Genomic DNA, 66,141 nt, shown 5'->3' on the forward strand with positions numbered 1-66,141 from the left:
GGTGGGTGGCCTCACCTCCCTCAATTTATAGGGCCTTCTCTGTGCTGTCTGGTGAAAGAGCTTGTGTAGTCTAACGGTTGGGGCAGGGGAGGCAAGGGAGGAGACCAGGAGGCTGGGCTCCTAACTCATCAGCTGAGGGTGATCTCCAACTTGTGCCTACTGCACCTGCCTCTGTTTGTTCTTCTTGATTGGCACAGTCATTGTACTGTTAAGCTGTATGTATGGTCACCAGCAACCAAACGAGCATGGGAAGATGTAGGAGATCTCTCTTGCAGCATCAAATTCCACCATCAGTGGAAGTTTTGATCCTGGGTGGCACAAGTGATTTGTGCTCTACTACTAACCTAAAGGTTGGCAGTTTGAACTTACCCAGTGACATCATAGAAGACAGGCATGGCAATCTGCTTCCATTAAGATAACAGCCAAGAAAACCCTTTGGAGCAGGTCTACTCTGTAACACGTGGGGTTGCCATGAGTCAGAATCAACATGATGTTTTTTTTTTTCTCTTTGAGGAAGGCAAGAGTGGGAGAGAAAATTACTTTAGTGAGAACCTGGGTAGCTTTTTGTGGCGGAGGCTTTGTTTCCCTCTGAGCGGGAATGCTATCCATGGCCCACAGGGAGCGGGGATGGGGTGGGGGACATGAGTGGCATGACCTGCTGGAGCTCTGCTTCCTCCACAGCTTTAGGACCTGGTAGAAGGGTCATGAGTTCAAGCATGAGCACATCCACTCTTTTTTTTTTGTTATTGTGGTAAAATACATATAATATAAAATTTGCCATTTTAATATTTTAAGTATACAGTCAGTAGCATTAACTACATCCACAGTGTTATGCACCAATCACCACTATTTATTTCTAAAAGTTTTTCATCACTACAAGTGGAAACTCAGTACCCATTAATCAATAACTCCCCATTGTCTCCTCCTCCCGTCCCTCGGTGGTGCAAATAGTTAACATGTTCAGCTGCTAACTGAAAGATAAGAGGCTCAAGTGCACCCAGAGGTGCCTTGGAAGAAAGCCCTGGCAATCTACATCCAAAAAATCAGCCATTAAAAACTCTATGGAGCACAGCTCTGCTCTGACACTCATGGTGTTATCATGAGTCAGCCCCTGGTAACTACCAATACCTTTGGTCTCTATGTATATACCTATTCTAGATATTTCACATAAATGTGTCTGGCTTAGTTCCCTTAGCACAATGTGTTCAGCATTTATCTAGGTCATGTATCTGGACTTCATCTCTCTTTATGGCTGAGTAATATTCTCCTGTATGTATGGACCACAGCACATGTGTACACTTATCATTATCTTCCAATGTTGCGCTCTGGGCCTTGGCTCTCGAGAGTTGACTTACCAAGTTGACCCAACGCAAAGGCAGAGGGAAGGAAAGGGCTTTCGCTTGGGTTCTTAGGACCACTGACCCCTCTCTTGGCCTTTCTATTTCCTGCAGGATGTCTGGAGAATGTCAGAGTGCAGTTAGCATTTGTGAGTATTCTGCTGCCTGGGCCTGCCCTGCCCCTGGCCTGGCTCTAGTCCTGTGCTCAGTTCATTCAACCTGTCCTTGGCCTCAAGCACACTTCCCTCCATGGGTGCTTCTGGGGCAGGTTCAGGGGGGTCCCAGAGAATGCAATTCCTGCCCCTGGATCCTCTGCTTCCCTTGGTTCCCTGCTTGCTTTCCTTTCCACTCTTCACTGACTCCTGGATGCCATCTGACCCTCTCCAGGCACAGCTGGCCTGCCTAACCTGGTCCCTTTGCCTTGCAGCTGTGACTGGCAACTCTACCACTGTGAGCGGAGGTGGCTCAGCTGGCATCGGGGGAGGTATCTCCCGGGGTGGGGGTGGGGGAGGCATCAAAGGTGGTTTCAGCACCAGTGTGGGCTACTGCTCTACCAAGGGGGGCACTGTCTCTGGGGGCACCTCTGTCCTGCGGAAGACCACCACACTCAAGATGTCGAACCAGAAGTATTAGCTGCTGAGCCTTGTAAGCCGGGAACCCTGCAAGCCTCTCTCTGCCCCACTCACCCACCTCTGCTACTCTGCCCCCATAATCCTCAGGAACAGGAATAGCACAGAGGACCAAAGATGTCATGTATTTGCATGCTAGACTATTTGTATGTAATTTACATTTGAGGAAGGGCTCAAATCTATCCAGGTTTTCTCCTTGGTTCTTCAATGGGACGGAAGGGGAGGTTAGTCACCAGCTTGAGTGAGGAGTTTGGTGACGGGGGGAAGCGGACACCTTTAGACTATTGAGCGGAGGCTGGCTTTCCCAGGCCATCTTGGCTTCTTCCTCTTGGCTTATCTACTCTGAGCTCAGGGTAGGCTGAGGGAGGAGAGACAAATTGAGAATGGTCCCCCAAAGGCCCTTCAACCTCCCCAGTCTCTCACCAGACCTCTACCCTGAATCTACCCACACCTCCCTCCTCTGTCTGTGCCTATGTCTCAATAAACAGCAACTACAGCTAGCTCTCTGTGGCTCCAGAGTCTGTCCTTCCTGGGGAACTGGAATTGTGTTAGGTGATTAACTCCTTGATTGTTGAGGCAGCAACAAATACCACCAGCACAACCACACACTCACTGTGTCCCAAGCACCATGCTAACTAAGCATGGTAACTCATTGCCTTCAACGACTCTAAACCGCAAACCCAGCTCATTGCTGTTGTGTTGATCCCAACTCACAGTGACCCTATAAGACAAGGTAGCACTGTCTCATACCCATTTCCAAGGCTGCAATCTTTATGGAAGCAGACTGTCACATCTTTCTTCCACAGAGTGGCTGGTGGGTTTGAATCATCAACTTTTGGTTAGCAGCTGAGCATTTAAACACTGCACCACCTTTTTCCTCTTCATCTCAACAGTCCCCATCTTGAGCCTGGATCCCATTCTATACCTTAAACTCAAGTAATTCCCCAATTGGCTGACTTCCTTTTCTTGTCTTTCCCATACTTCCATACTCCCAGACCTCGTGACCAAATTAATCTGCCTAAATCAAGGCTTTCCTCAAGTTCTTCCTTTCCTTAGCACAGGTTGTTGTTGTTGTTATGTGCCATCGAGTCAGACCCAACTCATAGCGACCCCCTCCTTGGGTTTCCGAGGCAATATCACTACGAAAGTAGATTGCCCCATCTTCCTTCCAAGGAGTGGCTGGTGGGTTTGAACCACCAACCTTCTGGTTAACAGTCAAATGCCATAGCCACTACGCTACCAGAGCTCCCTAGCACAGGTTACTCCTGGATAATGTTGGAATGGATCCTCTTTGATGTTCCCTCCATTCTTTCAGCCTGGCTACTCAGTTTTCCTCCAAAGAGCCCAGAAAAGGCCTGTGAGAGCTCCTGCCAGAGTTATGGGACTATCAAACCAGTTGCTATCGAGTCAATTCTGACTGATGGTGACCCCATGTGTGTCAGGAATAGGGTGCTCCATAGGGTTTTCAGTGACTGATTTTTCATAAATAGAGTGCCAGGCTTTTCTTCCAAGGTGCTCTGGGTGGACCCAATCCAATAACCTTTCATTTAGCAGTTGAGCACATTAACAATTTGCATTCCCAGGAACTGTGGGCATGTCAGCAGAGGGATTTTGACTCAAACCATAAACCACAGTTCAGGAACATTTAAAACTCACTGTCATCAAGTCAGGTCCGACTCATTGCAACCCCTGCTTGGTTTTCTGAGGTGGAATCACTACGGAAGTAGATTGCCCAAACTTCCTTCCAAGGAGTGGCTGGTGGATTTGAACCGCCAGCCTTCTGGTTAACAGTCAAATGTCTTAGGCACTACGCTATCAGAGTTCCTCAGGAACATTTAGTGCTTAGCAAAATCAGCTCCACCTCACCAATCTGAGTGATCCTCAGATTCAGGAAGCAATCCCACTTACAGAGTGGCTTCCCCTCTCAGGCATCTGGGCTGGGGGGCAGTGGATGAAGTGTAGACTACCCTCAATGTGCAATAGGAGTGATAGCTAATGCTTACTGAGTGTTTGCTGTGAGCCGGCGCTGCTATCAATACTTCAACTCATGTAATCATCACAATAGCCTGTGATATGTGGCATTTGCAGATGAGGAAACTGAGCCACAGAATGATTAAATAAGCAATGTAAGGTCACACAGCTAGTAAGTTGTAGAGCTTGGCTTGGAATTCAAGCCTGTCTGGTTTGGGAATTCACATTCATCATAATTAATGGGATATGCATCTTGTATAGAAAAACACCAAAAAAACAAACCAAACTGAAAGAACCCCAAACCCATTGCTGTTGAGTGGATTGCAACTCATAGTGCTCTATAGGACTTATTTCCAATGCTGTAATCTTTATGAAGGGAGCTCTGGTGGCATAGTGTCTAAGGCATTTGACTGCTAACCAGCAGGCTGGCGGTTCAGACATCTTTCTCCTCTGGAGGTGCTGATGGGTTCAAACTACTGACCTACCGATCTTTCAGCTTGTTGTTGTTGTTGTTATGTGCCGTCGAGTCGGCCCGATCTTTCAGCTGGCAGGGCTCAAATCTATCCAAGCACTTAACCACTGTGCCACCAGAGCTTTTTTGTACAGAAGAAGACAGAGATGTAGGAGGGGTGGAGCTGGAAGGGACGATGGAGGCAAACTTTTCATTTCATAGATGAGAAAACTGAGGTCCAGGGAGAGGAAGAACTTGCCCAAAAGCCACAAGAAGCTAATGGCAGAGTGAAAAATAAAAATTTGTTTCCACTGAAATTAGATTTAGGGCTTAAAAATTAAACAATGATAGTTTTAATAAAACTTAATGATTTCATAACGTGTCAGGAGGACCTACTGATAGTGAATGTGGTACTTAGAAATACATACTGAAAGTCGGGATTAGCCTGGCTATTCCCTGGGATTTCCACATTGAGTTCTTGGCGCCCGAAGACCCCAGAGGCTGCTTCTGTTAGTTAGAGGGGAGGTCAGCTGGTGGGAGTGTTCACAGCCCCTTCCTCAGAGCATCTCTCCTTTTATTTATTTTACAAATGGGGCTGTGCATGTGATCATTAGAACGGTTTTGCTACCAAAACATATTGGAAAACTCCTACTTGCACTTGTCCAGGTGGGAAACCAGGAGAGGTTATTTTCTACCCCTAGGAAAGGGGAGACCCTGTGCACAGACCCTCACCCTGCTTCTGAGTAATCCTCCTTCTCTCACTGCCCTCTCGTTCCTTCCTGAAATGCTGACTGGTCTTTTGCAGCAGAATCTCTGATCCCCAAATTGGCTCTGGCTCCCCAAAGAGTGACTCAGGCACAGCAGGGCAACCAAGGCTGAGGTGACTGAATGGGGCGAGGGCATGGGCCTGACCAGGGAGGGCGTTTTCCCACACCACACATGTGTTTAGGACCCAGGCTGAAAAAAGACCTTGGAATCTCTGTAATCCTAGGGCTGAATGTGAGAGCTTGCCTCCCCCACCCAGAAAGCCCTAAGCAAACACACTCTCCTCCCCCTGCTCCACACCCCTGTCAGCTGTTCATCCCTCTTTGACAAGATTGGAACAGCTGCCAAGTGAGGAAGGGTCATGGAGTACAATAGCAAAAGCTGCAGGGAGTGTAGAGATCAGCTTTGTGATGCTGTTGCTGTCAGACAGTCACCCTGTCCAATCCCTTGCCTCTGGAAGACCCAGATAGGTAGGAGGGAGCTTTCTCATTTGTAGGAAAAGAAACTCTTTCCTATGTTTTTCTCACTTTTTGGGGTAAAATCTCTCTTGCATAAGAAGTTCTTCCTTAAGTCTACTTACTCATGCTACAGTTTGGGGATTTTGTGAACTTCTGCCAATTCTGATTTAATAATAAGGTCACAGGATATGGCTGTGGACTAGAACTTTCTTATGTTGGTTGTGGGTTTGTTATAGGATTTATAATTAAATTAATTTGGATTTAGTTAATTGGAGAACACAGAATCGGCCCCACAGGACAGTGTCATACCTTACTGGGTCCTTGTAAAGGACTGAAAACCAAACCAGTTGCTATGGAGTTGATTCTGACCATGGCAATCCCATGTGTATAAAGGTCAAACCCAAACCAGATCTATCGCCCATTAAGTCAATTCCAACACATGGTGACCCCACGTGTTTCAGAGTAGAACCGTGTTCCTAAGGGTTTTCAGTGGCTGTAATGTTATGGAAATAAATCACCAGGCCTTTCTTCATTGAAGCTGCAGGTAGATTTGAGCCACTGACCTTTTGGTTACTAACAGAATACAAACCATATGTGCCACCCAGGAACCTGGATAAAGGACAGGGCTGCATAAATCAAAAAGCCAATCATATGATGAAAGCAAGGACAGAAAGTAGCTGAGCCACCTCTGCAGAATATGTAGTGTGCTGGCCAAGACCCTGTCGCTGTTCTGGTGACTATAAGCTGAGGGTCTGGATAAGTTGCCATGGATTTTTTTTTTCTTTTATTTTCTGCAGCTCTGTGTGGAGAAGAATCACTAAGATAAGGCATTGTGATGTAGAGGTTAAGATTACATATTTTGAAGTCAAACAGACAGGACTGGCGTCCTACCTCCACCACTTACCAGCTGTGTGAATTTAGGCAAGTTACATAACCTCTCTGAGCCTCAGTGTTTGCACCTCCATAACTTGTAAATGACAATAGCAATACTTCTCTTGCAGGGTGACAGTGAGGAATGGAGCTGTTATAAGAAAAGCACTCTGCTCTGTGTCTGACATATGTGCTCTCTCTAAATGAGAATCCCTTCTACCCGAGAAGCATTACAGCCTTTCCCTCATTTTACTTCATGTCTCAGAGACGACTTATGTCTCAATTAAGACTTATCTGCATAGAGAAGTACCTCAATTATGGCCTCCATAGTCTGCGTGCACCATAGGCACAAAATAAGATTGATTATATATTACACATTATCCTGCAGGAATGCACAACCCCCTAATCCCCTGTGCAAGCATCTTGTTTCATGCACTGGACATAATTCTAGGTTCAGCATACAACAAAGCTTTCTCCTAGTATTGCAGTATTGCAGCCAATGAAGACAAGAAGCAACGAAAATGTCCCAAGTGCCCTTGGACTTCAACTCTGCTGATGCAAATTCTCTTCTGAACTCAAAAGTTCCTAATACAATCTTCAGGGCAAATGGGGGAATGGTGCTGTGAGTGTGAGAAACAAAAACCAAGGTGAGGCAGCCAGGGGTCTGGGCTCCGGTGTCTCATGAGGCAGAGAACTTGGTGAGCCCCCTATCTCTGCTTGGGACAGGAAACTAGAAAATAGGACTTTAGCTCCATAGGTGGTGGATCACGGTCTCCTCTGCTCCAGCAGCTGCAGTTCCCAGTCTGTGAGTCCAGACTTGGAGTAACTTTATTTTCCTTCCTAGCCATGCCCCTTCCTGCCACCAGGATGGATATAAGAAGCTCCTGTGACATCAGTGCCTGAAAAACCCCCTTGACTTGAACAGTCCATTTGGTCAGGTTTGCTTAGGTGCTCAATTCTGGATTGGCCTGCTACACAAATTAAACTGCTGACCTGATACCAGACAGAATGGTAGGGGTGCAAAATTGTAGAGTGAAGAGCCTTTGGGACGATGCTGATGTGGGTTCAAGTCCCAGCTCCATCATATGCTACTTATGACCCTGAGAACTACCTTATCTCTGTGAGCTTCCAAGTGGTCATCTGTAAGCAAGGCTTATAATACTGCATAGAGCCTTATGAAGATTAAATGATAAAGTGTATGTAAAGCACCTAGCGCGGTGCCTAGCATAAAGCTCGTGCTCAATCAGTATGCACTGGATGGTCAACCCTTTCTACTTGAGGACATGGTGCTGGCTCTAGAATGCTCTCTTATTACAGGTGAGTCCTTGTGCTTTCTCCCGTGGGCCTTCGATGGGTCTGAGGTTCCTCCTATTCTCACCACCACAGCACTTCACCTGCCCTCCATTTGCTTAGAGGCCACCTGGACAGGGACAGAGAGAGCTCAGCAAAGGCTGAGGTAGATGGCTAAAAGGGTGGGGTACAGATGAGAGGTAGGAGTAAAGAGAGACTGGGCGGGGAGAGGAAGAGGATGGGGGAGGGGAGAGAGAAGGAGTTGGCAAAGGCTGAGAGCTCCAGCCAGCTTGGCCTTCCACACACCTTGTCCTTGAGGCCTCCCCCAGGCTCTTCTCACCCAGGGTCCCTGCCCTTTCCCTTTGTATTGAGCAAACCATTTAGTTTTGCTGTGGCCACTTTTCATTTGGGGTCAGCTTGGGCCTGTGGGAATAATCTGGGCCCTGGTCACTGCTATTGCTCAGATTTAGGATCTTTGCCAAAATTGAGAGTTCCTTACGAGAGACTGAGGGAGGCTAGGAGAACACCAATTCACCAACTTCTCCTTATAAATATCAATGACAAAACCTTGGCAGGAAGAAAATGAAGCCTACTGTGTGCCAGGAACTGTGTGTACAAACACTGTATGACCTACTATGTGCCAGATGCTAAAGGTACATTGTCTCACTACCTATGTGGCAGGAGGGCCCATTTTATAGATGAATGAAGGGGTTCAGGGAGGTTAGGTGACCTCTGCTCAAGAGTGCACAGCTAGAAAGTGGCAGAGGTGGGATTTGAACACAGATCTGTTGCACTCAGTGGGGAAGAAGTTAATTGAGGGTGTGTAATGAGGATTTTGCATTTAAAAGCATTACTCTAAGAAGGCGGCCAGATATTTCATCAGACCACCAGAGGAGTTCCTAGCACCAAAAAGTCATAAACTCCTGCCCTGAATGCTGAAAAAACAGAATGCAAACAGCTGGGCAGCCCACGGAGCAGGAGGAGCAGTAGTTAGGACATGCCCAGAGAACTGTGTGGACACATACCTGAGAGAAAGTGGGAGTCCTGAGGGTCTGGGACAGAGTCGGGGTTTTCATGATTAGTGGGTCTTTAGGCATTTTTCCCCTTTAGATTGCCTTTCACTTTTGTGTATTAAGCACTTAGCACCATGCCTAGCACATAGTAGAGTCTTAATAATTGTTTGTCACATTGAAGTGAGTCTTGATCTATGTTTAGAAGGTTATAGACTGGAATGTGGAAGATTTCCCTTTTGGTGTGTGTATGTGGGTCAATTGTGAGTCTGGAAGAATAATAATGATAATAATAACAACACATATATGCCCAGCTTCTAACAGCTTACAAACACATCATTAATCATTATCTCAAGGTATTCTGAAATGTGATGAAGGTAAATGTTTGCATTATTTCCAATTTATGGATGAAGCCACTAAGCTTCAGAGAGTGACTTGCTCAAGGCTTACAGAACTGCTAAGTGGCAAGCAGTGCACTTGAACTCAGGCTGTGCACTTGAACCCAGGCGTGAAAAAAACTGGTGATACGTTGTGTGGTCTGGAACAAGAAGGCAGTCATTGGGCTGGTGAGATGGAGGTACAGTGGGTGGGAGGCCTGGAGGACTGGGCCCAGGCAGGGCCTTCTGATCCAGGAGGCCCTGGGGCACCAATTCAGGTTCTCCCGGAGGGGAGTGTGATGGGATCCAGTAACCTGTGCCCTCCAAATGACTTCTGTAGGTGTGTTTAGTGACATGCTCAGCAGCTGCGAGAAGGATGGGCCAGTGCCAAAGGCCCAGCCCAGAGATGTTTCAGATGTTTCCCTTTATGCCCCTGTTACCAAGCCCTTCTGCTCCAGCACATATAAGAGACCCAGGCTGAGGGCTCTGGCATTCACTGGCCTGGTCCCTCTCGCTTCTCTTTGATACCTCTGAGCTTGCTCACTTCTCTCCAGCCATGATCTGCAGACAGCAGGGTGTCCGAGGCGGGTCTCGGGGCTTCAGCTGTGGCTCTGCCGTTGTGGGTGGGGGCAGAAGGGCTACCTTCAGCTCTGTCTCTGTGTCTGGAGGTGCGGGCCGCTGCTCTTCTGGGGGCTTCGGCAGCAAGAGTCTCTACAACCTCGGGGGGAACAAGAGCATCTCCATGAGTGTGGCTGGCTCCCAGCAAGGCGCTGGCTTTGGGTATGCAGGAGGTGTTGGAGTTGGTGGCTTTGGTGCTGGTTTTGGTGCTGGCAGCTTTGGCGGTGGATTTGGGGGCTCCTTCACTGGTCGGGGTGGTCCTGGCTTTCCTGCCTGCCCCGCTGGGGGGATTCAGGAGGTCACCATCAACCAGAGCCTGCTGACCCCACTCCATGTGGAGATAGACCCGGAGATCCAGAAGGTCCGGACTGAGGAGCGGGAACAAATTATGACCCTCAACAACAAGTTTGCCTCCTTCATTGACAAGGTGAGCTGTCTCCTCAGCCAGAAAATGTTGGTAGAAGCTAGGGTTCTAGAGCCCTGAGACCTCAGATCTGAGCCTGCCATGGGCACTGGGAAAACACTTAACTTCTCTGGACCTCTGTTTTCTAGCTGTAAAGGAGGCATCATTACTGAGTAATGTCCCATGGCTAATGGGAAGATAAGATGCTCAAAGCAGTTAAATATTTGGTATTTCTGAATATGCTGCATAACTCACTGCTGTCGTGTCAGTCTAGACTCATAGCGACCCTTCCTTGGGTTTCCAAGGCAATATCACTATGGAAGTAGATCACCGCATCTTCCTTCCCAGGAATGGCTTGTGGGTTTGAATCGCCAACCTTCTGGTTAATAGTCAAATGCCTTAGGCACTATGCTACCAGAGCTCCTGCATATGCTGCATACTACTAGGCAAATTATTCACCTTATCTTGCTCTGGTCACCCCAGCTATAAAGCAGGATCACTATATCCCTGCTTTTTCTCAGAATTTAGTTTTGAGAACAACCCAGTCAACTCCATTATATAATTATATAAATTAATTTCAGCAGCATATAATATAAAATCAGCTCTGTGGTGCTTGCAAAATAGTACCTCCTGAAGGGAGGGAGCAGTTGGCAAACAAACTTAGAAGGTGCATATTATTTGTGTAGAAACATGGTAATAACTAAACTGTGTACTGGGACAGAAGAACACCAAACTGGTTTTTCATAAGACAGGGACTCCAGGGGGCTGACGGCAAAGCCAGGACCACCCGACCATTGAAGGAGTTCATATGACTCCAGTGGTGGATCTACGTCTCATCAAGATACCGCAAGATCACCCTTTTCATGTCTCTGCTTCAGGGCAAAATTTACTTCTGAATCTGTTCAAAGACAGAAGGGGATAGTCCTCCTTTCTTTTTATATCTCAACTTCCTTCTTCATGATAATTCTAGAACTTTTTTGAGAACTTTGAGTTCAATTGCAGTCAAGTATGGTGGAAGACAGAGAGCTGAGTCACCCCAAAATCACTGACAGGCTAGATGAGTGGAGCACTTGTGATTAAGGCTGTCACTGTTCTCCATGCATCAATGTCTCGGGGCTCTTAAATGTATGGGGCAACAACAGTCTTGGATTGAGTGGGAATGTTTGTTCTTGCTGGGTGAGATGAGCCCATAGTCACATAAATAGGCTTTATTGTGACTCTAGTGATGACTGGTATGAAAACAAGACTAAGGTTTAAGTGCTTCCTTATCTCATTTCATCTCATCTCCTTTTTTTGGTTTAAAATGTGATTAGTCACCCTCACCTGCTTTCTTTTCAATTCTGAAGCATATAAAGTAGAAATGTCATGCTAAGCCAAAACCTTGGTTTATTTTTCCATACAGGAAGGGAAAATTCAGGGAAATCTCCTTGAATTGAACTGAGACTCAGTTAGGTCTAGGGCCTTGATTCAGTTATACACAGGTTCACAGGGACACACTAAATTCATTTATAAGTAAGCTATTTAAACAATATCCTTAATGAATTTATCTTTCCTTTGCCTTGGGTCAAGATCAGTTTGAATTCAGTAGTCTCTAGTTTATGGTTATTTTTCCTAATTTAATTTAATGATTTCATTACTTCATAGAAGTTCAATGTTTTTCTCTAATAGGTCCTCTCAAGGCCTTTGGCTCCCTGCTATTAGCAAGTTGTTCTTGCTGCATTGTCAGGCTTTGACACCCTGTGCTCTGTTTTCCCAAACCCATGGTCCATTTGGTGCTTCTGGGTCAAGAGTGGGGTCACCATGTTGACTCTAGAGAATGGTGGCCTGGAGTTGCAATATGATGGATGGTTCTACTGAGGTGGCTAGCAGGCTGCCTCATTGGCTTGGATTGACTGGGTGGGTGTTGGCCCTGACTGGCCCTCTTGCCAGGGCTTCAGCCCCTAGGCAGTTGACTGGTGTCTTTTTCAACATAGGTGCGGTTCTTAGAACAACAGAACAAGGTTCTGGAGACCAAATGGAACCTCCTCCAGCAGCAGACGACTACCACATCCAGCAAAAACCTTGAGCCCTTCTTTGAGAGCTACCTTACTGTCCTGAGGAAGCAGCAGGATGGCTTGATCAATGACAAAGGTCGCCTTCAGTCTGAGCTGAAGGTCATGCAGGACAGCGTGGAAGACTTTAAGACCAAGTATGTGGGGGAGGAGTGACGGGATGCCATTTAACACACAAATCTACCTGACAATGCCCCAGGCTCCCTGGGCTTCTCTCTAGTGACTTAGAATCCCAGGCTTTGAAGAGATCTCAAAGAGCTCAGGGAGACCATCTAGTCTAGTCTCCTGCATCCATATTGTTGTTGTTGTTGTTATGTGCCATTGAGTTGGACCCGACTCATAGAGACCCCTTCCTGGGTTTCCAAGGGTATCACTATGAAAGTAGATTGCCCAACCTTCCTTCCAAGGAGTGGCTCATGGGTTTGAACTGCCAGCCTTCTGGTTAGCAGTCAAGTGCCTTAGGCACTACGTTACCAGAGCTTCCTGTGTCCACATAGTCACACTTTAATAGAATGAGGTTTAGTATCCATGAGTTGCCCCAAACAAAAAATTAGTGATAGATTCAGGGAGCTGGGTTCGCCATATAAAAGCAAGTTCAGAAACCAAGTAGACCAAAAGAACTATAACATGGTCAGAAGAATACAGCTTGTAGAGATAGGTAGATCTGATTTAAATATCGATTCTTCCACTTACTAGCTATATGACCTTCTTAGTTGCTCTGGTAGCGTAGTGCCTAAGGCACTTGACTGCTAACCAGAAAGCTGGTGGTTCAACCTCACCAGCCACTCCTCGGAAGGAAGATGGGGTAATCTACTTCCGTAGTGATACTGCTTTGGAAACCCAAGGAGGGGTCGCTATGAGTCGGGTCCAACTCCACAGCACATAACAGCAACAACAACAAGTTGTTGCTTAACCTCTCTGAGCTTCAGTTTTCTTCATCTTTAAATGGGGATAATATTCCTACCTTATAAGGTTGTGAAATTAATGAGATAGAGAAAGCACATAGTATAGTCTGGATATATAGTGAACAGTCAATACATAGTAGCTGTGACTATGGTTACTATGGCATGAGGTTGAGAAAATACCAAGCTTCCCTCTCAATTTTCTCTCACATCAAATGAAGGAAACTGGAGTGTTGGCAACAATTCTGAGAATTTAATAATCTACCAAATGGCTGAAAGAATAACCCTTCTAAGGAAATAAATAAACAAGTTCTTCTTCTAACATCTTATCTCTTGAAAATAATCTCTTTAAGTTTGGTTTTCATGTCTCCAAACAAACCAGGGTCTAGACTGTCACCTTGTACATAATAATTGTTCAATAAATGAAGGTTGAACGAATCTCTAAATGAACATGAGAAAGTGTAGTCAATTACCTGGATGTTTCAGCAGAACTAGATGTTTGAAAATCAGCACCAAAGATCTGGGAAACAATAGCTCACTATGGGACGTTTCCTTTTCTTCTTGTCTCCACTCCAGGTATGAAGATGAGATCAATAAACGCACAGCTGCTGAGAATGACTTTGTGGTCCTCAAGAAGGTAAAAAAAAAAAAAGGAAAAAAAAAGCCAAACTCACTGCTGTCAAGTTGGATGTGACTCATAGCGACCTTTCCTTGAGTTTCTGAGGTGGTATCACTAGGGAAGTAGATTGCCCAATCTTCCTTCCAAGGAGTGACTGGTGAGTTTGAACTGCCAGCCTTCTGGTTAGCAGTCAAATGCCTTAGGCACTATGCTATCAGAGCTCCTTCCAGAAGGTAAGAGATGAAAAAAAAAAAAACCCAAAAAACAAAACCAAACTCATTGCCGTGGAGTCTGATTGTACTTGTAGCCACCCCATCTTCTGAGGTGGTATTACTATGGAAGTTGACTGCGCAATCTTCCTTCCAAGGAGTGGCTGGTGGGTGAGGCTAGGAAATCGCTTTCAGGATACCTCTCAGCTTTGTGAGTGGTCTTTGGCTTGAATTGTGGGTTTGGTCCATCTCTGCCTCATCTCCATTCCATTTAGTGCCATACAGATAAATGTACCCAAAGGAAGTGGGTTGTAGAACCAGGTTCTAAAGAATTAATGCCAGGAAGAAAATTCATCTGGATAATTAACTTTCATGTCTGTAGGTGGATTTAGGGATAGAATATATCAAATGTTTTTTTCCTCATCCTCTCACTTGGTGTTGCTAAGAACATCTTTAAGTGTCACTTACTACCCAGCCCCCATTGTGATTCCTGCTCCTTATCTGTGATCCCTCATCCTCCCCTGCAGGATGTGGATGCTGCATACATGAACAAGGTGGATCTGGAGGCCAAGACAGAAGCCCTTAATGATGAGATCAACTTCTTGAAGGCCTTGTATGATGCGGTGAGGACTCCATCCTGCCCCCACTCCATTCAGGGAAAGGGAATCCTCTACCTCAGAGGCTGCTGGGTGGAATTCACAATTATTTGAAAGGACTCCAGTTTCCTTACTTCAGGGCAGTGGGTTCTCAGCAAAGTCATGGATAGAAAGGGTTCAAGTGAGAGATTGCACTGGGGGTTCTCAGAGTCAGATGTTGTCTTAGAAGTGATTATATCTAAAGATTACAGGGGTTTGAATCTATTGCTCTCTTAATATTCTTCTGGTGAAATGAATCCATTCCATTCCCTTCTGTTCAACATACTGAAAACTCACTGTATGAGACATAGAGTATCCTGGTTTCCAGTAACCAGCAAAGACTAGAGGAATTGCTTTTCTGTCCTGAGATATCACCAACCACTTGGTTCCTGCAAAGACTTTTACCCCCCTCCCCTATGTGCACTGTAAATGCCAACTCTGCTCCCATCCTATCCTGTGGCATGGCCATTTCCATGATAACAGCAGATTTCTGGGGTCAGAGGTTAGAGAAAACGCTCCTGGGGTGCTGATGTGAGACATTTACATTGTAGGAGCTGTCCCAGATGCAGACCCGCACCAGTGACACGTCTGTGGTGCTGTCCATGGACAACAACCGCTGCCTGGACCTGGACAGCATCATTGCTGAGGTCCGTGCTCAGTATGAGGAGATTGCCCAGAAGAGCAAGGCTGAGGCTGAAGCCCTTTACCAGTCCAAGGTGAGTGTTGGAGGTGTCTCAGGAGATGAGAATGGTCTATAGGGCCTTACTTTTGATTCTGTGAGTAACCTGTGAGCAATCAAACCCAAGAGAAGAAAAGTCAGAGATGAACTGATTCTTCCAGGTGTCACTGATCTTAGCTTGACTTGGGACTACTTGATATTTTGTATTATCTTTGCCACATGTGGCCATTCTCTCTGAATTCAGTGACATCCTTGACTCTTGGTCTCCTGTGTCTCCCTGGGTTTTAGGTACAGCAGCTCCAGGTTTCAGTTGACCAACATGGTGACAGCCTGAAGAACACCAAGAGTGAGATCTCAGAACTCAACCGGATGATCCAGAGGTTGCGGGCAGAGATTGAGAATGTCAAGAAGCAGGTAAGTGTCATCCACTTCCAACCAAAGCACAGGGCCAGGAGTCTAAAGTAGATGTCTCCATAGCAGACAAACAGATAAAGTAGCAGGCCAGAAGACCCTGACCTTGTTGGCAGAGGATTTTTAGCTCTTTACATAAGCCATGTATAGATCTTTGCAGCAATATCTTAGAAAACAGGGTATGACACCCTAGTACATACATAAGGTTTCTTGGCTCTTCTTTGTTGTTTTTTGCACATCTTCATCTCTTTAGTTTGGTGGGGGGTATTGGTGGGCTCTGGCTAGAGTGAATTAAATGGATAAGAGTCAAGGAAGATGGGGACAGCACAGATTTTTTATATCTTCACTTAAAGAAAGTTGACCCAGGGGAGGAGACAGTGTAGAGGCTTTGGAAGCAGAACACTGAGGATTGTCTGTCTAATGCTCTTGTCCATAGAACCAGACTCTGCAGGCATCTGTTGCTGATGCAGAGCAACGTGGGGAGGTGGCCCTCAAAGATGCCCATGGCAAGCAGACAGAGCTGGAGGCAGCCCTGCAGAAGGCCAAGGAGGAGCTGGCCCGGATGCTGCGCGAGTACCAGGAACTCATGAGCGTGAAGCTGGCCCTGGACATTGAAATTGCCACCTACCGCAAGCTGCTGGAGGGCGAGGAGATCAGGTAAGGATGGTAGGATTTTGGGCGGGGGGAGGCAACATGAGGGATGGAGGTCTAGGGCCATGGATTTGTGCCTCTGCTGGGTCCATCCTTGCTTTAGTATTATACTGGTACATTACGAACCAAGCAAGATCATACTCAGGTCTTAAAATTTGGATATTCAAGGATGGGATAAGACTTTCTGAAAGAAAATGAGAGAAGGTGGCTGATGGAAATCAAACAACTTGTAAGCATAGTAAGCACATGTAGAAAATGCTCGAGATGTGCACATGGAGTGGAGTGTGGCTTTGGGCCCTGCTGTGACTCACTGTTCTCTCTCTCTCCTCCAACAGAATGTCTGGAGAATGCCAGAGTGCCGTGAGCATCTGTAAGTACTTCTGCCTCTGCCATGGTCATTTGTTCACCTTGGTTTGGGCTGTGTCCCCTAGTTGTCAGCACTTTGGAATAACCCATGTCCTTTGTCTCTCTCCACAGCCGTGGTTGGTGGTGGTGCCAGTGCTGGAGGCATCGGTGGAGGGTTTGGCCTGGGAGGTGGCTGTGGCTTTGGCTCTGGCTCTGGAAGTGGTTTTGGGTTTGGTGGTGGAGTCTGTGGCAGTTCCGGCAGCAAGATGATCTGTACTACCAACCTGACCAAGAGATCCCACCGATAGAGAAGTTGTCCCTGCAGCCCTCGGAGCCCAGCCAGCCCCAGTCTTGGTGTCTTTATGCTTCCTTCACCCTGCCTTCACATTCCCTCTGGGGCTCATCTGACCAATGTCACCTCCACTGTCCCTGGGTGCTCTCTGTTCCTGGATGATTTTATCTGCTGGGGCTTGGGCTCTGCCCTTTTGAAATTTGGAGGCTTCTTCTCTATTTGGCCTGGAGGTCCACCTGGAATGAGAAGAGTGTCAGCTGACCTGTCACTTCCTATGGACAGAGGAGAAAAGTAACCAGGAGCTTCATCTCCAAATTACCAGGGTTACATATGTCCCCTTCTAGCCCAATGCTGTCTCCAACAAGATCCTGGATATCTCCCTACATCAGGACCAAAATCATTCTCCATCATGTGGCATCAACTGGACCTGAAGGGTCAAGACAAGAACCACCCAGTGTCCTATTGAACTCTTCTCATTCTCCCTATCCATCTCCTAGTGAATCTTTAATAAAACTCTTTTGTCATTCATTTTGAGCATTGTCTTTGTTTTGTGAGAAGAAGCCTCCAGAATCCTGTAAATCCATATAATTCAGGTGAAAGTGGATGCTGGGTCCAGAAGATATGTCTATATAGATTAAAGTTATCAGATAATTTCTCAAGCTCCTACTTCTAAGGTACCCAGATCACTGAAGGAGAAGAGTAGTGTTTGGAGCCCAGGACCTACCTACAGAGCAGATGTACAGACTCAAGAGACACCCAACAATTATACATAGAATGCCCAATTCTGGGGCATCCCCAGCACAATGCTGAGACTGGGAGGAGCCTCTAGGGAAGGAATCTAAGTCTGGAGGTGTGGGGATATATGACTGGTATGAGGAGAAGTTGTCAAGGGGGCTCAATTGACTGTAGAACAAGAGGTAAGGTGGAGACTGTTTATTCTCAGTGTCCAGGAAGTCCTACCTACTTTTTTCTTTTATTTTATTTTGAGTTCGGTGAAAGTTTACAGAGCAAATTTATTTTCCACTCAACAGTTCATAAACATTTTGTTTCATGATATTGATTGCAATCCCTACAATGCAAAAGCTGCCTTCCCACTTCTTCCCTGTAGTTAGCCCTTCCCTGTGTCCTTCTTTCCTATACATTCCTGCCTTCTGAGCTATCTCTCTGTGCAAATGCTGCCCACCTAATCTTCCATGGTTAACCATTTTAAGGAGTGTACTTACTTGATGTAACTGTTCACCCCATAGGCCTATTTTTGGCTGTGGCCAATAAATTATCATAACTTTGCCCTCTATTAGCTCTGTTATATATATGGAAGGCCTCCTTATTTTCATTCAACTCCATGCATAAGGCTAAATATCACTGGTCAAACAAAGCTTTCCAGAGTGAAAATTTGTGGCTTTCATAGAGTGTTCCTGCTTGCTCCCCTACCCATCTTCTCAGCTGTGGCTAAGGTTGTGTTTATGTTGTCATCCCTGAGTGGTGGGAGCATGGGGGATGGGGGGTGGGGTGGCAAGGCAGGTCTTTTGGAACACTGGAAGGTGAAGCTACCTGCCTGAGGCCAGTTCTAGAGATCCTGGTTGAAGAAGTGCAGAATGGGGAAAGGATAGTCAGAGTTGGGGTCTGGGTGGGTATAGCTTTGGATGTCACCCTGTTTCTATATGGGACCAATCCCAAGATGCTCTGAGCAGCATGATTTCTCTTTTCCAGAGAAATACTGCACAGCTCCCCACCCTCTGTTGTGATTGCTGTTGTTAGCTGCCACTGAGTTGGCCTGACTTGTGGTGACCCCATGCACAATGGAATGAAACCCTGACCTGTCTTGTGCCATCTACACAACTGATTGCAGACTGGACCATTGTGAGCAATAGGATTTTCATTGGCTGAATTTTGCAAGCAGATCACCAGGGCTTTCTTCCTAGTCAGTCTTAGTCTGGAAGTTCTGCTGCAATCTGTTCAGCATCATAGTAACATACAAACCTCCACTGACGGATGGGTTAAGTGGCTAGGAATGAAACCTGGGTCTCCTGAATGGAAGGTAAGAATTTACCACTGAACCACCAATGCTGTCTCCCATCCATCAAAACAAAACCAAAACCAAAACCAAACCAAACTCACTGCCTTTGAGTTGGATCCGACTCATAGCACCCCTTCCTTGAGTTTCCGAGGCTGTATCACTATGGAAGTAGTCCATGGCCTGACCTGAATACCTCTTATGGCAGATGTAGAGCACACTCTTTCCTTTGATCACACAACTGATTCCAGTTCCTCCAGGGCAGTGTCCACGAGTCTTATTGTGGGGTGACAGAAGGGCACATATCTTGCCCAAGGTCGGCCCTTGACCAGGCTCAGAGCTGCCCCGGCTCTGGGAAGCAAGGGGAGAGCAGCAAAGGGTTAATCTCAGGGCACTCTGCCAGGACCAGCCACTCCCTGGCTCTATTCTTCAGCAGCTTTAGTCTCCCCATTGTCTGAGGGCTCACCTCTGCATGTGTTCAGAACAGGAAGTCTCTGCAGCCAGTTAGGCTTTGACTTCTTCCCACCACTGCATCTTTTCCCTGGGAAAATGCTGAATTTGCTCTTTTCTGAGTCCCTAGAGTGGAGAGGGGGAGCTCTGGTAACATAGTGCCTAAGGCACTTTACTGCTAACCAGAAGGCTGGCGGTTCAAACCCAGCAGCCACTCCTGGGAAGGAAGGTTGGGGCAATCTACTTCCGTAGTGATACTGCCTCAGAAACCCAAAGAGGGGTCATTATGAGTTGGGTCCCACTCAATGGCACATCACAGCAGGGTGGAGAGGAGGAGTCAAGAGTTGGAACCAGGGGTGGGGTTTTTCAACTTCAACCATCAGGAGTTTGCAGGTAGAGGTGGGTCAGTGTGAGAAGCAAGACCATAGGCTAGTTTCTCACTCCACAACAAGGGAGGTGTGGTAGGAGCCAGCTGCTTGGTTGGTACTGATAGGTTTTTCTCTTGGGGTCACCTCAGTTAAATTGAATGATTTTTACACAACAAAGTCAGAGTGTAGATTGTATAAATATGTGTGTGTCTTGAATAAACACGTTTGTATTTTCAGGTAAGTGGCTGAGTGTTTTTTAAATTTATATAAGAAAACTCTGATTTCATTAAAAAAGGAAAAGAAATCAAATTGGCCCCTAGTTCCAGAACTCTCCAAGGGAGTGGATCCAGGCTGTGATTCATAGGCTTGGAGCTGGCTGGCTACTCTAAAAGGATTACTTGGGGCCTGGGGTGGGGAGGATCCACTTCTGATATAATAGGCACACCCTTCTTATACCTCCTTTGAGTTGGATTCTGGTCAGCTTTCTGTGTTCAGGCAAAGTATGGAGACACAGATTGCATTACTTGCCCCTTTAGAGGCCTCACATTCTCCTGCTTCCCCTAAATAAATTGTGTCTCCAAACCAAAACCAACTGAAATCATTTCTCACATCTTAAAGATCCAACTGTGGGTTTGCAACATTTTACCTCAGTTTATTTGGTTCATCTGCTCAGATGCCCACTGCCCAAACCAAGTCCCACCCTTGGTTTGGCTCAGACTTTTAGTTCCCAAGTAAATATCATATTTGCAAGGTCCCTTCCCTTTCACCAAGGCCCTCTCCTCTGGATCCAGTCCTCTTAGTTCCAGAAAATTCTTTCCAACACTTCTGAAGATTCCCTACCTTGTTGCTAGTATCCAAAAGGATATAACAAAGAAGGGTTTATTTATGTGTGTGTGTGTGTGTATATCTATATTCATTTCTATCTATCTACATACAAATATCTCTAAAAATATATAACAAAGAAGTGTGGTGGCTCTGTGTGATTTTGGTTTAGCTCACTGTTGGGACTCAGGCATTAGGTTCTAAGACCAGAGGACCTCAACCAAGGCATATCCACTACCATGTCCTGGGTGGATGGTCAGGGTTTAGTGAGACAACTGCCTAGGGAAAGATTTGAGGGTACTGTGACCCCTTCTATGACCGTTGTTGTTGTTGTTGTTATTTGCCGTCGAGTCGGCCCCGACTCATAGCGACCCCTCCTTGGGTTTCCGAGGCAGTATCACTACGGAAGTAGGATTGCCCAACCTTCCTTCCGAGGAGTGGCTGGTGGGTTTGAACCGCCAGCCTTCTGGTTAGCAGTCAAGTGCCTTAGGCACTATGCTACCAGAGACCGTTAGGACATGGCAATAGTCAGCTTTGTTGTTGTTGGTTGTTATGTGCCGTTGAGTCAGACCTGACTCATAGCGACCCCTCCTTGGGTTTCTGAGGCAGTATCACTACAGAAGCAGGATTGCCCAACCTTCCTTCCGAGGAGTGGCTAGTGGGTTTGAACCGCCAGCCGTCTGGTTAGCAGTCAAGTGCCTTAGCCACTATGCTACCAGAGCTCCCAGGGTAAATGGAAGGAATAGACTGAGGGGGAGAAGGCTTTTTAGCGCTTGCTCTAGCTTTTTGCTGTGTTGAAGATAGCGCCTGAACACTCATCTCTTTATTCCATGGGGAGGAGGATGGGAGTGGAAAACTGTGGCCATGAGGGTCTTGTTGGTGGTGATTTCCTGGTTGGCTTTGGGTCAGGGTAAAATTGTTCTGCATCTGTAGTGTGTTTTGCTTGAAATGTTGTAGACTTGATCTACAAGAAATGAACGAAAAAAACCAAACTCACTGCCGTCGAGTCGATTTGACTCAGAGTGACCCCTCCTTGGGTTTCTGAGGCGGTATCACTACGGAAGTAGATTGCCCAATCTTCCTTCTGAGGAATGGTTAGCAGTCAAATGCCTTAGGCACTATGCCACCAGAGCTCCCACAAGAAATGAAAGAGAAGGCCAACAAGAAGCAGCACAAGCTAGGAAGAACTTTTCTAGGGAAAGAGTTTTGATTGCCATTTGCCATTCATCCATCCACTATGGCAGGAGGTATGCTTTATTCATCTTGATATTCCAGGGCCACTGTGCTTGCCATATAGTAGATGTTAAACAGATGTTTATTGAATGAATGAACAAATGTTTCTTGAATGCCTACTCTGTGCTAAGCAATGGAGAATTCAAATACAAATAAGAGACTTTGCTTTGAAGGAGTTTTCAATCCAGTTTACAATGTTTAGAGAAAAATATGCACATAAATAATTTGATAGCCAGATAAACAGATACACGCTCTTGGGAGTTATAAACAAAAGCTGTGGGAGTCCAGAGAAGGGTGAAATTACTCCCAGTTTTTTTCTTTTTTTGTGTGTGTGTGTGTAGATTGCTTGGTAATCACAGAAAGCTTCATGTGGGAGGTGGTATTTAAGTGAAGTCTTGAAGGTAGGACCTGAGATCTAGAAAGGGAGAAGGACTCTGTCAGCTGAGTAGGACTCTATTCTTCTCCAAGAGGAAGTCCTTTCTTTTGTGAAGTCTCCTAGGATTGGTTTCACTCCATTGGATCACCCTGTTGCTCTGTGTTTCTTATGGCTTCCTTAGGCTGGATTCTCATTGCACTCCTTTCTGTGCAGTGTTCTGAGGGGCTGCAGCATCTCTCCCACCAGACTTGGAGCTCCTCCTCCTGTGAATATAGTAGTTTAGAATTCAGTGTGGAGCAATTGGTTCAGGCCAACAAACATCTGTCGAGCATCTACTCTGTATCATAATAGATACATGCTAGACCTTAGGGATATATGGGGAGGCAGATACATTAAATTCTGATTTTTCTTTACTTTTAGAACAGTGTTAAGAGCAGTGGTAGATATAAAAACTGGGGCTCTGGAAGCATAGGAAAGAAGCATTTACTTTTGCTTAAGGATTCAAGGAAGGCTCCTTGTAAGAGGTGATACGTGAGGTAAGTCTTAAAGCCTAAGAAGGAGTCAGCCAAATGAAAGGGGTGTGTATCTGGAGTGAGGATGAGGAGTACAGTGGTTTTCTTCTAGGCAACAAGAATGTCAGAGTAAAGGAGTGCCTGTGACACAGTGCAGTATGTGTACGAACCAAAAGCACTCTGCACCATTCAAGATTAAGACCAGGGACTGGTAGAAGAGGAGATTGGAGGGGTAGGTCAGGGCAAGGCTTTGGAGGACCATGGTTTGACCCATTATTCAATTGTTTGGGGCCCGTGTTTGTGTTCCAAGACTAGACAAGCTCAGAACAAGGCGTGACTGAGAGAACAAGCTCAGAATAAGACGGGGAGGCAACTCTGGGTCACCTGCTTTCAAGGTGTGGCCTTTTGGCTTATGATGTCTTTTGGAGTCATGTGTGGGAACTGCTAAATCTGTACCTCACCCCTTGTCTATGCTATACTTTGTAATTGCTTCTCCTTCTTTTCCACTCTTGCTTACTATAAGGAAATGTTTGCAGGGACTTAGAGGTTTGTTGTCACTCCTTTGTCAACAAAATCATCTTTTGTCTCCACAGTGATACTCATTCCTTCAGTATTTGTTGAGAACTTTCTGGGGGCTGTGAATTTAGTACTTCTAAATCTCCTTAGATCACTTAGCCAATAACCCACTGTCACTTTATTTCCTATCGTGATCACACACTCTGCTTTCAGTCCAATTGGATTTCCTCAAATTCTTTAGTGGAGAGACTGAGATCCGTGCTTTTCAAATAATTGCATAGAAAACAAATTTAAATCTTCTCATCACTTTCTCTTTCCCAGGTTGATTACTTAATGATATTTCCTCCTCCACTTTTATCTTTTATTTCAAACAAACTATTTATCAAATTCCTAAGACCTTTTGGGGATTCTACCCATTAAGACAAGAATGTGATGTCTCTTATTTACAAACATTAGGTTTGAGGAGGCACATCAGACAAATATGATTCAGCACAAATATAAGTTGATAGCAGTTATCATGCAGATGAATCTTAAATAAATAAGGCTTATTCAGGGCAAACTCAGCTTCCAATTTTATTGTCATGTTAAGTGTGTTTCCTATGCTTCCATTTACTCTTATACCCTCCTGGAAGATACCTAAGGAAGGGGAAGGGCTCACTGTATTTCCTCTTGGCCCCTCCAGTCTATTTTATGGGCAGCAGCCAGATAGATGCTTTTAGCAGTCAGATCTTGTCTCACCTTTGCTTAAAACCCCGCAATGGCTTCCATCTCGCCTAGAGTACAAACTGGCCTCATTCAGCATCTACAAGGCCCTGTGCCCAATCTGTCTCTCAGCAGCCTCAGACTCCATCTCTAATACCTCTTCCCCTCCCTCACTCTGGCCAGCTACTCGCTGGTCCTTTGCTGTTCCTCAAATATGCCCCACACTCCTGCCTCAGGGCCTTTGAACTTACTGCACCCTTTGCTTGAGGCACTCTACCTAGATGACAGAAAGGCTTACTCGTTCACTGTATTTGGAATTTTGCTCAGGGCTGCTTAAACCACCTTCAATGAAATAGTTCCCCTCCTCATACCCACCAAGGAACTCTGGTGGCATAGTGGTTAAAACATTAGGTTGCTAACCAAAAGGTGGGCCCTTTGAACCTTCCAGCCACTCTGCTAGAGAAAGTGAAACAATCCGCTTCTGCAAAGATTTATAGCTTTGGAAACCATATGGAGCAGTTTTACTCTGTCCTAGAGGATAGCTATGAGTCAGAATCCATTTGACAGCAGTGGGTTTGGCTTTTTAGTTTCCGTGTCCATGTTGTTGTTGTTGTTAAGTGCCATCGAGTCGTTTCCGACTCATAGCGACCCCATGCACAGCTGAACGAAACACTGCCTGATCCCGCGCCAGCCCCACAATCCATGCTATACTCGAGCCCATCATCGCAGCCACTGTATCAATCCATCTCCCTGAAGGCCTCCCCCTCTTTCGTCGACCCTCCACCCTACCAAGCATGACATCCTTCTCCAGGGAATGGTCCCTTCTTACAACATGACCAAAATAGGTGAGACGAAGTCTGGCCATTCTTGCTTCCAAGGAGCATTCTGGCTGCACTTCCTCCAGGACAGATCTGTTAGTTCTTTTAGCAGTCCATGGTACTTTCAGCATTCTTCGCCAGCACCACAACTCAAAAACATCAACTCTTCTTCGGTCTTCCCTATTCATTGTCCAGCTCTCACATGCATACCAGGTGACTGGAAATATCATGGCTTGTGTCAGGCGCACCTTAGTCCTCAAGGAGATATCCTTGCTCCTCAGCACTTGAAACAGTTCCTTCGCAGTTGACTTCCCCAATGCTACACGTCGTCTAATGTCCTGACTGCTGCTTCCTTTGGCATCAATTGTAGAACCAAGCAACGTGAATTCCTTGACAACCTCAATCTTCTCTCCATTTATTGTGATGCTGCTCATTGGTCCAGTTGTGAGGATTTTTGTTTTCTTTATGTTGAGATGTAATCCATACTGCAGGCTGTATTCTTCAACCTTCATCAGTAGGTGCCTTAAGTCATCCTCACTTTCAGCAAGCAAAGTTGTATCCTCTGCATATCTCAGGTTGTTAATGATTCTTCCTCCAATCCTGATACCACGTTTTTCTTCATATAGTCCAGCTTCTCAGATTATTTGCTCAGCATATAGATTGAATAAGTGTGGAGAAAGAATACAACCCTGACACACTCCCTTCTTGATTTTAAACCATGTAGTGTCCCCTTGTTCTGTTAGAATGACAGCCTCCTGGTCAAGGTACAGATTCCTCATGAGTACAATCAAGTGCTCAGGGATTCCCATTCTTCTCAATGTTATCCATAATTTGTCATGATCCACACAATCAAATGCCTTTGGATAGTCAATAAAACACAAGTAAACATCTTTCTTGTATTCTTTGCCTTGAGCCGAGATCCATCTGACAACAGCTATGATATCCCTTGTTCCACGTCCTCTTCTGAATCCGGCTTGAACCTCTGGAAGTTCTCTATCAATATACTGCTGCAAACGTTTCTGAATTATCTTCAGTAAGATCTTACTTGCATGTGATATTAATGATATTGTTCTATAATTTCTACATTCTGTGGGATCACCTTTCTTTGGAATGGGCACAAATATGGATCTCTTCCAGTCAGTTGGCCAGGTGGCTGTCCTCCAAATCTCTTGGCATAACTGAGTGAGTGCCTCCAATGGGGCATCTGTTTGTTGAAATATCTCAATCGGTATGCCATCAATTCCCGTGTCCATACTCCTCCCATTTTCCTGTTGCCTTTCTTTCATAGCACTTTTTACTGCCTGATATATGGTTGTTATGAGTCAGATTCGACTCGACAGCAGTGAGTTTGCTTTTTTATTTACATATATTTACTTGTTTATTGTCTTCTCACTGGAATGTGAGCTGTACAAGAGCAGGGACTTCACCTATTTTATTCACTGGTACATTCTCGGTGCCTAGAACAGTGCTTGGTAAATAGTAAGAGCTTAGTAAGTATTCATTGCATGAATGGAGAGAGGCAGGGCAGGCTGAGCAGTGCTAGTGTTTTGCATCTGTGGAAGAAGACTGACATTAATTCAAGAGTATGATGAAGAAAATGGGGAAGTTCAGTTGTCATAGGAGAAATGAGTTCATTAGATTAACTCGTGATTTTTCCAGAGCACCGGAAGAGGCCCTAGTCTCATATCAGGCCTGAAGCACATTCCAAAGTGATACAAAATAAAGAGTGTTGTTGTTATGTGCCGCCGAGTCGGACCCGACTCATAGCTACCCCTCCTTGGGTTTCCGAGGCGGTATCACTACGGAAGTAGATTGCCCCATCTTCCTTCCGAGGAGTGGCTGGTGGGTTTGAACCGCCAGCCTTCTGGTTAGCAGTCAAGTGCCTTAGGCACTATGCTACCAGAGCTCAAATAAAGAGTAGTAGCTAAGATTTACTGAATACTAACTCTGGTGGCATGGTAGATAAGGCATTTGACTGCTAATCAGGTCAGTGGTTCAAAACGCACCAGCCACTTTGAAGAAGGAAGACTGGGCAATCTACTTCTGTAAAGATTTACCGACTAAGAAACACAATTAGGGGTCTCTATGAGTCGGAATTGACTCGATGGCAGTGAGGCTTTTTTTTTTTTTCCTTTTAAATATGTCTATGAGCTGTTTTTAGTGTTCACCATACATTATGACATTCAATTCTTACAACAGCCATGAAAGATTCATCTATTATTTCCATTTTACAGATGAGGGAATTTAGGCTTGGGAAGGTTTAGTAACTTGTCCAAAAGCATATAGTAAGCAAGAGGCAAACCCAGGAGTGTCTGACTTCAAAGCCCATGTTTAATCCTTCCTAGGGAGCTCTAGTGGTGTAGCACCTGAGGCATTTGACTGCTAACCAGAAGGCTGGCAGTTCAAACCCACTAACCATTCCTCAGTAGGAAGATTGGGCAAGCTACTTCTGAGGAGACACCACCTTGGAAACCCAAGGAGGGGTCACTCTGAGTTGTGTCAACTCAGCAGCCGTGAGTTTGGTTTTTTTTTTTTTTTTGGTTTAGGCATGGTTGATATGAACCAACAATTAAAGAAGGGACTAGAAGCTTACCTGCATTGAAAGCAGCAGTGTCTACGTCACAGATGGTGAGGGTTCTCATACTGGTTTTGGTGAACATTAAATGACTTCTGAGTATTATATCTTAAATGTTGTTGTTTGCTGTTGAACTGACTCCAACTCATAGCAATGCCATATGAGAGAGTAAAAATACCCCATAAGGTTTCCTACGCTGTAGGCTTTATGGCAGTAGATCACCAGGTCTTTTCTCCCATGGAGTCACTTGTAGATTTGAACTGCTGACCTTTTGGTTAGCAGATGAGTACTTAACCATTGCACTACTGGGGGTCCTTTTAGGCACCACAGTTTTAAGAGGTGCATGAATGAAGTGGAATAGTTTCAGAGAAGAGTCCTGAAAACCATGTGTACTAAGGACTGGGGGAAGTAACTGGGTGTATTTTGTTGTTGTTAGCTGCTATAGAGTCAGTCCCTGACTCTTGGTGACCCCCTGTACAAAGGAATGAAATGATGCTTGGTCTTGTGCCATCCTCAAGATCAGTTGTGGATTGGATCCTTGTGATCCACAGGGTTTTCCTCGCTGATTTTCAGGAGTAGATTGCCAAGCCTTTCTCTCCAGTCTGCTTTACTCTGGAAACTTTTCTGAAACCTGCTCAGTATCATAGCAACACATAAGACTCCACTGACAAGCAGGAGGTGGCTGTGTATGAGGTGCATTGGCTTGGGAGAGAACCTGAGTGTCCTGCATGGAAGGTGACAATTCTACCATTTAGCCACCAATGCTTCTGAGTATATTTAACCTGAGAAAAGTTTCTTGGAATTCAACAGTACTTTCTGTCCTGGAAGAGTTATCATACAGAAGCCAATGAAGCTGGTGAGCATTACTCTGGAAGACCAGCTGAGAGCAAATTCATTTCAGTTCAATTCACATCCATTGAAGGCCTGTCAGGCCAGATACTGAGTGGTACCAAAGCAAGAAAGATAAATAGGCACAAGCACTCAGAGGGTTACAGTGGAGAATCTCAGCTTCACATCGCAAGCCCTTTCCAGTGGACAAAGCTGTCTATCAGTGGAGGAGGCTGATTGGCATGAGTTTGAGACCTGGGGCTGAAAGGTCCCCATTTAGGTGGCTGTTGTGTTATTGCAAAGGTTCTGAGGATCCATTGGGCACAAATGTCTGCAGAGTGAATAAACAGTATGTCTTTCACATACATGTATTATCATTTTCCAAATGTATGCTATTGCAAAATCAAATTTAATTAAAAATATTGCTGAATTCATAGTAAAAATCTCCATGTTCCCAAAGGAAACTAAAAGTATAAATTCTGACATGTATGAGGGTCAACACAACTTTTTGATGTTAAAAGGAGCCTCTAGACTCACAGAGCTATGGGCACCATGGCAACGGTGGATAGGTGAGTGAGATCTCTGTCAACCTCTAGTTCACTGATCCTAAGAAAAGGAGTCAGGAGTTCCTAGGCTGTGCAAATGGTTATGTGCTGGACTACTAACTGAAAGGTTGGTGGTTCAAACCCATCTAGAGATGCCTCAGAAGAAAGTGCTGGCTATCTGTGTCCAAAGGTCACAGTTGAAAATCCTATGCACTTCTACTCTGATACACATGGGGTCATCATAAGTTAAAACTAGCACAACAGCAAATTTTCTTTTTTCAAGAAGAGTCTGGCTTCCACTGGTGCAGAAGTCATTGTAGCTAGATTCAGGAAGACCTTTGTCAAGTCAGGGTGGTGTCTTGCTGGCCCGGGCAAGTCAGAAGATTTGATAAATTGCCTCCCCTGGGGATCCTGAAGAGTAGGAGAGGCCAGATGGGTGTTTGCCTCGAGGTGGAGGACTGGACTGGATAACCTGGTGGCTGGTAGCATCCAATGAGACCTTGGTTTTATACATGGCAATTCAATGACTCATTGTTTTCTCCAGGGAGAAAGTGCTCAGGATATTTAGGAAATAAGCTTCAAATAATCCAGGTGTTGGGGGTAAGTCTAAGCCAACTCAGTTTTTTCGAAATATTTATTGGGTCTCCCAGGTTTAGAGGGCTGGGCCCAACCATCAAGAATTTGAACTGCCTTCCCTTCCACTCTCATGATGCTCTAATCAGAATTGACATTCTAGTCTCACTAATAGACTCCCTAGTCCTTGCCTTGTTGTCTGTCCCTCCATGGACCAGGCCATGTCTTCTCTGTTACTCTGACCTCAGAATAAGTATAAGTTATGCCTTTCTTTCTATTCTTCTCATTGTCTCCTGGGAAGGCCTAGACTTAGAAATAGCTGATGACAATGCTGGTCATGACTTTGCTTCTCAAAATTTCTCCCCCAGGTTAATTTCCTTCACAGGAATGATAAACATGGCTCAGAAATTGTGGGTTCTGACAATGGCTGGTATTCTCCCTGGTGGAAGCAGTAAGGTACCCTGATTCACTATGGGTTCAATAATTTCTACAGACCTCTTGTTCTGGACTCCAGGCTACACACAGGACCAGGATGTAGCCTTATTTTTGTCTGGCACAAAAACCAGGCCCTCCATTCTGTTCTTACTTTTCCTGGAGGTTTCATTCACAATCCCTCTCCAGGCCTATCTCATCACTGTACTAGTCAGGCCTCATATTTGCAAAGCTAAGAATCAATTCTGCCTAATGTAAACTGAAAATAGTTTACTAAGGGACACTGTTGCCAATGCAGTGTGAGCTCTGCAGTTTGGAACCATACCCAGACACACTGGGGCTGCTCTGGTGAAAATATTGTAATCACTGCTGCTTGTACTCATGATGTTTGGGGCTGGATGGCAGGACTCCACCACTGCCCTTGAAGAGCCAGATGTTTTCATCACTGTGTTCTCCAGAATGATCAATTCCTTTGCATTAGATTGTCTTCTTCAGAATCTAGCAATTCCTTTGCCTTAAATTGTCTTCTTCAGAATCTAGGTCTCATGGGGGTCCATTTCATTGGAAGCCTCTAGGTTACAGTCTTGGGCTCTAGCTGCAGAGGAATCTGGGAATATGCTTTCTGGATTTTACCCAAGAAAGATGGGGATCACAATACAGAATATTACCAAAATATAGGAAAAGTGTTCAAAGATGTTGTTGTTGTTATGTGCCTTTGAGTCGGCCCCAACTCATAGTGACCCCTCCGTGGGTTTCTGAGGTGGTATCACTATGGAAGTAGATTGCCCAATCTTCCTTCCGAGGAGTGACTGGTGGTTCAAAGATGTTGGGTAGCCACAAATGACAAGTGTCCACTACTATCTCTACTCTCTGAACCCAACCATGCTTATTTTCAATGATGAGCCTTGGCTCATGGCCATCTGGGCTGGATTGCATTTCCCTCTACCTGTCCACATCCTGCTTTCCTTAAAAGGTTCAGCTCATGTCTCTTCATGAAGCCTGTCTATATGATTCCACCTTTTCATTGTTTTTTTATCCTTCGTACTCTTACAACACCTATAATAACTAAGTACTGCTTAGTTATTATATATATTATATTTTATATTATATTATATAAGTATATATAATAACTAAGTAGCACTTAGTTATTATAACTAAGTAGCACTTAGTTATTATATATTACATTGTATTAACATATATTATATTTTGGAAGAAAGGCCTGGTCATCTACTTTAAAAAAAAACAGCCATTGTCACAACATGAAAAATGTCATCAATGTCCCTGAGTTGTAAATGTAGAAGTTGTTATGTTGGTGACTATCTTGTTGCATATGTTTTCATCACAACAGAAGTTTAAAAAAAAATATCAGCCATTGGCAACCCTGTGGAGCACAGTTTTACTCTAACACACTTGGGTCACCATGAGTCAGCATCAACTTGACAGCAATTGGTACTGGTATATATTATACCATCTCATACCATATTAAGTCATATCATATTATAGATAAATATGTATTGTTGTTGTTGTTGTTATGTGCCATCAAGTCGGACCCGACTCATAGCGACCCCTCCTTGGGTTCCAAGGCAGTAACACTGCAGAAGTAGATTGCTCCATCTTCCTTCCGAGGAGTGGCTGGTGGGTTTGAACCGCCAGCCTTCTGGTTAGCAGTCAAGTGCTTTAGGCACTACACTACCAGAGCTCCCTATAAATATATATAGTAACTAAATAACATTTAGTTTTACATGGTCCTGTATTATTTGTCTTGACTAGATTGCAAGCTCCTCGAAAATAACTCTGCTTTTCTTAACTATTCAGCAACTGATAGAGTCAGTGCTCAGTAAACACTCCTATTGTGTGTTCACTGATTTCTCTTGGTTGGGCTGGAAGCTGAGGCCAGCTCCTCTTCACCCCAGTTGTAGAGTTGCTATTATTTTTGTAGCTTTAACCCCAAGCTGTGCTTACATTCTCCATGGAGCTTCACTGGATTATTTGCAAACATCATCATTTTATTGGATGGATTCACTGATTTGCAAATAAAAAAATGTTCAAAATAATTGTGAACATTGGCTGGACATTTACAATATGCTGGGTACTTTATAGGTATGACAAAGACTCTATGAGAGAGGTACCATTAACAATCAACATTATGCATAAGGAAATTGAGGCACGAAGAGGTTATATTACTTGATCATGGATATGCAATGACAAAGCTAAGATTCAAAAACTAGGTCTGCCTGTCTCCAAGGTCCATCCTCCTACATATTAAAAGAAAAATATGAGAGTGAAAGCTGGAGAATAAAAAATAAGACTGAATAAGGTTTAATGCTTTTGAGTTGTGGTATTGGTGAAAAACACTGAAAAGTACCATGGACTGCCAGAAGAACTAACAAATATGTCCTGAAAGAAGTACAGCCAGAAAGCTCCTTGGAAGTGAGAATGGTGAGACTTCATCTCACCTACTTTGGTTATGTTGTCAGAAGGAACCATTCCCTGGAGAAGGATATCATGCTTGGTAAAGTGGAAGGTCAATGAAAAAGGGGAAGGCCCTTGAAAAGATGGATTGACACAGTGGCTGCAACTATTTGCCAGGATAGAGGAAGGATTGTGGGGCTGGCACAGGGCTGAGCAGTGTTTCAGACTGTTGTACATAGGGTAGCTATGAGTCAGAGATAACTCGACAGCACCCAACACCACCACCACCAACAACAATTTTTGTACTACTTATCTTGTTGAGGCATTTGTTTGTTTATATAATTCATCTGGGGAGTCTCCACAGATTCTGGAGTAAGGTTGGCTGTAATCTTTACAGAAGCTGCTCTCCAGGCATGGACTTTCTGCAGTGGCATTGGGTGTGTTTGAACAGGAACCTTGAGATCACTAGCTGAGGTCAGACTATGCCACCCAAGGACCTTGTGTTACTTGTCTTGAAATACAGAAAATTCATTCATTCAGCTATGTTCCTATGAGATCCAGAGGATAGGGGTGATTGACCATCTTTGATGGTTAATGAGGCTGCAACACAGAGAATTTAAGCAGTGTTGGTCATGATTAGTCATGAGGAGGGTCTGGTCCAGCCCTAGTTTGGTTAACTCCCCAAGCTCTGGCTTTTCTGAGGGACCAAAGAGAAGGCAGATATCTGTGTGTGACTACCCCTGGGCCTGGGCTAATTTCACATTCCACTTAGGCTTGGATAGCAGTGGTAGAAGATTAGGGATAGAAGTTAGAAATGCTAGAAAGAAGATCCCAATACTGGGCAGGGGGCAGATTGTGTGACTTCAAATGGCTAGTCAACTTCCAACATTTTTCCATTGAAAAATGCATGTACATTTTCCTAAATTTGAAGCCCAAATTTGAGAAGCCTAGATTCTTCCTATAAAGATGATCTCAATTAGTTTGATCTACCTCATGTAGTGGGATTTGAAATAGTTTTCCATTTTTTCTGGATGTAATCCAGCAAAAGGGCTTAATTGATGGATTGATTGAACCAACCAACAAATCATCCTTTGTGAGCACCTATTTGTTACTGCCAAAGCACTGTCCCAAGAACCAAGAGATGAAATATGTTAACCAGACAAGACTATAAGCTCCAAGAGAGTTTATAGTTTAATCCTGGGAGAGGGAGGAGATGTTGCATAGCTTGGGGGTGATATATGGGGGAGAGAAAAAATGAAAAAGCCAGGTCACTGAAGAAGATTTCACTTTGTTAGCACTTGAGCCCCTCACCAGCCCTGCCTAATGAACTTGAAGAAACACTTCTCCTTTCTTCCTTTCCCCTGATTCTGAGGAGTCTCCTTTCATGGCCACATAGGCTGCAGTCTTGGCAGAGTTTAACATGCAGCAGACAGAATGAAAAAAGACTTGTCCTGTAGATAAACAACTAACAAGGCAGCCTCCAAAGCTGTTCAGGAAAGCTTTCTTCTTGGATAAAGCTAGCCCAGTCCCTTAGTCTCTGAAAAATGCCAGGCAGGCTGACTCTCATGCTTTTGGAAACGGATGTGTTCAGCAGTCTGCTGGCTCTGCCAGCTCTGGTCTCCTGGTGTGGAGGCATCTGGAGACCTGAGGCCACAGACTTCCTGGAGCACACCCACTCCATCAAAGACTGGGTCTCCGTCCCTAGGGTCTCTATGTGTCCTATTTATGATTGAATCTCTGCTGCCTCACACACTGGTATCTGTTAAAATGTGTTAGGTCATTTGTACATATTTATTGAATCTGTTGTTGAATTGATGTTTGAGTTTCCTGTTCCCTGGGACTTGGATGAAAAGCCAATGTGTGGGGAGCAAAAACAGAAGACTTAGAGAAGCTGCAAGGTGTGTCACTGCATCGTTTCTCTGCTTTTTCAGAACAAGCACACATTAAGCAAGTTGAATTGTGCTAATATCTTATCAAAGTGAATGGGTGCTAACATCCCTTTAGATAGAGGTAGAACCCAGCAGGCAGATTTATGATAGCTCTGGGGTTTCTGGGGTAGGAGAAGTCATCACTTTGTCCCCAAGCCAAATACAGAGCCTAGCACATAGTGAGTACTCCACAGCCATGTGCTGACTGTGGAATGAATTGTATCAGCCCTTTTCCTTCTTACTTGTGGCATTCATTGAGATTGCCTGTGAGTCTTTGGGGAGCTTTACTGTCTCTGCCACCCAGACAGTCAGAACGTTTGCCATACCACCTTCCAGCTCTGGCAGGGCCCTGGGGCAGTTAACAGGCAGACAGATGGTGGCTGAGCACCTGACACGGATGAGCGAGCCGTGAGCCTCCTGGGTCCTGTCAGACAAAGCTAAGAGATGGCCATGCCCAAGCATGGGGCAACGCCAGGCACCACCCCCTGACAGGGAAGGCTGCCACCTTAGCACTTTTACCATTTCAGATTATTTTCAAGGTGTGTTTGGTAGCCTGGAATAAACTATTGCCTTGAAGGCAAACCCAACCCATGAATATTTAGGATTAATTATCTCTCCTTCACTTGAGTCCAACAGCCTCCTCAGATGTATATAAAGGGATTTGTTCTGCAGAGATCTTTAGTTCCTTTCACTCTTCCTCTGACTTCTGTGTCCTACTTAATTCTCACACTTTTCTCTTCACCAAGCTCTCTCACCATGAACAGACAAGTCTGCAAGACATCTGGTGGTGGGAACCAGGGCTTCTCTGGTCGCTCTGCTGTGGTTTCTGGTAGCAGCAGGATGAGCTGTGTGGCCCGCTCTGGGGGAGCCAGCGGAGGGGCCTGTGGGTTCCAGAGTGGAGCAGGCGGCTTTGGCAGCCGCAGCCTCTACAACCTGGGTGGCAATAAGAGCATCTCCATCAGTGTGGCAGCTGGTGGTTCGCGGGCTGGTGGCTTTGGTGGACGTAGCATCTGTGGGGGTGGCTATGGAAGTGGCTTTGGGGGTGGCTATGGAGGTGGCTTTGGTGGTGGTTTTGGTGGTGGCAGAGGAGTAGGAGGTGGCTTTGGAGGAGCTGGTGGTTTTGGAGGAGCTGGTGGCTTTGGAGGAGCTGGTGGTTTTGGAGGAGCTGGTGGTTTTGGAGGAGCTGGTGGTTTTGGTGGCCCTGGTGGCTTTGGTGGTCCTGGTGGCTTTCCTGGAGGAATCCAAGAAGTGACTGTCAACCAGAGCCTCCTGAAGCCCCTCAATGTGGAAATCGATCCCCAGATTGGGCAAGTAAAGGCCCAGGAGCGGGAGCAGATCAAGACCCTCAACAACAAGTTTGCTTCCTTCATTGACAAGGTAATGAAGGTTCTGACTGCACTCCTATTTCTAGGCTGTGACTTTGAGTTTGACATTTTGACATGGTATTTAAGATCAGTCCTACAGGGGCAAAGTTAGAGGGGGAGTGGTTATGTAGAACTTTAGGGTTGGGGAAGATATTCAGGGTTGATGAAATTGTCCACATGTACAAGTGAGTGGGAGAGTTAGGGGTGGAAAGATAGTGGCCCCCTCTTTGGATATGAGCATCCTCGAGTCCTGGGTGTCAGAATGTCTGCTTGGGTCTCCCATCCATTGGTTTACCCAGGTCTGGGCTGGCAGAGCTCACATCCCTGAGCTGAGCTGAGGCCAGGGACACAAGGGCCATAGCCACTGGGTCAAACATGAACTTTTCAAACATGAGCTACTCCCTACAGTTTTCCAGGTGGTCCTTTCCTCTACATGTTTCTGTGTCAGGCAAAAGAAGCCAAAGTCTCAAGAGGGGATTAAAGAGGCTTAAGTAGAACTTTAGTTCCAAGGGTTTGTAGAGAAGTCGGCAACTCACTTTGTACTGTTTACTAACCTCCTCAGGAGATGAGTGTTTTGTGCAAGGACAAGTCATTGCACTGTGTCCTCTGAAGCTCAAGAGAATGTTGTCATGCTGATTATGGCATTTCGATCAGTATCAGTTGCTAGTGATTCCCATCCTTTGAAGGGCTGGAGTTGCAGTGGAGTCTTAGATGGGAATGCCACTGCTGAAGTTTATGCACCTTTTTGCAGAATGCACTAAACTATTGGCAGTCTGAAAGAAGACTGAAGGGTTATTTTTATAATTCTCCCCCTTCCAGGCAGAGGCTGCTTCCAGTTACCCTGCCCATCTTTCTTCCCTTTGCAACTTTCCAAACCATGCTGCATCCTTAGTGCTTTAAGTGATGCAAGTGTCTGATCAGTCTGATCATAATCTCTCTAGCTACAGTAGGAGCCCATCTCCACATCCTTCTGAATATGCCTTTGTGCTGGAGGACAAGGAGCTACAGACACCCAGTTCTATCTGAGCTAAAACCCTTTTCCTCCTCTATTACAAGCAGTGTCTGATGTTGCTTCTCCCAATGCATTGTAGGTGCGGTTCCTGGAGCAACAGAACAAGGTCCTGGAGACCAAGTGGAACCTCCTTCAGCAGCAGGGCACAAATTCCATCACTGGTACCAACAACCTTGAGCCCCTTTTTGAGAGCTACATCAACTCCCTGAAGAGCTACCTGGACAACATCCTTGGGGAGAGAGGCCGCTTAGACTCAGAGCTAAGGAACATGCAGGACCTGGTGGAGGACTTCAAAAGGAAGTGAGTGCTGGGACAGGAGTGGGAAGATGTCATGGAACACCTAGTCTCAGAGTCCTGGTTTTCACTGCCTTCCTGCTAACCTCTGGGCAGTGATATTGCCTAGCCCATTTTCCTCTCCTTGTCTTCATGGAGGATAGCTTGGTTAATTAAGTTTCTTCTTGCCTCCCTTCTCCAAGAATAATCCTTTATAAATAAAATTGTAGTAAGAGATATGAGTTTAGAGTTGTGGAGGCACTTCCTCATGACCCAGATTGGGATGAGGGGAGGGAAATCCTGGTTCTAGGATTTGAGGCTTCTGGGACAACATATGGCAGGGTGACCAGCTGTCCTGAGACTAAGGAACTTCCCATGGCACAAGACTTTCAGTGCTCAAACAAGGACTATTTGCCTGAGAAACTGGATGGTTGATCACTCTAACTAATAGGGAGATAGTTAAGAGAATGTATTCATCTATAGAGGGATGGAAGAGATGAAAGTCCAGGGTTTCAAAGAACAGTGATATTTATGGTCACCTAAAAATCCAAACTCAGCTATTTCTTTTTACTCTCATAGATATGAGGAGGAAATCAATAAACGTACAGCTGCTGAGAATGACTTTGTAACCCTGAAGAAGGTAATGGTTGTGTGTGAGGTTTCTGGGGTTTGTAGTCATAGGCTTTCAGCTGGGTTGGGGAATCTCCTCTTACTCCACTGCCACAGAGCTGCCAACTTCAGGCAGTAGGAGGAACAAACACAAACCAAGTGCTTCTAGTCTGGAAAGATTCTTAAAAGAGTCAGTTCATTCATCTTTGGGTTTTGAGTAGGACTGAACTTAAATCATCCCAATCAGATGAGAATGACTCACGTGGAGTCCAGTTTTGCATAGTCTTCCCTGACTCTTGCTGCACTAGTTTGTTGTTCAGTCACCAGTGGAATAAGATCTCTATGCTTCTGTCTTTCTCTTAGGATGTGGACACTGCTTACATGAGCAAAGTGGAGCTTCAGGCCAAGGTGGATGCCCTGACAGATGAGATCAACTTCCTGAGGACCCTTTATGATGCGGTGAGGATGTTTCCTACTTTGGCACTAACAGGGAGAGGGGCAGAGGGTGAGGTGCTTTCAGATTTGAGGCTGGGGTATTTTGGTACCTAGGGACTCAGAACACTACCTAGGATGAGCCTAGAGACAAGGGCCTCTGATGGGGATCCCACAGAATGGGCTACAGATATGGAGTTCTCTGAGTGATTGGGGGGCAGGTGGGGCAGATGGCACATTCAAAGCTAAGAATAAGTAAATGAGATTGTTGGTCAGGGATCTCTCAGGCCTCCGTGTGCTTGTTGCAGAGGCCCTGAGAATGAACAGACCCTGTCTGTGTTGGCAGGAGCTGTCCCAGATGCAGAGCCATGTCAGTGACACATCTGTGGTGCTGTCCATGGACAACAACCGCTTTCTGGACCTGGATAGTATCATTGCTGAGGTTAAGGCCCAGTATGAGGACATCGCTCAAAGGAGCAAAGCTGAGGCTGAGGCCTTGTACCAGACCAAGGTATGTGCTAGGTACTTCTTAGAGGATCCATTTAGGGCCTCAGGAAGGCTTTGGCCTGTGGGACTGCTGGGTGGTGAGGTAAGTGGTCAGTGGGTGGGCCCCTCTTGATTTTATACTTTGGAGATATCCTTCTAACAATTGTCAAGTTACAAAATGTCTGACACCCCTGAGTGGAGGTGGTTCTCTTGTCCAATGCCAAGCCACATGGGATTGAGTCTAGCCAGGCTAAACCATGGTACCAAGTTTGCTCAGGGACTACTAGATAGGAGAATCTTCCCACATCAACCTGTGTATTCCCTTCCCTGCTGCCTTAGAGGTGTCCATGCTGAAACACAATTCAAGGTCATTTTAACACATGTTTATCAAGCACCTCAAGGTTTGGTGGGTGATGCTGGGAATATAAAAAAAAATCAGTAAATTTGCATTAAAACTTTATCTGCTCTTCTTCTCTCTAGTTGGGAGAGTTGCAGACCACAGCTGGCAGACATGGTGATGACCTAAAGAACACCAAAAGTGAGATCATGGAGCTCAACAGGATGATCCAGAGGCTGCGAGCAGAGATTGAGAACATCAAGAAGCAGGTGTGATGGTGATAGGTGCTGGTGCCTGGGAGGATTGGTGAGGAATAAGATCTTAGGTATCCTAGCCTAAAATGGACTCCCAGAGGTCATCTCAGAGAGCATCTGCCTTCAGGGTATTCAAGGATCATACTAGTCTAAAAAAATATCTCTATGGTTGGACACTAGATGGAGGAGCTAAAGGATGGGTGATATTGCCTGACTTTAAGAAGCTTGCGATGGAACAGTCCATTCTAAGATTCAGAGGCCCTGGGATGCTTTAATGGCTCATCTCTTTCCCTACCTCTCCTTCCTTAGAATGCTAACCTCCAGTCAGCCATTGCGGAAGCTGAGCAGCGTGGGGAGATGGCTCTCAAGGATGCCAATGCCAAGCTCCAAGACCTGCAGGCTGCCCTGCAGCAGGCTAAGGATGATCTAGCCCGGCTGCTGCGTGACTACCAGGAGCTCATGAATGTCAAGCTGGCCCTGGATGTGGAGATTGCCACCTACCGCAAGCTGCTGGAGGGCGAGGAATGCAGGTGGGCTTCCAATCCCATTTCCATATATGCTCTGGCCCAAGGTCAATACTGAGGGCCAGATAAATGACCAAGTAAATGGGGATAGAGAACTGAACATAGGAGGCCCTTACCTTCTATAGGGCTTGGAGAGAAGCAGGTGCCTTTACCAGCCCATTCCCCTCACAGGTGGCCAAAGTGCATCTGTGACCAGTGTTCACAAGTTCTCAATGTTATTGTTATAGCAGAGTGGAGAAAGAGTACTGACCCGTCAGGCTTTTGAATTCAGTTCTGGTTGCTATTCATCACCTTGAGCCATGAACTTTGTGATGGAGTACCATCTTTTCTTGTTTTCTCAAACAGGATGTCTGGAGAGTGTGAGAGTGCTGTGAGCATCTGTAAGTAGCCAAAGTTACCACAACAGTGGGAGTCTATCCTCAGATATCTGTGCTAATACAGGGCAGTAATAACTAATTAAAACAATTAGTTCTAAGGAAGTAGGAGGGCTTCCTGGAGGTGGATGAGGGGGATAACAAATTGGCTTTTGTAATTGTTCTGGGTTCAGGGCACTATGAATAGATCTAGACAGTGAATGCAGAATATCCAGTAGGGAGCCTGTTAATGGGAAGAGACATTCAGGCTGATCTCCAAGAGGGTGGTCAGAAGTTGATTATATGTAGAAGTAGCCACTGCATAATTCATAACGACTTAACCCAGGGAATGAATAATATATGACATGATCATTGGTACAAAGCTGCCTTGATCCTCTCCCAATTATCTTGGCACATGGGTCATTAATTGATTATAATTAATTATAATTGATTATAATACACATGGACACTGGAGCCCTGACAGATGTACTGTCCTCTCCCTCCTACAGCTGTGGTCAGCAACAGCAGTACGACTTCAGTCTCAGCTGGTGGTTATGGAGGCGGCTACGGAGGTGGCTTTGGCGTAGGAGGAGGCTCCGGCAGCTGCTTTGGCAGAGGAGGAGGCAGTGGATTCGGGGGCTGTAGTGGTTTTGGCGGGGGCAGCGGCTTTGGCTCTGGCTCTGGCTCTGGAGGTCGCTGTGGGGTCAGTGGCGGAGGCTTCAGCTCTAGCAGCAACCGGGGCGGCAGCAGCATCAAGTTCTCGCCCTCCCAGCGCAGCGGCAGATAAATAGCACCCCTTACATCTAGCCACCCTAAGCCTCCCCTCTTGGTCCACGTGTCCCTTCCCTACATCAGCCACACCCCAGAGCCTTCCACGCTCCCCTCCTCCCCTACAGGAGCGGCTCTGTGGGGTCAGAAGACTGGGGGCTTTTTACTCCTCCATCCAGACCCTGGCCATGCCCAGTCAAGGGAATTTCAGATTCTTTTCTCTCTGACTCCTGCCTTTGCCAGTGATTGTCCTGGGCTGGTGGTGGTGGTGGTGGGGGGGGGGTAGGGAGTGTCAGCTGGCTTCTGCTACCTTTGAGGTCCTCATCTCCCTGGATGGGATAGTCACCGGAATTCTGATGTATCTGATGTATATAACATGCAGTCCCCTCTGCCCATCTGTTCTGTCGCCAATAAAATGCATTGTATTTCACAGCAGGCCTCTGTGTTTTCTTGCCCCATTTTTCTCCCTACTGGACTGACTCCTCTGTCTTCTCCCCAGTTTTCCTTTCACGTCTCTCACATGGGTTGTGTGGTCCACAGATTGCTGGAGTATGTTTCTCTGAAACCAAGGCAGTTAGTCCTCATTGTCTATTGTCTAAATGGGCAAGGTCTTGTCCTTCCATTCTTCAAGGCTTGGGGATTGGGGCATACTCAGGAAGTTGAGTGGCCTCTCAGCTCTCAGGGGGGAAGGTTGGACTACATAGGCAACTATCTCCTCCCCATTTTCCTCATCTGGGGAGACCTAAGAGAACCTTGGATTGCTTAGGGTCGTGGGGACAGAAGGATTCTTTACCTGGTGGCTGTTCCTACTCTAGCTGACATCTTGAAAACTTCCCCAACAGGGTACACCTGGGAAAGTTGTGAGCTGCTAGAAACCAGGGAATGGAGGAATTTCCTGAGAGTCATTTCCAAGGCTGATCCATAGACTACTAATTCATCAAGAAAGAGTTCACACCCACCAAATCTTCCCTTCTTCAAGCTCATATAGAGGTTCTGAGAAGTCCCGTAGCAAAGGAAACCTGTTTGCTATATTTATCCCGCAATTCCCACAAAGGTCTCCTCCAAGTAAACAGCTAATGCCCCTCAGAAAACTTTCTGCACCTGAACATTATCTGAGTGAGCTCTGGGCCTCCAGCTTTGTGTATCAGCCATGGAAGAGCCTGATGTCCTGGCCCCAGGAAGCCCTGCTGATATTAACTGGCCATGGAGTGCTGTCCAAGAGCTGGAGCAGACTCAAGGAGTCGAGGAAGACTAAGGCTCAGAGACATGGAGTGTTTTGCTTGAGATTAGATGGTGTGTTAAGGCCTGAACTAGGAATGGACCTAATATTCTGAATCCAGAGCTCATTCCGTTCCCCTCTTAGGCATGCCACCCCCCCCCCCCCCCCGTCTGGGCACCCGAGACCACCACACAGGCTTTGGAATAGAAACACTTAGCCAGGCTACATCAGGTCAGGTCATGGAAGCAGTATTTATATCATAGGCCAAAGCCAAATTTATTTCAGGGATGTGTAAGAACAGTTAAACAAACAAAACAGCAACTGAAGATCCAAGAGATTCAGTAGGAAAATCTCATGTCCATACTTGGCAGAGCAATCAAGCTGCCAGTTCCTCTGTGATCACCTAGGAAGGCTGTTTGAATGAGGTCATAGTTAATAACTGTTGTCTTATTTTTGAGCAGGAAAGTATCTTTTCTCTGTGGAGAAAGAGTAGGGGTGATGATAGGCAGGGAGACTCAGTTCCTGACTTGGCTCAGAAATTAGCCCTATGGGAATGAGCCTGCTGATTTTGGGGCAGCTGTTTCACTCTGGATGAAAGCCCCAATAAATTATCTCCTTCCTTCATTCAACCAAAAGTCATTATGTGTTTGCTTTATGTCAGGCTGGCTAAATGTTGGAGATGCACTGGGTGGGGGGTGGTAAGGGAGGAGGAATGTTCAACCATGAGGCACGGTTTCCAGATGTGAGCAACTGGGTGGCTGGTAGTGCCACTTCCCACCTTTGGAAGGACAGAGGAGGGTGGGATGGGTCTGAGGAGGAACCTCAGGAGCTCTGCTTTCAAAAATCTGCTCTGTGCAGGAGACAGCTGACCGGCAATGTCAAGACTGCAGTTGGAGATGTGAATATGGATTCAGAAGGGAGGCCTATCAGTGTTGGAGGTTCACATTTGGACAACAGCATAAGGATGGTTAGGTTTTTTTTTTTTTTTTAATGCCATGGAAAATGATATCTTCAAGAGAGAGAGAAGAGAAGAGGGCCTAGGTTGAGCCTAAAGGAAGCCCATCATCTAGAGTCAGGGAGAGGAGGACAGCCAGACAATAGAGCCAAGTCCAAACTTCCCAAAATGCCTCCTTCTGAGAAGTCAAGTGGTTTCTAAATTAGCTCTATGGGAAGCTAGAGCAGACCAAGCCTTCCAAAGGATGCTGGTCTCAAGTCTCACATTCAGAAGTGGCCCATTTTCCTTTGCTGTTCCTATTTCATAGGACTTTACAACCTATGCCCACTGACCCTTGTTCTTCCTATGGGGGTTTATGGAATTCATAAGCCTTCTTAAAGGAGAGAGTAGCCAGAGAAGGCAGGTTCATGAGGGATGGGGGCATGGAGAAGGCTATTTCTTAGCGGTTTCATTGTCCCAGATGGATGGCCATGGCAGGTTACTTTGGTACCAGGACCTGAGACTGAAACTGTTACCTACACACTTGACTGTATAATCTTCTCAGCACAGCCCTGATCATTTCTAATTCAGGTTGAAAACACCTTCCAGGGAACTTTATCTGATTTTCAGTGCTCTTTCTCTTTCTTTTGCCACCATTTACACTTTGTGTGTGTATGTGTGTGTGTAATTCTACATTGATTTTTCAAGTGCTCTTGTCACTGGGGTTGGATTTACGTTCTTGTACTTGACTAGAATTTCGTTCTTTGAGTGGGGAACAGATTGGTGTTGAGTTGTCAGTTCTTTGCCTATCCTCTAAGGTAGGTCATTTGCTGATAATTATTATTAATAACATCCAGGGAGGGAAAGGGAAAGGAAGTTTCACAGAAGTTGAATAATCTCACCTTGATTCATATGCTTGGCATTTGGAGGTCAAATATTTCTTTTGTTCCATCTCCTAAGTTCCACATCTTTTGCTCTTTCTGTTCTAAGAGTTTGTTGACTCTCTGATTTACACTTTCTTTACAATTAAGGAGACCAAGATGTGTTTTGGATTTTAGGTTATTTCCTTCTATCTCCTTCTGGTATACAGGCATTCCAGTTGGCGTTGGATCAACTTTCACTCAACTGTGCTCCATAGGGCTTTCAATCATTGTTTTGTTTGGAAGTGGTTTTACCAGGCCCTTCTTCCAAGATGCCTGAGTGATTCAAAGCTCCAATATTTCAGTCAGTAGCCACGTGCTTTAATCGTTTGCATTACCCAGGACTCCAGGATATAAGCACAGACCAGAGCAAATATTAACAGTAATGGTGACACCACATTCACAAAAGGCTCAGTTAAGGAAAACAGGGGAACGTTTCCCATAAGAATCTGAAAGTAAGTCAGCATCTGCTTTCGAATAGTCCAGACTTGACTGCTGATGGTCAAGGTTTACATGTAAAGTTTTATGTATTGTGTAGGTTAAATCTCTATATGACTGTTCTCTGTGGTGCCTAGAGCTGGGTGTTAGCCAATCATCTGAAGTGTCAGCTTTGGGATTTTGGCCATACCTTCTCTCTGTCCTCTCAGCACTTTGGCCCAGGGTCACTCTCTCTCTACTGAGAAAGACCAGAATGGACATTTTATAATACATTTGGGATGCCTGAGAAAAACTCACTTAAGTTCTGAAAACAACGGGTCACCTATTTTATCTGTATCCCTCATAAGCCCCTCTTGCCTAAAAACTGCACATGTCACATCTCTGTTTTGCCTAAGACCAAGCTAATCAGAACTTCTAGGCCACGGTTAGTTCTCCTTGGGACCCAGTGGTACAGAGGGTAATGAGAGCAAGCTAGGACCTTTGGTATCCACATGTCATGACCAAAAGGTCACAGCTCTATCAACCCTTGGAGAAGATGGGGGACAGGAAAAGATGGCACAAAGCTGTGGTTCTTAGTGGGGGCAATTGTCTGGAGGCATTTTTGGTTATCACAACTGGGGGAGTGCTAGTGACATGTAGTGGGTAGAGGCCAGGGATGGTACTCAACATTTATAATGCACTATTGAGAAATGGTGAACCAAAGCAACAGGTCATCTTATCCACCCCTCTGCTTAGGCAAGGACCTTCAGCTAGAGCGCTAATATTACACCTGAGCTAAGTGTAGATCCTTCTGAATATAACTTTTTTTTAAAAGAAGTTTTTGTTTGTTGTAAAATAGAAATACAGTTTTACTCTGAGCAAAGCCATAGAAAACCACCCATGCTAGCAGTGTGGCCTTATTGGGTACTTACCAGATCATGCTAGTGACCCATGAGGGGCTTGTAGTCCTGGGATAAACCAGGCTGCTTTATGCTTCTGTGCCTTTGATGATCCGCACGCTTTGCCAGAATTGCCCATTCCATCTTCAAGCACCTGCCTAGCCCCTATTCATCCTTAGGCACCACCTCCTGAGCACTTTCCTTGGACCCCCATTTGGCACTGAATATCTGTCTTCTGTATTCCCATGTGACTTTGTTTTTTCTTTCCGTCTCTTGCCATATTATACCAAAATGACTAGTTTCAGTGTCTGTCCTGTTCTCCCCACTAGAATAGAAGCCATTGAGAGGGATGGATGTGCCGTATTCATTGTTGTGCCCCAATGCCCAGCACAGTGCCTGGCCCACAGTAGGCATTGTGAACTTCACTGAGCTAATAAAATGCTTGCAAAGGGTAAATTATTAGATGTAATTGCTGTCATGGCATTGTTAAAAACAACACAGTTAAACAACTTTTGATTGGCACTTACTGGTATAAGTCATATACTGGGCATTTTGCGTATGTCATCTCATTTAATCCTCACAACCCTCATAGGAGGCAGGTAGTAATTATCCTCATTTTCCAGATGAGGAAACTGGGGTTTAGAGAGTTAGAGTAATTTGTCCTATATCACACAGATGGGAAGTGGCAGATCTGGGCCTCAAGTCCAAAGTCTACGTGTATAAGCATAGTGCTATGTTGTTGAATGGGGCCTCCTGACCTCTTCTCAGTCTCCGGGGTGCCCTCTCTTGGACTAGCACTGAAATTTGGTGCTAAAAAACTCTCTTGAGTCTAGAGGAGCCTGAAGTGCTTGCATTAGCAGGAGAGGGTTCTATGACTGACATCCTGTAAGGATGGACAGGTCCACCTTCAACCCTGGCAAATTCTAATCTCCAGCCGGAGAGGTTAGCTGGGGAAATACCTTGAAAATGATGATGTTTCTTTTTGTTGCCAAAGAGAAATTAATGAGATTTTAAACTGTTCTCATTAATGTAAATTGATGTTTCAAGGCAGATTTTCCATCACATGCCATGGGTGTTTTCTTTAAATGTCAAGAAGGAGTTTCCTCTTTGGGATGGTGTAATTTGATTTGTTGAAGCCCACATAGAAAAAAATGATCCATGAATTTATGACAGGCATTAGAGCTGGATATGCAATTGCTGTCATGGCATTGTTAAAAATTTGTTTAACTGTGTTGTTTTTAACAATGCCATGCAACACAATGTAACCCCTGCTGTTGAGTCGGATCCTACTCAGAGTGACCCCTCCTTGGGTTTCCAAGGCAGTATCACTACGGAAGTAGATTGCCCAACCTTCCTTCCCAGGAGTGGCTGGTAGGTTTGAACTTCCAGCCTTCTGGTTAGCATTCAAATGCCTTAGGCACCACTCCATTAGAGCTCCTTAGAGCTGGACAGTCTGATTAAATTCTCAGTAAGTTAATCAACTTCGCTAAACCTCAGTGGTATTATCTATAAAACATGAATAAAAATTCTGACCTTGTAGAATTTTAATGATATTAGAAATGAGACTTGTAAAAAGCCTAATTCAGTGCCTGTATATGGCTGGCACTCAATCAATGGTAGCTATTTTTATATTCTTTTCAAAGATAGGCAGTAGGAAGCTTGTCTGTTACCAAACTACCTCTGGTAAAGATTTGAAAGAGGAAATTGTTTTCATTAAAACGTAGTCCCCACAATTCTGTGAAGTATGCAATAGCTCTATAAATATTTTTTGATTGATGAATTGCATTACTAATGAGGCTGGTAGTGGGAAACTGGCTTGGCCAGGTATGGAAGAATGCCTTTTATGTCATTCCCAATACAGGTACTATGATTCCTTGCAAAAATCATCATAAGCTTCAATGCTGCATTGACCCTAAAGTGGACCACTCCTCAGAGCTTCTCTTTCCTTTAGTTTCCAAGCTCACGTTTCCAGGAGCACTTCGTTCATCAGCATCGTCATCACTAGGGTTGCCATGTACTAAGCACTTGCTGTTGGATAAAGGCCTTCTAACATTACCTCCTTCAGCTCTTGCAGCCATCAGGAAGCTATTGCTAACCCCGATTTACAGAACAGAAAATTGAGGCCCAGAAGGTAAAATGACTTGCCCAAGGCCATGCAATTGGAAAGCGGTGAGGGTGGTATTTGAACATAGGCCTAACTTCAAGGGCTCCATGCTGTTCATTCCTCTAAGCTGCAAGGTAGGAAGAAAGACCTGGAGATTGACTTCTGAAAAATCAGCCAATGAAAGTCCTATGGATCACAATGGTCTGACAGTAGTTCCTTCCACTGTGCATGGGATCGCCACGAGTCGGATGCTGACTTGAAGGCAGTGATCAACAAGAAGCTGCAAGGGAAGAGGAGGGAGGTGTTGTCATTTGAGTTCCAGCGAATCAACTATGACAATGAGAAGGATGAGGCCCCTTCCCATGGTGCTTCCGGAGGGGAATCTCTTCCCAAAAGCATGTACATCTATGGCTTTCAGAAAGACCCAGTCTGGTGAAAAATATACATTGTGGGTTAAATCAGTCCTTAGGGAACTTTTCTTTCTTTCCTGGGGTCCCAGTACTTTTCTCCCTGCTTCTTCTATCTGGCCTCAGCTTCTTGCTGTCTCACTTGGAGCAAATGCTCTCTTTCCAGGGATCAGGTGCATTTCCTTGACCTTATGCTCTAACCCCTCTGAATGGTCTATCTCCACACATTCAGAGAGGTTACAGCATAAGGTCAAAGAAACTCACCTGATCCCAGAATGACTCTTCATTTTTCTTGTATGCAGAATTAAGGATTATCCTGAAAATTAGGTCTGCAAACCCACATGGATAAAGGGGCAGCATCAATCATCTCCTCATCCTCAGCAGCTCCTGAGTGAAGAGAGATGTCTGTCACTTTGGCCTAGAGGCCAAATGATTAATTCCTCCACTCACAATTATATTATGGGTAGGTACCTCTTCAGCTTAAATACCAGAGAGCAATTTGGTTAGAGGAAATAACTCTGCTTGGTGACAACATTCCTATTTTATAGGTGAGGAAATGAGGATCTAGAGTGCTCTGTCACTTGCCAAATTTTACATGAAAGACTCTGGTAGAGGAGGGATTAGAACTCAGATTGCAGGCAGGCCATTTAGATGGCACTGCTCTAAAAGTTTCTGCAGGGAAGAAAAGAAATATTGCCGAGGATGGCAACTCTGGGTATTTTCAGCAGCTTCAGTCAAGTGCTGAGAAAACAACCCTGACCTGGTAAAGAAGTTGCTGCCTTGGCAGGTCAGGAGATGTGGATTAGGGAAACTCAACCCAAACCTGTGCTTTTGTGATCTTCCCATCACATCTCTCCATCACTTGTTCCAGCATATGCGAGGGTGGCAGGGATGAACTACCTCAGTGCTGGAGCCCAGGGAGGGGAAGTAATCAGAGACACTGTTTTCTGTCCTTCTTTGCTTTGGGCTTTCACCTGACGCTTCAGGTGAACTTAGCCCAGCTTTCTTCCCTGGAAGGGCATTTGGTTTTCTGCTTTTAAAGGAATTACAAAGAATATGAATAAAGACCTCACCAAGAGGGACTGATATTCAATTGATGGAGTAAATGTCTCATAGAATAGCCCAACACAGATAGACTCCCCTTCATGGATTGTCTATGGCTGGATAATATTCGTTAAAAAAATCCAAACATTTATTATTAGACACTATGTATTTAGACCTCAAAACAATCCTGCAAGTAGGGTAGAATCCTTGTTTTTACACATAAGGAAAGAAAGGCTCAAAGAGTCAAGTTCTTTGTTTGAGATCATCACACAATGAGAGGTAGATGTGGGATCTGAACCCAGGTCTTCTGAATTCCGTGATTACAGGCTTTCTGTTAGACCACCACTACCTTACTCTTGTGTGATATTTTGTAATTTTCAAAGGACTTTCACTTACATTATATCCTGTGAGGCTTACCTCAAATGAATGAAGTAGGAAGGAATTTGACATAAAAGAACATAAACAGTCTAAATCATGGCCCAAGGTCACTCAACCCAACACAATTCCTGCAGAGATCTCCTTATTAACCCAGGTTATTCTCCTTACTCTCCACTTATATTTGGCTTCCTCTTCCTAGCATCCTTTGGTGAGTTTCCCAGGGTGTAAAGTCATCTTGAGAACAGCCAGGGATAGACAAAGCCATTCCCTTTCCCCGTGTCCCCAAATAGACTACTACTAATAGCTAAGTGAAGAAGGTCTGGTAGTGCAGTGCCTAAGGCATCTGACTGCTAACTAGAAGGTTGGTGGCTCAAACCCACCAGCCACCCTGTGGAAGGAAGACTGGACAATCTACTTCTGTAAAGATTCCCCACCTCAGAAACCCAATAGGGGTTGCTATGAGTCAGAAAGGACTCGATGGCAGTGAGTTTTTTTTTTTTTTGGTTAGTAGCTAAGTGTACAGTGCTTACTAGACATGAAGCACTGTTCTAACCATTTTATATTTATTTAACTTTATTAATTCTCACAACAACTTCAAAAAATACCTGCTTTTATTACCCCATTTTACAGTTAAGGAAAGTAAAACACATAAAAACTAAGAATTTATCTAAGGTCAAATATCTAGTGAGCTGGGGTTCTAACCAGGCAGACAGGCTCTGGACAACTATAGAGTAGAGATGAGAGAATTAGCTGCAGAGCACATGAAACTACTCAACTTGAGGTTCTTCAGGATCTTTCAGACCAATCCTCTGTCTCTGACTGGCTTGTCCAAAGACCATCTCAGAGAGGCAGAGTGCTTACTGCCTATTTGAGTGGAATTCTGGAGCTATGGCCACCATATATTTCTTGGGGAGTCTGAGATCAATCCCTCCTGCTCTTGTCATAGCTTGTGAATGCTCATATATGGGAAGGAATCTGAGAATTCACTCTTGCCATATTTGGTGTGGTTGGGTGCGGAGGTGGGTTTGGCATGGGGGTGGAGGATAATTGAGTTCTTGGAAGTTAGAGCAGTAACTCATTTGTTTTCCTGGTCTACCATCAAAGGTCCTCCATTCCTTTCCCACTCCCCCACACCTGAACTCAGATGGAACACCCATGGTCTTCACTAGGGTTTCCAAAACTTCAAGAATCATAAGGATTATCTGGGGGGATTTCTTAAAATCATACTCAAGCTTCCTCTCCTAGAGATTTTCATTCTGTAGGACTAGGGTGCAACCTACATCTGGATATTTATTTTCTTACAGATCAGTCACTAGTCAGTCAATATGTTACCCTGTGCTAGAAGCTGAAGATTCAGAATGAGTAGAACTGACTCCCTTTCTTAACAGAGCTCAGAGACTAGAAGAGGTACTAACAAATAGATAATTAAGTATATTTTATGGCAGTACCGTGATAGGAAAAGTTCAGGGGTAGTAGGAAAACATGGAAGCATATTTAACCCAGACCAGGTGGTGCTGGAGGAGGAGATACAAAGACCACCAGAACTGAGGTGGGGCCACAACATTAACTCCCATCCTAAGATGAATGGGAACCTTGAGCTGACTCAGCCAGCCAGCTCATGTATCCCCATTTTCTTTCACCTCTTGCTTATGGATCCAGAAATGTTGAGTGGAGGGGCTTGGTCTAAGACTTTTTGTCAGCACATGTCCCCACTCTTTCCCCAAACATCATACTTTTTGGTTCCATATCTCGAATCTACTTTTTTCTCCTGATCAGATATTTTATCTCAATTTTAATTTCTTTCTTTAAAACAGAATTTCCCAGCTCAAAATCTAGGCCTGTTTGGATGGATGTCTTTGAGAGGGGCTGAGGCAGTGGCAGAGGTGGAGGGTCCCCTGTTGTATCCATGCATGCCCCAATTCCTGCAATTTAGGCCCTTCTTTGGATATGTCTCTGAAGTGATGGGCATAGGTGACATGTCACCGGAAGACAATGTCCATGGTGGGAGAAACAGGCTTGGCCACTGCCTAAACCTGTGGGTACACAGGCACTGCAGGGAATGTCTAGCCCACCTGGAAGAGGTTGCCTGGTCCTCACCTCCTGTGTCATGGGGCTTGGTGGCTCCTAATTTGTGGTATCTAAACTCAATTCATTCTTCTGTACCAGGTACTGCTTGGGTTCCCTAAGACCCTTGAGGAAATAACATGAAAGGAGGGAGGAGAGCTCCTGTCTTTTGTTATGTGGCAAGTTTGGGTGATTAAGCTAAGAAAGCAAAGCCACTTTGGTCCACAGGATTATCTTTGAGGTGTGTTGGGAACCTAGAAGTAACTTATTGCCTGTGAGGCAAACCAAACCCAAGATGACTCTCTGCTAATTGCTTGCCTCTCCTTCCACCAAGCCAAACTCATTGGTATATAAAGACCAGTCTCCTCTGTCATCCTCATCCTCTGCCTTCATCCTTTTCAACTCTTGCTAAGTGATTTCTAGCTCATCCCCAAGCTTTCTCACCATGAACAGACAAGTCTGCAAGAAATCCTTCAGTAGTGGGAGCCAGGGCTTCTCTGGTCGCTCTGCTGTGGTCTCCGGCAGCAGCAGGATGAGCTGTGTGGCTCGGTCTGGGGGAGCCAATGGAGGGGCCTGTGGGTTCCGGAGTGGAGCAGGTGGCTTTGGCAGCCGCAGCCTCTACAACCTGGGTGGCAATAGGAGCATCTCCATCAGCGTGGCAGCCGGTGGTTCCCGGGCTGGTGGCTTTGGTGGAGGACGTAGCAGCTGTGGTAGTGGCTTTGGGGGTGGTTATGGAGGTGGCTTTGGTGGAGGGAGAGGACTAGGAGGTGGCTTTGGTGGAACTGGTGGCTTTGGAGGAGTTGGTGGGTTTGGAGGAGTTGGTGGGTTTGGAGGAGCTGGTGGCTTTGGTGGTCCTGGTGGCTTTGGTGGTCCTGGTGGCTTTGGTCCTGGTGGCTTCCCTGGAGGAATCCATGAGGTAACTGTCAACCAGAGCCTCCTGCAACCCCTCAATGTGGAAATTGACCCCCAGATTGGGCAGGTAAAGGCCCAAGAGCGGGAGCAAATCAAGACCCTCAACAACAAGTTTGCCTCCTTCATCGACAAGGTGAGAGCAAAGCCCAGAGGTGTTGTGGAGGGTTTGGGCTGCACAAGGAGTTGGTATAGGAAGATGCCAGTGGGACCTGGCCTGCTTAGAGGTAGAGGTGACTGGCTCGACTTGGTTCTGCCTTGACATGTGGGACAGTGATAACTCTTCCTCTATGGAGCCTATTTTCCAAGCTGTGAAATGGGGAAAGTGTTCCTGCTCCTGATTTCTTTCTAAGGGTAGATGTACCAGGAGAAATGAGGTGAGGGTCTAAACATACTCTTAGCTCTTTTGAAGAGCTCCAGTTTCCTTATCAACAAAATAGGGATAATAACACCTTCTTCACAGGTGGTTCTGGGGAGTCAATGAAAATGTTGTTGTTGTTATATACTGTCGAGTCAGATCCGACTTGGGTTTCCAAGGCAGTATCACTATGGAAATAGATTGCCCCATTTTCCTTCTGAGGAGTGGCTGGTGGGTTTGAACCACCACCTTTCTGGTTAGCAGTCAAGTGCCTTAGGCACTATGCTACCAGAGCTCCCTCAATGAAAATAGAATATGTGAAAATAGCTTGTATAGAGTAAGTACTCAACAAATTCTAGTTCTTCCCTTTCTAAATCCTCAGCCTTCCCCAATTCCATAAAACAAAGGCTGTTGCAGACTGAAGAGCTGAACTCATCACCCTTTGGGAAGGGGGACCCCATCTACCCAAACAAGAGGCTGACTCTTTTTCTTGCTTCTCTTGATGTAGGTGCGGTTCCTGGAGCAGCAGAATAAGGTCCTGGAGACCAAGTGGAACCTGCTTCAGCAGCAGACCACAGGTTCCGGTTCAGGCCCCAACAACTTGGAGCCCTTCTTTGAATCCTACATCAGCTACTTGCGCAGGCAATTGGATTTGCTTCTAGGGGAAAGACAAAACCTGGACGGAGAGTTGAAGAATGTGCAGGACCTGGTGGAAGACTTCAAAAAGAAGTAAGGGCCCCACCTGGGGAGTTTCCTCTTATGAGGAATTAGCAGGGAGGCATAGTCCCAATTTGAAATTTCGCCTGTTCCTGACTGCACCTTCAGTCAATACTTTTGGTTGGATTTGAGTGAAGCATGACCAACCAAACAAAAGAGGATGAGAGGCTGGGGATTGAGATGCATGGGTGGCTGACTATTACGTATTTTCTAGTTCCTGACTCCAGGCAGATCCGCTCCTATACCAGCCCAGATTAACAAAAGAAACCTCTCAGAGTTTAAAACTCTTTAGGGCGGGGATCCTTCCACACTTTACTGTATATGGGAATCACCTTGCCTATTCTTGTGCTTCAGTCCTAGATATTCTGAATCAGGAATGGAATAGGTCACAGGAGTCAGTATTCAATAGTTACTAGGGATTCTGGGAAGGGCCCAGGGCTGCAGTTGGTAAAATATTCTTTCAACGTGTCCAGTACAATGTCCTACTTCTGTAACTTCAGGTAGCCTGTTCCTGTGTGTTCAGAGTTGTAGTTCACACTTCCTGGATGAGGGGAAACTGTACATCTCAAGGTGGGGATGGGGTTCCAGACATCCCCGAGGCTCAGAACTAATAGAGATAAGCATACCTGCTCTGGGGAGGTCTTTTCAGCCTCCCATCCCAGAGGTCCCATTCCAATTCAATTGCACAAATCCTCATGGGCAACAACTTTGTGGTAGGCTCTGTGCTGAGCATTGGCAATTCAGTGGCAACCCAGATTCACTCTTCCAGAAACATCTTTTCTTAGAATCTTCTCAATTCTTTGATCTTCATAAAATTCAGATTCTTTGAGATTTTTGTCATTAACAGGCAGGAATCTTATGGTCTTGATGCTTTCAGAAAATGTAAGTTCATTCTCACCCTACATTCTTATAGAAGCAACTATAATCAAGGAAAAGAGAAACAGAGACAAAAGCACCAGGTGTGAGAAATATCTCTTGGTCCCATGTGTATACTTAGTGCTTTGTGAAGTTGATCAAAGATCCCAGGCAAGTAATCAGGCTCCTTGAAGTCTTCTACCACCTCTACCTGCCTGCCCACACCTCTGCCCATCACCCAGACTTAGAGAAAGGTGAAGGAGTGCCTTGAACTCTGAAAACTCTCAGGCAGGACTAGTTACATAATTTGCAGGGGGTTGTGCAAAATGAAAAGACAGGTCCTCTTCTTCAAAAATTATTAAAATTTCAAGGTGGTAACAACAAAGCATGAAACCAAGTCAATGACCCTCTTAGTACAGGGTCTTGGACAACTGTGCAGGTAAACTCCTGGGAAACTGGCTCTGTCTCTGGGTAAGGAGATGCCACATGAGTGATTGGCATCCTCATCTCTTTCTTGCCCCCCCCCTTCTGAAATGTCTCTGTCAAAATGTGTCCTCTTTCTCTCCCAGGTATGAAGATGAGATCAATAAACGCACTGCAGCAGAGAATGAGTTTGTGGGACTCAAGAAGGTAGGTGAGCTAGGATGGGCAGATCTGGCTCCATTTGTGGGGGTCCCTGCAGTGGAGGTGGTGTTTCCTTACAGTTTTGGAAATGGGGTGTTTGATGAAAGAAGTTGCTCTGAGTACATTATTAGTGTGGGGGAGATCTTAAATGTTGATGTGACTAATGAGATGATTAGTAATATGAACAAATAATGAACATTTTAGGTCTAGCATCGGTCAAGGTTTTCAGCCTCCAAATGTACCCTGGATGTTATTTATTTATTTTTTGATGATTTTTTAAAATTGTGGTAAATATATAGGTACAAAATATTGGCCATTTCAACAATCTTCATATGTACAGTTCAGTGACATTAGATATGTTCATTATGTTGTTAAACCATTACCATTACTGAATTTTTCCATTCCCCATAACAGGAAATCAGTATCCCCCAAGCATTGTGCCTTCCTTTCCCTTTCCCTCCCTGGATATTAATAATAATAATCAGCAAATACTTGTAGCATGTTTAAGTCAGCTATTCTAAAGATGAAGTATTGAGAAGAAAACTCTCCCTTCTATCCAGGAGGTTGGGTTTTTGGTACTCTATAAATTAATTAGGTAAATGTGATTTTTCTACCCTAAAAATGGATTGTTACCCTGTTCCTGGTTAATGTGGTTTGTATTTTGTTCAGGCATTGGAGTTTGATTGATTAAAGCAGTTGAAAGGAAGAAAACCACTTTGATTTTCTTCCTTTTAAAAGGGAAGGGAAGGTGAGAAGTTACACTTGGAAGGGGGAGAAGCAGGCATAGCAGGGAAAGGGAAAAGAGGAGAGGTAAGGGCTTAGGAAGACGCATGGGTGGGATGGGAACAGAGGGTCATTACTTTGGGTTTCTGACCTCCCCCCAGGATGTGGATGTGGCTTACATGAATAAGGTGGACCTGCAGGCCCGTGTGGACAGCCTTACGGATGAACTCAACTTCTTAAGGACCCTCTATGAGATGGTGAGTCTTTGCTTTGCCCATTCCAGTTCCTTCCTGTCTGCATCTCCTCAAGCATAATTTAAAGGGATAAAAGTCAAACAGCAGGCCACTCAGACATCCAGGAAAAGGGCTCAGAACTCAGCTCTGCCCAACCCAGGAAATGCTAACTTAACTCCCCAACCTGCTTAGATCTGGCTCCAAATCCTCCAGGGTCCTCCTCTGCCCTCTTTATTTATCCTCTGTCATCAGCCCTCTTTATTCTTCACCTTCCCTCTGGCTTCCACACCAGCATCACAACTTGCTTCATCAGAATACTCCTCCTTACTGCAGTCCCATGGAAACCCGCTCAGTAGCTTCACAACCTGATTATAGTTATGTATTTTCCTCCAGCCTTGTTGTTTGGCTTCTGTTGGGTTGTAGCAAGGCCTGAGATGCAGGATTAATTTTCTAACTGTCCCACTCCTGGTCCCGTTCTTGGGGATATCTCTGGCAGTAGAGGATTCTTAGACTTCATCCCCAGTATCCCTTGGGGCCAGTGGCATGGAAAGTATGATCATTCATGTTCCTTGCAGGAGCTGTCCCAGATGCAGAGCCATGTCAGTGACACGTCTGTGGTGCTGTCTATGGACAATAACCGCTGCCTGGACCTGGACAGCATCATTGCTGAGGTCAAGGCTCAGTATGAGGAGATTGCCCAGAAGAGCAAGGCTGAGGCTGAGGCCCTGTACCAGACCAAGGTGAGAGTCTTCCCTCTGTCCCCACACTCTAGGGAAAAAAATTTTAAGTCCTGATGGCCTTCTTAGAGGATGTGCCAACACTACAATACTGATGGGTTTCTCCTTTGTCAGCTTGGGGAGCTGCAGACCACAGCTGGTAGGCATGGTGACGACCTCAGGAGCACAAAGAGTGAGATTATGGAGCTCAACAGGATGATCCAGAGGCTGCGTGCAGAGATTGAGAATGTTAAGAAGCAGGTGAGTCCAGGCTTTATGGAGAGTTCCTGGAGGTCTTCTGGGCCCTGGGGAGAAGCAGCTTCTGCCACACACTTTCTCTGTCTTTTCATAGTGTCACATGTTGTTGTTTGCCGTCGAGTCGGCCCCGACTCATAGCGACCCCTCCTTGGGTTTCCGAGGCAGTATCACTACGGAAGTAGGATTGCCCAACCTTCCTTCTGAGGAGTGGCTGGTGGGTTTGAACCGCCTGCCTTCTGGTTAGCAGTCAAGTGCCTTAGCCACTATGCTACTGGAGCTCCATGTAAGATAGCACAATTTCTGGAAACCTCTTCCCTCCCAGATGTTCCATCTCTAACTTAGTCCCTAATACTAACTGGTCCAAAAGAGAAAAAGTTGTTCATTCTGGGTTGACTAGCAAATCTTGCAACTGCAGTGGTGGCCTTAAACACTCAGCTCTCAGCAGAATCTACTTTCAGCTGAGTTATTTATCACACTCTTCAGGGCTGACTGGTATCGTTGGATAGAAGTGACTAAGTAGGTGTTTTAAAAATAGTCTTTCAAGAAAGATCAGAGACTTACCAGATCACTACTAATATTATCAGTCTAGGAAAGCAAATTAGTATCCTTTTCTTTGATGAGACATGAATTAATTTCCATTTGCCAGAGATGAATGAGTTCATTGCAGATTGACTCCTGTGTCCTAAGCATGCACCATTGAGATTCTAAGGAAGTGGAAGGAGGGATGCTGGATGGGGAAGAGCTCTCCCCTCAGGATGCTAACTGGCTTTCTACCTCCCCCTGCCCAGAATGCCAATCTTCAGGCAGCCATTGCAGAAGCCGAGCAGCGTGGGGAGCTGGCCCTCAAGGATGCTAATGCCAAGCTTCAAAGCCTTCAGGCTGCCCTGCAGCAGGCCAAGGATGACCTGGCCCGGCTGCTGCGCGATTACCAGGAGCTGATGAATGTCAAGCTGGCCCTGGATGTGGAGATCGCCACCTACAGGAAGCTGCTGGAAGGCGAGGAGTGCAGGTGAGGGGCTGTAGGGTCAGCATTCTCCAGATATGATTTTATAGAGATTGTAGAAAGAGAGCAAGGTGATAAGAAGAGGACAGACAACTCAGTCCAAGGGCAAGGAGTCTCCCGAAGGACAGTTAAGGATTCAAATTCCATTATGTTTTGCTAATCAAGAACATTCAATTCTTATCTTTATCATATATGTCAGTATTGTATTACATACTTTTATTGATCCTCACTATGTGCAATGTGCTGGGAGCTCTGGTAGCATAGTGCCTAAGGCATTTGATTGCTAACCAGAAGGCTGGTGGTTCAAACCCACCAGCCACTCCTCGAAAAGAAGATTGGATGATCTCCTTCTGCAGTGATACTGCCTTGGAAACCCAAGGAGGGGTCACTATGAGTCAGATCCGACTCGATGGCAGTGAGTTTGAGTGAGATGTGCAATGTGCTAGCAGAAGTGCATTGGGGCTGTTGCAAAAGTTATAGACCTGTGCTGTTCACTGGACCTCTGAGATGAAAATGTTTTATATTTGTGCTATCTAATACAGTAGCTACTAGCCACTTGAGGACTTGAAATATGACTAAACCAAAAAAACCAAACCCACTGCTATTGAGTCAATTCCAACTCATAGTGACCCCATTGGGTTTCCAAGGCTGTAACTCTTTACAGAAGTAGATTGCCTCATCCTCCTCCCACGGAGCAGCTAGTGGGTTTGAACCACTGACCTTCTAATTAGCAGCCAAATGCCTTATCTGCTATGCCACCAGAGCTCCTTTGAAATGTGGCTAGTAAGTTTTAAATTTAATTTAAATAGCCTAATGTAGTTAGTGGCTATCATATTGGATGATTCAGTATAGATAGTCCTGCAACCTACCACCCCTAAGATTGAGTCCCTATGGGGAGGTGGTTGATAAATACATACTCTGGAAAAAAATAACACAATATCAAGCAACATATATAAGTGTTTAGTGAGTGAATACTAAGGGAATACCAAGAATTGAGAGTTTTTTTTTTTCCTGACTCCCTGCCCATGCATCTTGTGTTAAGAGTTTTTGTTCTCAAGCAACTCCCAATATGATGGAGGAAGCAGAATCCAAGTATGAGAAGAAAAGTTATGGACATTTTATGAGTTTCTATTGAAAGGAGTGAGAGTGAAGTTGGTGCTAAGTGTATTGAGAGTTGTGGGATAAACAGGGAGTGGCCAGCACCAGCGGGGCCTGAATAGGCAAGGTATATAGACCCATTCTATGTTTGTAAAGATGCCTGCTCCATAAATAAGAACAAGTCACAAGAATAAGAGCAGCATGGGCATGCAAATTCATCATGTGTTAAATGTCAGCCCTTCTCATACTTTCCCACCTTGAACAACAACCATCACCATCACCACCACCACTCTGGGAGGGCTCACTGGGTAGAGAAAGAGAGAAGGGGCATGCTAAGGAGAGATGATGTTTTCAGTGGGGAATGAGAGGTGAGGATGGGCTCATCAAGTGGGATTGGGAGAGGAAGTAATTTGCTTGGCTCTGAAGGTTTTGGGTCTAAAGGAAAACCCTCTTTTCCTTTAGATAGAGAGATGGAGGAGGTACTATAAGTCTCAACCTCTGAAGCAACCCCCTTTCCTGGGGAAATCTGGTCATGGAGACAGATTGTAAAAGCCTTTCACTCTAATAGGAAAAATGGGAAGATATGGTTCCCAAGGTTATGTCCCCTCAGCTAGTTGGTGGTTGGCTCATTGCAAAAATAATTCACATCTCCTTCTCTCCTTTTCAGGATGTCTGGAGAATGTCAGAGTTCTGTGAGCATTTGTAAGTAGCCTATTCAGAAACTTTCTCCTTGGGTTGTAGTAGAAGCACCTAGAAACATCCTCACTGACTTTCAGGCAGGAGGGTCTGACTTATCCAGGAGGCCAGGCCAACAGACAATATTTAATGTCAAGCTATGGCTACATTCTGCCCCTAGTGCAAGCTGGCAACCTCTCAGCTCTAAATTAAAATCCCTGTGGTCTTGGGGAGTTCACTAGATTGAAGAAATAGAAATTTATGTGGACACTTCTGGCCTCTGTTCTTGGACAAGTACACTCGAGGATTGGGCTCACTTTTGTGGTTTACAAGCAGGCCATAGAGAAGTTGAGCATCTTTTAGCCATATAGCTCTTCGGAGAGTTGGGATACAAATACAGGCGTCTAGCTCTCACAGCCTTTAGAGTGACTGGAGTGCTTCTTCCCTGTAGCGGTGGTCAACAATGTTACCAGCACAAGCAGCAGCTCTGGTGCTAGCCGTGGAAGCTTTGGAGGAGTCAGCAGCAGCAGCAGTGGTGGTTATAGAGGCAGCAGCAGCAGCAACAGAGGCAGCAGCGGAGGCCATGGAAGAGTCAGTGGAAGCAGCGGTGGGGCCCAGGGCAGCAGTGGAGGCTACCAGAGTGGCAGCAGCAGTGGGAGCTACCAGAGTGGCAGCAGGCTTGGCAGTGGAGGCAGCAGCTCTGTGAGCCAAAGTGGTATTGGCTCTGGCTCTGGCAGCATCCAGACCTCTGGAAGCACTGGCTACAAGTCTGGCAGTGGAGGGAGCATTGGCGTCCGCTTCTCCCAGACCACCAGCTCAAGCCAGCATGGCTCCAAGTGATCCTCTGGGCCAAATTCCCACTTCCACCTGCTTCTCTCTCAGCCTGCACCAGAACTTCCCACTCTGCCTGACATCAGCATATGCACACAGTTCAACCTCTCTTTTCCTCAAGTTCCCTGGAGAAAGGGTTGATTTCCTGGCTCCTCCATATCCCAAACCTCTCTTGGGCCAAGGAGGTCCAGCTGGGATGACAATGTCCCTGGATGAGCTCCTGTGATGGATCCTGACTTTGGACAGCAACACCAGAGCCTAACCTGGTCTGGGTCTTCCCAATCTGACCTGTTCCAACTCTGGACTGTCTCCTTCTCTCATTGAGAGTTAAGATGTGAAGCTAGCACTTCTAGTTAAGCTCTCTAGACTGTTGGTTTCTAGGGTGCCTTCCCTTCCCCACATCTGGGCATTGTATCCTGACTTACCTCTGTCTTTTAATTCTCTGAGCTGTGGATCCTTCTTGGTGGTGAGCATTGTGTACTTTCTTTTTCAATAAATGGCACTGTATTTCACATTTTGGTGTTTGGCTTTCATTCAAGGAGTCAGCAGAATAAACCCAGGCCTAAGAGTGGAAGGAGATCAGGAGGGGATGATGATGTTTCAGAAACTCAGTAGTGGGTGTAAAGGAGGCTGAATAGTTTTGGCTTCTCCTTTATCCATTTCACTGGGTTCTTGTAATAGGTTTGTCCAAGGACATTTCTGAAGTTTAAATGAGGACCTTCTCCATTCCTAAGTAGGTTATTCAACCAATCAAACCTTCCTTAAGGGGTCAGACTTTTAGTGGTTGATTGGAGAGCAGAACACAAATTTGCTATGGGCAGCCAAATCTTAAGACATGGAAGGGCAGAGTTATGCATGCCTAATTACTCCTTTCAAACTCACCAATCAGGTATGAGAGAGGGTGGAATTGTTGTACTAGTGAAGGTCACTCCAGATGGGTGTAAAATTAGGAATGGGGAAGATGCATTCCTGCCATTATGCCAGAATTTCCCAACTGTTCTCAGAAAGCTGAAACACAAACCCATGGAGGACAAGGGTAATGAGTTAGCCACTGAGATTTGGTTAGGGTAACTGAGGGCTCCAGTGGATACGAAAATTAGGGTCTCTGTTCCTTTTCCCATCCCTCAAACCAATTCTATCTGCATGCCTTTGAATATGATGAGATACTGGTTTGTAAGTCACCGTAGGATTGAGCAATCTACTTCCTTAGAGATTCTTCCTCAGAAACTCAAGGAAGGGTCACTATAAGTCAAATTGACTCAATGGCAGTGAGTTTTTTTTTTTTTTTTTTTTGTAGATCATATATTACCTCCCAGAAGCTGGGTCAGGGCTAGCCTAATGAAAGAACATCTTTACCTGTCTGATGGTCCGAGAAAGGCCAGGCCTTCATGATCTTGAACTCAAGTTGTGCCTGTCCCCTTCTAGCTCATCCCACCTAATCTCCAAAACCTAGCAGCCCTGGTCTCAAGACTCAGGGAAGGAGACATTTTAAAGTTCCTGCATTTGAGTGTTCAATAAGTTCTTGCTGAACTTTTCTAGGCCTACAGCAGGAGGCAGCTCCCTTCCCTACTTATCCCTAGTACTTTTGGGGCAGGTACAGGCAATTCTTTATTGTTGCTCTTACTTGCCTTTTAAAGACATTGCAAGAAACATCACCAGCCTCCAGGAAAACTGCCAAGTCACTCAGTTGCATGTGTTACCTAATTTATTGAAAAGAGATTGAACTGTCCTGGATTACCCAGCTTCTCATTAGACTGGGATGTCAGGGTTTGGGGATGGTGCCTTCAATCTTTTTTATCCTGGGTGATATGTGTGGATAGCTCAGTCCTGGGCACTGTCACAGGACCCTGCACAGGGTGTAGGGCAATCAATGAAAGCTTGGTGGTCTTCTAAAAAAATGAATAAAGAATGACAACCCCTGTCTGAAAGGAAGATGGGCTGGCTCATACATCAATGCAAGACTGGGCTGAAAGTTGACTTGGGGATCCAGAATCTTCTTGTGAAGAGGGATAGTGGAGGTGGTGAAAGACTGAAGGACACTTGGATTTGAGGGATGGGTCATTCATGGCATGTTGGAGAGGAAGCCTGGAGCAAGCTGGGGAGGAAAGAGAGTATGGAAAATATGTAGGAAGGGCAAGGGAATAGGGTTCAGATGTCCAGACTAAATCCTAGGAGAACTCCAGGACTCCCATCAAGTCCCATGTTCATGGCACATGGGCAGCCTCTGTGGTGAGGGCATTGTGTCTGAGGCCACGATAGGGGGCGGGAGGGACAGATTATGTTTAAGGCTGTGGGAGTCAGGTATTATTTAGTTTTCTGAGTTTTGAAGAGTCCCTCAATGTCACCCCCCATTTGAAGACAGAACTGGAAGGGGAGGCAGCAGTGAGAGCAGATAGGTATTTACCTGTTCAGAATGATCAGAGGGGCGACTGAAGTCTTTACAAATTGATACTTGAAATCCTACTGTTTATGTCTTTACAATTAAACAATCTCTCCTGGTGGCAACTGCTTATTTTTTTATGCTCCACCTTTATCTTTTATCCATTGTTCCTCTTTCTAAAACTTTTTGTCTAGATTATAAAAGCAACACATACTTATAGAAAAAATCCATACAATGTAGCAAAGTTGAAAGAAGAAAATAAAGATGTACCAACCAGTGACATTTTTCTGTGCACACACACAAGGAGTTGTGTATATATAAATATGTCATATTTTACAGAATAGACTCTTACTATACATACTGATTCATAATCTGATTTTCACTTAATCTACTGTGGAATTTATTCATTTAGCACTTCAACGAATTTATTGAATGGTACCGTTTTCCTGACACTGTGCTGGACACCAGGGATAGAGTGGAGAACACAATAGACACAGTTTCAGCCTTCACAGAGTTTACAGTCTAGTTGGGAAGAAATTTACCAAACAACATCATTTCATAACAACAAATATAGATGGAGATCCTCAGTTTTTCAGTAAAGATTCTTATTCTTACTTAAAGATAAAAAACAAAGGTACACACTGGGAATCAAACTATTGCTTTTTTCCTTTTTACTACATTTTTTTTTTTGGTGAGTAATGTTCTACTAAATACATTTTTTTTTTTTAATTAGGATTTGGGTGAAGATTTACAGAGTAAATTCACTTTTCATACAGCAGTTCACATATACTTTGTCTCATGTCATTGACCAAAATTTACAATGCAGCAGCTCCCCTCCCACTTCCTCCCCATAGTTACCTCCTCCCAGTGTCCATCCCTTCATACTCTTCGAGAGGCCCATTGTCTGCCAACCCTGTATATGATCTTGGATACACTCTCCATTTAGACATACATAATTGTTTAGCTTGTTCACCCATCTATCCGTCCCTATACCCATGTTTGCTTTCATCGACAACTCAGTATTGTATTTACAAAGGGGTTCATATTTGTTGTTTGTACTGCCCATGTAACTCTCTCTGTCTTTCTCATAAATACATATTTTTTAAAAGCAAAGCCAGACAGATGATTATAAAGCTACTTCCTCTTACTCATGCTGAACTACACTAGTAGAATATATCTTGGCAGGAAAGATTTTGACAGGAAGAAGGATAGTGTTGGAATTGCAAGGCTCAGAAGGCAGGAAGGGATAGGAAAGAAGAACAGAAATGATAAGCTCAGGGAGGAAATGGGAAGAGTGCTGTTACATTGTGGGGATTGCAATCAGTGTCACAAAGCAAAATGTATATGAATTCTTGGATGGAAAACGAATTTGCTATGTAAACTTTCATTCAAATCACAATGAAAAGTTGTGGAAAAAATAATCACTTGTTTTTTTTTTTACTAACTTTGTTCCCACCCTATCCAAAAACCTAATGGACTGATTTGTACAGAATGATTTTAAGCAAACCTACACAAACACACTTAATATGCTATCACAGAAGAATGCCCTTTGGTCTATTGCCAGCACAAGGCTCTGGTGGTATAGTGCCTAAGGCATTTGACTGCTAACCAGAAGGCTGGTGGTTCAAACCCACCAGTCACTCCCCGGAAGGAAGACTGGGCAATGTACTTCCATAGAGATACTGCCTCGGAAACCCAAGGAGGGGTTGCTATGAGTCGAATCGACTCTATGGTAGTGAGTTTGGTTTTGGAATGAATATAAGCCTTGTGCTGGCAAGAGACCAAAAGGCATCCTTCTTTGATAGCATATTAAGTGTGTTTGTGTAGGTTTGCTTAAAATCATTATATTCACTGGAATCCAGTAAAATAGGAACTCCAATATAGGAAGTATTTTGCCTTCATAGCACCACCAATTGAAAGAACTACACACCATTTAATACTTTGATTTTTAAGTGAGTAATCATGGAAATTCAAGATTAGATCCATAGATTCGTACCTGAATATCCATCTATATATATATTTTTCCCTAAAGATGATGACTGGAAAAAGTGGGATTACATCAGGACTAGAAAAGCAGTAATAAAGGAACTACAAACCAAGACTAGGAACTTATTTTCACATGCTGCTTTTGGGTAAAGCACATGTCTTTCAGTTGATTGCCTCAGCCAAGACCAGCTCTCATTTTTCCATAATGGCAGGCAGAAAATAGGAGATTCAGAAATCTCAAGACAAGAGCAGCTGGTTTGAGTAAGACCTTAGAAAAAGCACTCTCAAATAGTCAAAAATCCCACACACCTGGGCCCTGGGATTGAAGGATTGAAAGCTATGAGCACACAGAAGATTCATGCAAAGGCTGCCTGTGGTATTTGGGACAGAGAAGAATAATGATAGTGTTACTCCATGTGGACAGACGAACATGTATGGTGGGGGTAGAAGCCCTCCAAGTGGAATGCTTGACATCCTCCTGGCCCAGAGTAGCCTAACTCTGGGAAAGCCCCTGGGAGAGAGGCCTACTCTGGCAGGAGTACTAGGGTTACTGAATACAAAAGGTGATTCAGGAGAAGCAGAGGTCCCAGGAAGGTCCTAATTATTTTGTGACCCATCAATACTTAATATTAACAAAGATTCTCAAAACAGACTCAGTCTTTCTAAGATGTATTCTACTGTCATCATTAGCAGAAGCCTCTTCCAGCCTATCGGGGCGATCTCCACAGGCTTCCATTACCTGGAGATGGGAGCTAGTGCTTTAGAGTATTCTGGGAAACTGGAATGGATGATGATTTGCACAATGAAGTCACCACTAAACCACTGCTTAAGTCCATTCCCCGGCCTTCTTTTTCTGCTTTGTAGTCCAGAAACATTTCTTTAAATGCCAGAAAATCCATAAAAGTGAGGAGCATGTCGAATATGTCATCAGCCACTTCATCTTTACGGTTTTTTAATGTTGGTGTGAAAGCTGCCATGTTGAATCTGGGAATCCACTCCAGCAGCTGTTCTTCAATGTACTTTTCTACCAAAGAAAGATATTCATTGAAAATAGGTGTGTAGGTGAGTTTGTTCTCTTCCGTGTCTTCAAACTCTTGGTAGTATTTGTCCATGAAACTTCTCTGCAACACCTGGAACTCATCATCCATAATAATGTTCTCTATGTTTCCAACCACAGCATCAAATTCTGCATCAGAGGTGGATAAGATGGACAGCGCGAAGCTCTCTTCTGAGGTGTCTGTCACTTCTCCAGCCGCTGCGGCATCCATCCTCTGAGGGTGAGCAGCTAGCGGACCTCTTAAGCTCTGACCTGGATCGGCATTGGGGGCATGCCTACCCTCCAAGTCTCCCACCTGTTTACCGCCCAGTGGGGTAGGAGTCTGCGCTTGTGCAGGTCTCTTGCCCAAACATCTCTCTGATCGTGGTCTCCATTAGTAACCTCTAGGGGCCACACCCTGCCTCATGTCACCATCACCAAGGTCATCATTCTTTTTTTTTTTTTTATTATTGTTTTAAGGTCATCATTCTTAGTGACTGCATAATATTCCATTATATGGATATAGCACATTTTAAAAAACAAACAAAACTTTTTATTGTGATTTGAGCTAAATTTGACAGAGAAAATTAATTTTCCATTCAATAATAACAATAAAAGCACATTTTTGATGTATAGGCTTTTCTACTTCTTCACTACAATAAACATTGCTTCAATGAACATCTTTTTATACCGCCTTTAAACTTGTCCTGTTTATTCCTTAAGATAACTTCCTAGGTATGGAATTGCTTTTTGTTGTTGTTGTTAAGTGCCGTCGAGTCGTTTCCGACTCATAGCGACCCCATGCACAGCTGAACGAAACACTGCCTGATCCCGCGCCAGCCCCACAATCCCTGCTATACTTGA

At 45.1% G+C, this 66,141-nt stretch overlaps 5 protein-coding genes across 5 annotated transcripts in view; 4 read left to right on the top strand and 1 right to left on the bottom strand.

Moving 5' to 3' along the window:
- The window catches only part of KRT79 (keratin 79), a 19,196-nt gene extending 17,226 nt beyond the window's left edge, over positions 1–1,970 (top strand). Inside the window, exons 7-9 of the mRNA XM_007949546.1 lie at position 1; positions 1,452–1,486; positions 1,765–1,970. The exon at position 1 is cut by the window's left edge and continues 220 nt beyond it. Coding sequence (XP_007947737.1) covers position 1; positions 1,452–1,486; positions 1,765–1,970 — 242 coding nt within the window. The remainder of the gene's footprint in view (positions 2–1,451; positions 1,487–1,764) is intronic.
- Positions 1,971–9,714: 7,744 nt separating this feature from the next.
- Positions 9,715–16,989, top strand: KRT4 (keratin 4). Its single transcript, XM_042782143.1, has 9 exons — positions 9,715–10,203; positions 12,153–12,367; positions 13,709–13,769; positions 14,488–14,583; positions 15,147–15,311; positions 15,563–15,688; positions 16,122–16,342; positions 16,672–16,706; positions 16,814–16,989. The coding sequence occupies exons 1-9, from the start codon at positions 9,715–9,717 to the stop codon at positions 16,987–16,989; spliced, it is 1,584 nt and encodes a 527-aa protein (XP_042638077.1).
- A 17,844-nt stretch (positions 16,990–34,833) lies between these two features.
- Positions 34,834–40,508, top strand: KRT3 (keratin 3). The gene is made up of 9 exons (XM_042782140.1): positions 34,834–35,454; positions 36,533–36,753; positions 37,306–37,366; positions 37,699–37,794; positions 38,114–38,278; positions 38,734–38,859; positions 39,154–39,374; positions 39,714–39,748; positions 40,231–40,508. The coding sequence occupies exons 1-9, from the start codon at positions 34,834–34,836 to the stop codon at positions 40,506–40,508; spliced, it is 1,824 nt and encodes a 607-aa protein (XP_042638074.1).
- A 10,812-nt stretch (positions 40,509–51,320) lies between these two features.
- On the top strand, positions 51,321–59,884 carry LOC103204359 (keratin, type II cytoskeletal 2 oral). Its single transcript, XM_007949547.2, has 9 exons — positions 51,321–51,920; positions 52,651–52,871; positions 54,284–54,344; positions 55,223–55,318; positions 55,870–56,034; positions 56,146–56,271; positions 57,057–57,277; positions 59,037–59,071; positions 59,496–59,884. Exons 1-9 carry the CDS (start codon positions 51,321–51,323, stop codon positions 59,882–59,884), a joined length of 1,914 nt encoding a protein of 637 aa, XP_007947738.1.
- Positions 59,885–64,993: 5,109 nt separating this feature from the next.
- Positions 64,994–65,509, bottom strand: LOC103204418 (ADP-ribosylation factor-like protein 2-binding protein). Its single transcript, XM_042782136.1, has one exon. It carries the CDS (start codon positions 65,507–65,509, stop codon positions 64,994–64,996), a length of 516 nt encoding a protein of 171 aa, XP_042638070.1.
- Between the last annotated feature and the right edge of the window lie 632 nt (positions 65,510–66,141).

This window comes from Orycteropus afer, unplaced genomic scaffold (genome assembly GCF_000298275.1).
Source record: "Orycteropus afer afer isolate SDZICR_OR568_19922 unplaced genomic scaffold, OryAfe1.0 scaffold00247, whole genome shotgun sequence".
NCBI lineage: Eukaryota > Metazoa > Chordata > Mammalia > Tubulidentata > Orycteropodidae > Orycteropus > Orycteropus afer.

What these genes read in the sequence shown, in the direction of transcription:
- KRT4 (XM_042782143.1), top strand. Translation starts at nt 9,715, where the DNA reads ATGATCTGCAGACAGCAGGGTGTCCGAGGCGGGTCTCGGGGCTTCAGC. An exon ending in TTGCCTCCTTCATTGACAAG is followed by an intron (nt 10,204 to 12,152) that starts GTGAGCTGTCTC and finishes TTTTCAACATAG; the next exon opens with GTGCGGTTCTTAGAACAACA. An exon ending in CTGGAGGGCGAGGAGATCAG is followed by an intron (nt 16,343 to 16,671) that starts GTAAGGATGGTA and finishes CTCCTCCAACAG; the next exon opens with AATGTCTGGAGAATGCCAGA.
- KRT3 (XM_042782140.1), top strand. Translation starts at nt 34,834, where the DNA reads ATGAACAGACAAGTCTGCAAGACATCTGGTGGTGGGAACCAGGGCTTC. An exon ending in ACTTTGTAACCCTGAAGAAG is followed by an intron (nt 37,367 to 37,698) that starts GTAATGGTTGTG and finishes TCTTTCTCTTAG; the next exon opens with GATGTGGACACTGCTTACAT. An exon ending in TGAGGACCCTTTATGATGCG is followed by an intron (nt 37,795 to 38,113) that starts GTGAGGATGTTT and finishes CTGTGTTGGCAG; the next exon opens with GAGCTGTCCCAGATGCAGAG.
- LOC103204359 (XM_007949547.2), top strand. Translation starts at nt 51,321, where the DNA reads ATGAACAGACAAGTCTGCAAGAAATCCTTCAGTAGTGGGAGCCAGGGC. An exon ending in GTGGAAGACTTCAAAAAGAA is followed by an intron (nt 52,872 to 54,283) that starts GTAAGGGCCCCA and finishes TTTCTCTCCCAG; the next exon opens with GTATGAAGATGAGATCAATA. An exon ending in TCAGAGTTCTGTGAGCATTT is followed by an intron (nt 59,072 to 59,495) that starts GTAAGTAGCCTA and finishes TCTTCCCTGTAG; the next exon opens with CGGTGGTCAACAATGTTACC.
- LOC103204418 (XM_042782136.1), bottom strand. Translation starts at nt 65,509, where the DNA reads ATGGATGCCGCAGCGGCTGGAGAAGTGACAGACACCTCAGAAGAGAGC.